Source organism: Leptidea sinapis, chromosome 19 (genome assembly GCF_905404315.1).
Source record: "Leptidea sinapis chromosome 19, ilLepSina1.1, whole genome shotgun sequence".
Taxonomy (NCBI): domain Eukaryota; kingdom Metazoa; phylum Arthropoda; class Insecta; order Lepidoptera; family Pieridae; genus Leptidea; species Leptidea sinapis.
In genome coordinates this window covers 13627087-13699175 of record NC_066283.1, presented here as the reverse complement: position 1 = coordinate 13699175, position 72089 = coordinate 13627087, and the positions used below count along the sequence as shown (strand labels likewise).

At 37.0% G+C, this 72089-nt stretch overlaps 1 protein-coding gene and 1 long non-coding RNA gene across 7 annotated transcripts; one reads left to right on the top strand and one right to left on the bottom strand.

Annotated features, from left to right (window-relative positions):
- Positions 1 to 12538: 12538 nt before the first annotated feature.
- Positions 12539 to 58545, top strand: LOC126969822 (protein yellow-like). Of its 5 annotated transcripts, none has more exons than XM_050815382.1 (4): positions 12539 to 12795; positions 31434 to 31605; positions 49016 to 49197; positions 55973 to 58545. In XM_050815382.1, exons 1-4 carry the CDS (start codon positions 12570 to 12572, stop codon positions 56920 to 56922), a joined length of 1530 nt encoding a protein of 509 aa, XP_050671339.1. In that variant the 5' UTR covers positions 12539 to 12569; the 3' UTR covers positions 56923 to 58545. The 5 variants fall into 5 exon arrangements, with proteins under 5 accessions (XP_050671339.1, XP_050671338.1, XP_050671340.1 ...); XM_050815381.1 differs by lacking the exon at positions 12539 to 12795 and adding an exon at positions 18248 to 18504; XM_050815383.1 differs by lacking the exon at positions 12539 to 12795 and adding an exon at positions 30406 to 30504.
- On the bottom strand, positions 40975 to 44248 carry LOC126969839 (uncharacterized). 2 transcript variants are annotated; one of them, XR_007730466.1, is made up of 5 exons: positions 44077 to 44248; positions 43815 to 43994; positions 43145 to 43327; positions 42590 to 42842; positions 40975 to 41801 (listed from the first exon to the last, which is right to left on the bottom strand). It is a non-coding gene; the product is annotated as an uncharacterized LOC126969839 (long non-coding RNA). The 2 variants fall into 2 exon arrangements; XR_007730467.1 differs by having other exon boundaries at positions 43815 to 43960; positions 44077 to 44246.
- Positions 58546 to 72089: the final 13544 nt, after the last annotated feature.

Here is a 72089-nt window from a genome sequence, read left to right as displayed (position 1 = left end):
GGCTTCCTGTGCAAAGGAGCAACTGGTAACTGGTGTTTGAGTTAAAGAGATTACTAAGCCCTTAATGATTATTTATAATTATCTTAGCATCTAAAATAGCAGTGATTGGCAACATAATGACATGCAGTCCGCGATGGATGAGTGAGCGTGCTTCGGAGAAATCTAACGATGTCTTTGGTTCAACTTGAGCGATTTGCATATAAAAAAATGGCGGATTTTCGTTGAAGCAAGCAACCGTAGCGGTTCGTTTCTATGTGATTTCCTTATTATAATTATTGATTATTTATCATACTGACTGCATATCGTAAATATTAGTGTAAACTTTTAATAAAAAACAAATCAGCTTCAACAATGCATACAATATTTACATGAATATAATGTAGGTATGTTAGAGGAAGACAAGTGAATTCAAGAAAAATTGTGATTTGAATTCATTGAATTCAATAATGAAACATAAACTGTACGTGCCGCGTATAAGCCAGGGTTAAGGGCTCTTTTTTAAGCCTTAGTATTCAATCTAATATATAAAATTCTCGTATCCCAGTGTTTGTTACCAAAGTCCTCCGAAACGGCGGAACCGATTTGTATGAAGTTTTGTGTGCATTTCGGATAGGTCTGTGCATCGGCCAACATCTATTTTTCATACCCCTAAATGATAAATCCACCCCTAAATATATTTTAATTTTTTTGACAAATTTTTTATTTTTATTTTATTATGATCCAGCCTTCAAAAGTACAAACAACTTCAATTAATTCTTTTTCTACTATCTACAACTATTTTTGTATCGCGATTTTTATATTATTCTGTTCCATCCACAAGTCCGCTATAGGATTGCAAAATGGGAATCGAATACAATAATTGTAGTACAATATATTTGGTAGGTCTGAGAATCGGTTGCATCTATTTTTTATACTCAATTTTTTTTTAATTACTTTATATGGCAATACAAGGTTAGCTGGGTCAGCTAGTTTTACAATACGAGTCAGTATACTAGGTCTCAATGAACACAAATCTATGGAATATATTAAAGATTCTTTGAGAAAGAAGAGTTACTGTAGTGTAGCAGAATATAGAAGAGAATAATTCATGGTTCTTGACTGGTTCTGCGCAGGCCACCTTAAACTGTATAGTATTGTATGAGGATAAGCAATTTTGTTATTTAATGATTAAGAAGATAGGCTGGGAGTTTTAGACTTCTCCCCATGTCATAATGAATATGTTTATATTATAAGTAAGCAAGTTCCTGATGGAATGACGCTGGTGGCTTGGGCACGGGGAAGGGTGCTGGTGTGGGACGCGACCTGCGTCGACACTCTGGCTCCTTCTCATGTCCAAGTTACGTCAGTTGTTGCTGGGGCTGCTGCTTCGACTGCCAAAGACAGCAAGCGTCGCAAATATGTTGGTCTTAGTGAGTCATACATCTTTGTGAAGTTTGGTGTCGAGACACTTGGCCCGTGGGGCCCAGAGGCGCGGAGAATGTTCAAAATACTATCTACGCGCTTCAATAAGGCTACTGGAAACCCAAGCGCTGGCAGCTATTTCGGTCAACGGATCAGCCTTGCTATCCAACGCGGTAATGCTGCCAGTATTCTTGGTATGCTTCCACGTAATGATAGTTTTAATTTTATGTAGTCGTAGTATAGTAAGTATATATATACTTTCTGAGCTAGAAATTGTATTCCAACAATAATGGGAATTTCTACATAGCAAACTTGACAGCCTCAGAACTGCTCTAGTCATGAAGGCGGAAGGTATGCGTTACTCTTTAATAAATGCCTTGGAAATATACTTCCCCTCTTCTCCCATATACTGACTAGGCCCTTCATCATTTTCATGACAGAATCGTTTCGGAGAGTCAGACCTATAATATGATACTCTTTTTAAAGAGTGTAATTTGTAATTTGAAAAATAGAGCATGAAGATTTAATTAGCTAAGCAACAACGGATGAGTTAATATTGACCACGATGACTCATTCTTAATTGTGTCAGCTTTGTAATGAATTTAAAAAGAGAACGACTCACTGGTGCATCTATACATATAAACAAAATTGGAGTGTCTGTATGTAACATTGAAATGACCGTTTCTTACTACATGTAAGTATATGAATATACGGCACATACACCAAAATAACATATTTTACAATTTTTGTCTCTCTGTTTGTTCGGGCTAATATCTGAAATGGCTGGACCGAGTTTGACGGTACTATTATTGGCAGGTAGCTGATGTAATAAGGAGTAACTTAGGCTTCATTTATTTTAGAAAAAATATTATATTTTAGAAAAATAGTGTAATGTTGCAATGGACAAGAAACGATTTATCTCTAAAAATAATTTATATAACAAATGAACATTTGCCAGTTTCAAATAAATTCGAAATTTATTATTGCCATTTTAGTAAGTTGAGTTTTTATTGGGAGAATAAAATTAAAATTGGCAAGAAAATCATTGCCACTCATTTTACCCAGCTTCAAGCATTATCGATGGCTCCTACGTAAATAATCGTAACCCACAAAACTGCCATTTTTACTTTTTTGTATTTTCTTAATGAACTTAATGAGAACTATAAACTGTGTAAATTTCAAAATCAAATAATAAAGAATAAGGCTTTTATGTTTTAGTTTTCTATCGTATGTTGTTTTTCCATGCGGCGTAACTGATTGTATTTACTCTGGCTATACTTTACGCGGGAGGAGTGTGCGGATGAGGTGAAGCGCTGCGTATCGTATGTATCACTTACCGGTTAATACGTTGAACTTGCACATGCTCTAATCACAAATTTTTATTTAATTTGATGTGATAATTATTGATTGGTTTTACATTGAGCATTTAGCATTGAGAAAGTCGAATATTATAAAATATTCCCGAGCATAAAAACCCTATGATATTGCTTGTGGATCGGTCTGAAATGCCTTGAATGTTTGTGACGTTGTACATAAAACTGAAGAGGATCACTGCATTTCAAACAATAACACTGGAAACAGACTATTGGATAAGTATTTTTAACGTTTTATATGATTTTTACTCGTAGATTACAAAAATACCGTTTTTAGTAATACTTATCAATCAAATCAAGTAAGACTATGATTAGTATCACTTATGATTATGTCCGTTGTTTTTATCTTCTAAAATTATATAGTATGTAACTCAAACAATTTTTTACATCGTTCATTATAAAAAGTTATTTATTGTATCTAATACTTACTCTTTTTTACTTTGTTCGCATAAGAGTGTTTACTATCGTATTTATAACTTAACATAATTTACGTTGCTTTATCTCTTATTGTAACTAGCAATACGATAGTATACATGAGACTCTATAAAAATAATGGTGTCGTAAGTCAGATTTTCTTTTGTTTCAGACCCTCCATTTCCAACCAAGGCCGACCTTATTGAACTTACAGTCGTTTCTGAACTTTTGGGTGAAAATTTAGCATGATGGACTCCACCATTATTGATGTATCTAACTATTTATGATAATACGATGTTATTGTTAATTTAGGTATTAATTTTTTTTATTTTTTTTTGTAGATATTGTGTGGTGATTGTTATACTCTGATTTACGATGAAGAATCATTCGACATTATTACATCGTCTACGAATAGGTAGCACCTAGAAGGTACATCAGCACAAAATAATACGGCTGTAAATAATAGCGTAACACCTTCTTCTTCTCCTAGCTGCTCTATTAATCATTACTGATTGCACTAACGAATTTTTGTCCGTACTTTATCGAAGCTATTGCTTTACAAGAACCGCTGTCCCAGCATTCCGTTTTTTCCTGCTATTCAGCATCTCAAGCAAATACAGCACTGTGTCAACTTAAGTCAAAATCTTAAGAGGAGCGTTTATATCCATATTGAATTTCGTCGTAAATACACAATTCAATGTAAATCACCTTTTCCTGATTGTGAAAACAATACCATAGTCAATACCTCACCTGTGTAACAAGCAGTTTCTAGTGACACTTGGGATTAATGAGCAATTCGTGTATACCACAATAAGTAAAACCAACTTATCAAGTGGAACTTTAGAAAACGATGTATGATTATCGGATTAAGAACGAAAACCACCCCCGCATAGTTATAGATGACGTTAAGAAAAGTGTTATCATTCATTAAATAACTCATTGTATAAGAAAAGACACATCAAAATGTATTTAGATGGTGATTGAAACTTTCGAATGTTATTCGTTATGTATAAGGAATGGTTCAATCCTTTGTTTGAAATTGAGTTTCTTTATTTCAAAAAATTACTAATGTGACATATGCCATAAACCCACGCTTATAATTACCACAAATAAATAACGTGAGGTCATAAAATTCATATTTCTAATAAATCATACGACGGGCGCTAAAAACAGCAGACAAAAAAAAGGCAAAATTATAGCAGCCACGTTTGATTTTCAAAAAGTTTCAATCTCGCCCTGTGGGTTAATTAGTGTCTTTTATTATAAACGAAAGTTAGAGACTACTAATTTTACCGTATTTGATCTTGTGGATGAAGGAAAAAGAGGAGCAAACAAAGTGGCTAGTTGTTTAACGGATTTTGTAGCAAATGGTATGCAAGGTGGGACAGTGGAGTTTCGGTTTTTCTCACACAACTGTAATGGCCAAAATTGGAACCGCATGATCGCTGCATAATATGATTTTGGCAGAAAAGTATACAGTATACAGTAAACATACCTTTCAAGAGAAAGACACAATCAGCAAGAAGGAAACAGCGTGCATTCATTAGAGGAGAATTTAAAAAATAAATGAATATTTAAACTCCTTTTGAATGGTTTACATTTGTCCGGTGGGATAAAACAGATGAAAGACCCTACAAGGTAAAATAAGGGAAATAATTTACAGGGTGATACTGTTCGGTGGACTAAGATTAAGAGATTGAAAATACTTGCTGGAGAACCTAATTATATTCTGTATAAATATGAGTTGAATGAACAATAATTGAAGGAGTATATGGTACTTGTGAGAAAAATTAATACCCGGCGCCGACAGCAAATCAACATTTCAGTAAAGCCACTTTACAATAATGTATTTCCGATAGCTCTAGCAAAAAACTGATTTGATTAGTGCTAACGGTGTTATTCCGGCCTTCCAGTATAAACTTCAACCTTTAGAAATACTTATGAAATGGATTCTTTTTTTTTTTTTATGGAATAGGAGGACAAACGAGCGTACGGGTCACCTGGTGTTAAGTGATCACCGCCGCCCACACTCTCCTGCAATACCAGAGGAATCACAACAGCGTTGCCGGCGTTTAAGGAAGGTGTACGCGCTTTTCTTGAAGGTACCCATGTCGTATCGTCCCGGAAACACCGCACAAGGAAGCTCATTCCACAGCTTCGTGGTACGAGGAAGAAAGCTCCTTGAAAACCGCACTGTGGAGGACCGCCACACATCCAGATGGTGGGGATGATATCGTAACTTGTGGCGTGTCGTGCGAAGGTGAAATTCGGCGGCAGGAATCAGGTTGAACAGCTCTTCGGAACACTCCCCGTGATAAATGCGGTAGAAGACACACAATGAAGCGACGTCTCTATGCAACGCCAAGTGATCCAGCCGTTCACAGAGTACTGGGTCCCCGACAATTCGAGCTGCTCTGCGTTGCACGCGGTCAAATGGATCGAGCTGATACTGGGGTGCGCCAGACCAGAGATGACAGCAATACTCCATGTGAGGCCGGACCTGCGCTTTGTAGAGCGCTAGAATGTAGGCCGGCTTGAAGTATTGCCGTGCTCTATTTATGACGCCCAGTTTCTTTGAAGCCAGTTTGGCTTTGCCCTCCAGATGGCCACGGAATTGGCAATTGCTCGAGATTTCGAGACCCAGTATTCCGATACTAGGCGAGGCTTTAAGGGAAGTGTTCTCGAAGAGCGGTGATACGGCAAATGGGGTTTTTTTAATGGTAAACGCGCAAACTTGAGTCTTCTGGGGGTTAAATTGGACAAGGTTCAACTTAGCCCATTCCGCGACCTTCTCGAGAGAGGACTCGATAGAAGACACAAGTTTCTCCCGGCACTGGTCGACGTTTTCCCGAGGAGAGACCTGCTATGGGCCCGTGTATACGGCATCAACCAGTGCTGTCGTCTGCATAGCAATGCAGTTGGCGGTGTTTAACATATCATTGATATGCAGAAGAAACAGCGTGGAGATAGACACAGCCTTGGGGCACTCCAGCGTTCACGGGCTTGGGATTCGAGCAATAACCGTCGATAAACGACCTGTAGCTGCGCCCCAGTGAGGAAGCTGGAGGTCCACTTGCATAAGCTCTCGGGAAGCCCAAATGATGGAAGTTTTGCGAGAAGCGCCTTGTGCCATACACGATCAAAGGCCTTCGCTATATCCAGACCAACTGCCAGGCCTTCCCCCTTGCTTTCAATAGCCGCCGCCCATCTATGTGTTAGGTATACCAGAAGATCGCCAGTCGACCGACCATGGCGAAAGCCGTACTGCCGGTCGTTGATCAACTGGTGACCCTCAAGGTATACCAAGAGCTGGCGGTTAATTATGCTCTCCATGATTTTAGAGAGTAGGGAGGTAATAGCAATAGGCCTGTAGTTTGCCGGATCCGAACTGTCTCCTTTTTTTGGGATCGGATGGATAAGGGCTGACTTCCATGAGTCAGGGACTACGCCTTTTGAATAAGAGTGCCGGAATAAACGCGTTAGCACCGGCGTCAACTCAGGGGCACACATTCTAAGCACGGTTGGAGAAATGCCATCGGCCCGCTCGACTTCCTGACGTCCAACGAAAACAGAGCTCGCCTAACAGTTTTTCTGTCGGAACTGTACTTCAGGCATGTAGCTCTGACACCGCGGGATGGTCGGCGGTGTTTTTCCGTTGTCGTCAAGAGTCGAGTTGGAGGCAAAAAGAGTGCACAGGAGATCGGCTTTCTCTTTTGCCGTATGGGCCAGGGTGTCATTCCTCATGTGCAACGGCGGCATGGACGCTGGTTTGAAGTTACCAAGAGCAGCTTTCGACAACGACCAGAACTTGCGTGTTCCGGTCGGGTAACTGGAAAGCTGCTCGCCAATTTTGACGACGTGCTTCGATTTCGCACGGGCGATTTGCCGCTTAAAAAATCTGGAGGCACGGTTATATTTCCTCTTCAGAACTTTGCAGTTCGGATCCTTTGAGCCCAGCGCCGCAACCCAAGTTCGATACGCCTGTTTTTTGCAGTCAAGTGCTGCTTTAACTGACGCATCGAACCAGGGCTGTGATCTGCCACCGATCGGTAGTACAGAGCTTGGTATAAAAATATCCATGCCCTGCAGTATCACATCGGCTACTGCAACGGCGCAGGCACTAGGATCATCCGAAGGGAAACAAACCCCGCCCCAAGGGTAGGATGCAAAAAAGGAACGCATCCTATCCCAATCTGCTGACTTGTAGTGCCAAACGCGGCGGGTCGCTGGTGGTCTGCGACGTTGGCGTCGGATAGGAACTACACTCCTGACCAGGCAATGGTCGGACGTTCCGAGAGGAGCGTCGACAGAGACCTGGTAACCATCGGGATGTGTAGTCAGCAGAAGATCTAATAAGGACGGCATGTGGCTATCCACATCCGTACAGACCATACGCCAATGCAAAATTATGCACAGATCGCCCTGCGTAGTCTGTGGTACGTGATCCAAGCCATTCGGCATTGTGCCCGTTGAAATCACCCAAGACTACGATTTCAGCGGAGGGGATCTGAGCAAGCACGTCATCAAATGCCGCTTGAACGCAGCCCATGAGGTGATCCGTTTCTGCGTTACCACTATGAGACCTGTAGACACACGCATAGATGCGGACGCGGTCCTCTAAATCTACGCGGAGCCAGAGAGAAGACAGGCCCCTACCCTCAAAATTGCGAGACGGCGACAGCAGATATCCCTCCCTAACGTACACACATACCCCGGGCATGAGGCCATGAAATTATGCTCAATTTATGTACCCGGGGTACGTTAAATATGACGTATCGCTAGGTGGAGATATCTGCGTCCTCCGTAAGGAAACACAAGGCGGCTGCGCCGTCTCAAGGTGGTGGTGGACGGCGTTTAAGTTGGAGTGAATTCCCGGATGTTACAAAAGTCCACATTAAGCGTGGAGGGTGGGTTGCCGTGGTGTTGCTGCCCTGTTTGTCCTGTGACATACGCGGTACTGTGCCCTCCCCAGAATACGAGGGGCAGCCCGAGCGCGAATGCTCGGGGAGGGATTCTCCGGCCCTACAAGAGCCGGTACCCTCCTGGGGTAATTTCTTTTGTAGGACCGTGTTTATATGTATGTTATATGAATTTATGTATGTTTAAGTAAGTATATTGTATTAAATATATCATTGTATTGTAACCCATAACACAGGCTATATATGCTTAACTTGAGGCAAGATAATTTGTGTAAAAAGTGTGTCAATATTATATCAAAACAGTATTTGTACTTTTATTGTTAAAATTGAGGGTATTCGTAAATTATTTAGTTTATAATGTTGTTCTTATGTCATAGCACCTCAATATTTATGATTTTGTTGTATTTCTTACAGAATTATTATTAATATGGAGGTTTGTTTCCTTTTTTTTTTGATATTGCACTTTAAATTTAAAATGAGTTTACTGTTTGTACATGATTGTGAAATTGTAAAGCTAATTTGTTTACAAGATCAATAATTAAAAGAAAACATACGTACAGTGAAATACATTAGGTTGCCTTTTTCGTATTTTGGATTCTTCAATTCAGGACCATTTTAAAAAGTTTTCACTACAAAAATACTGAGTATGAATTCCAACCAGTCTTGGGACAAGGCCAACACCTATCATCCAACGTCCTCACTACATTAATTGACGATATTATTTCCATTAAACCTCTTTGAATCTGTAAGGTTATAGTCGCTTAATTATTTTGTTGCTTGTGAAGTAATTGCACATGAGTAAATAAAACAGGTACAAAGACAAAGCTTTATACAACCACACAAAAGTTGCATTACCCCAATGATCCGGGGCATGTTTGAGGGTCCACTGGCCGCTTGTTGCGTATGCGAGTAGAACGCATTACAAGCTTATGTTTGTTCCTCGTATTACCATTATGATTATCACAGTTTCTAGCAAATTCCTTAATCTGCTTATGAATAAACTTCTGTATCATTATCAAGAATATATGGAGATGCACAGTCATAATGTTAATTTCTTTACATTTTTCTCTTAATGCTTCTTTAGGACCTAGGATAAAAATAGCCCAAAAGCCCTCTTCTGCAGCACAGATATGTTATTAATATCGGCTGCACTGCCCCATTGTAATATACCATAGGACATAATACTATGAAAATAACTAAATAGTCGCGCCGTATGTATATACGGACCGACTATTTGGACACTTTACTAAACTGACATATGTCAATTAACTCTCTAATGTTCTTAACCGCTACAGTATTAAGCCTATTCTCCAATCCTTCACTATAATAAGAAATATAGAATATTCGACTGGTTTTACTACCTCTCCGTTAAATAAAACATTCGCATCTTTTTTGACATTTGGCGCGGTTAATTTAATGTATTTAGTTTCATGACTATTTAACAATAGGCTATTGGCGCTAAGCTAGTACACGATGTCAGATGGAGCAATGATAACTTAGTCATATAAAACTTGGCTTCTTTACTATTTGAATATGAGTGAAGTGTCATCCGCAAATAAAACTTGTGTTATTTTTCTACAAGGTAAGGTCGATCATTTATGTTAATTAATTAGGAAGAGGAATGGTCCAAGAATAGACACCTTTGGTAACCCGTTAGAAATGTTATATAATCAATACATCATTCTTATATCTTGCTTTCTAGTTGGAAATAAATATTAAAAAATATATATCATTCAAATACCTAAGCTACATAGTAAGATATAATTTATATTACCTTTAACTGTTACTTGTGTACGAAATTTTATACCAGGATTATTTAATATCGATGATCAAACCCAAAAAAATAGCAAATAAAAACATGCTTTGTTTAATTTAAGCTTTGTCTCTGTACCGTTTCTGTACTCATGTGGTAATTATGAATGAAACTATAATCATTTTAATTGTTGCACCTATTAAACCTGTTAATTAATTTAGCAGCGCATACTCAATAATGACTTCTACGCTCAATTTTTTCTATGTTTTGGTCTACTTAAAATATACCCTGACAATTAAGCATGGAAATATAATATTACTGGTATAGTTTCTCTATATGCATAATAGAACTATTACATGCAAACATACAAAAGTCTGTGGAAATACTGGGTCACACGCCGTATAGGCCTGACCTCGCTATGTTTATTAATTAACGAAAATAAAAGAAAAACTTCAAGAAAAAAAAATATGGGAGCCGAGACAGCCGTGGCTGCGTTACAAAAGATACCCCTAAGGACTAACCGGCAAAGTGCTCTTCTTAGTGGTTTCGTCAGATGCAGAGATGTATTAACGCGAATAGACACTACGTTGAAAACATATAATAAAACTTATAACTTTTTTTTATGAAGAAGGAAGACAAACGGCGTACGGTTCACGTGGTGTTAATTGATCATCGCCGCCCAGATTCTCTTGCAACACCAGAGGAATCACAAGAGCGCTGCCGACCTTTAAGGATTATGCGTGCTTTTTTTGTGTTCATGTCGTATCGTCCCGGAAACACCGCACAAAGAAGCTCAATCCACAGCTTTGTAGTACGTGGAAGAAAGTTCCTTGAAAATCGCACTGTGGAGGATCGACACACATCCAGATGGTGGGGATGATATCCTAATTTGTGGCGTGTCGTGTGAAGATGGAATTCGGAGGTGGAAACTTGCTAAGAACTTTCAGTTTGCATCTCGTTAATACGAAATTACGTTAATAAGTGTTATAATTGGACGTAGTTCCTGAAAAACGTTCAAAGCCACAAACATCACATTTTTTTTTTGGAATAGGAGGACAAATGAGCGTACGGTTCACCTGTTGTTAAATGATCACCGCCGCCCACAATCTCTTGCAACACCAGAGGAATCACAGGAGCGTTGCCGGCCTTTAAGGAAGGTGTACGCGCTCTTTTTGAAGGTACCCATGTCGTATCGTCCCGGAAACACCGTTGTCCTTGGTCAGGCGCGGTTCTGTGCCCTCCCCAGAATACGAAGGGCAGCCGGAACTAGAGTTCTCGGTGAGGGATTCTCTGACTCTGGTAGAGCCGGTACCCTCTTGGGGTACTATCTCTTTAAGGACCGCTTTCATAATCTTTGTTGGGGACGGGGGGGGGGGGGGGGGGATGACCACCGATCCTCGACACATTATGAAGAATTCCTGTTTAAAGTTTAATAAATATTAGAGTATTCCACACATGTGGGTTGGGCTGCTAAGTCATGATGTCACTTAAAGAGTGACAGTAGGGCTGCCATTTATTGTCAGTCCGTTAATATGAATCACGTGACCAGTTTTGTGTTCTTAACTCAATTTCGACATGATTGTGGTTTGGAACGTTTTTCTGAAATTACGTCCAATTATGTAATTACATCTATGATTCAATTGAACTGAAAATATATTCCTAGAGTAATTAAAACTGTGTAAAGATTAATATTGAAATAGGCTTCCTCGAATACACTTGAGAACAAAAGGTGGCCTTATCTTTATATTGCATTCTCTTCCAATCGATCTTAGGTCCCTACTCGGTCAAGGCTATGCTTCTAGATAAAAAAACAATGTGATGAAATAAGATCAAAGAAAACTATATAAGATTAATAAACAAATTAATTGATTTACTATTGAATAATCGCATTAAAGGATAATATTCAAAAAGTTTAAATCATCAATAGTGTGATTTAAAAAAATTGAGGAAATAAGTAGTATGATGAATAAAAATTATTGTATTATATTGTAAAAACGCCTGCGATGTTGTTTCAGATATTTTTAAAATCACTTCTTTCAGCAAGTATATTGCGAAGCAACAGTCAAAATGTTAATTTTTTAAATTTTTTCTCTCAATGATTCTTTAGGACCTAGGTTATAAATAATAGCCCTCTTCAGCGCGAATAGCCCTCTTCTGCAGCACAAAGATGGTATCGGCTGCACTGCCCCATAACAATATACCATAGGACATAATACTATAAAAATAACTAAAGTATACCAGTCGCGCCGTATCTATGTCAGTTTGTCTAATTTTCTTAACCGCATATGCTGCAGAATGTATGTACATATAAATATAATAACTTTATGTTTATTCCTGGTGTTAACATTAACATTATGATTAACACAGTTTCTAGCAAATTCGCTAATGCGCCTTTGAACATACATAACATTATCAAGAATACATTGGGATGCAAAAGTTTATCTCATAAAAATTTTCTCCTTTTATTCTTTACAACCTAAGTCATAAATAGCGCGAATAGCCCTCTTCTGCAGCACAAAGATGGTATTTATATTGGCATTCAATGCTTATATCGAAGAAACGGGGCATAATTTTGAAACAACTATAACCAGCCCGGAGTTGTCCGCGCCGACTGCAGTTTAGAACGGTAATAGCTCTCAATGCACGAGGTACTTTATGTGTTAGATAAGTGTTGGATAGACTAAATGAATTTTGTTGTAAACATGAACTATGGCTCTGTCGCATCAGTGGTATATTCATTGGTCCTCACCACCTCTTCTCTTTGATGATATAAGTTCACAATACAAAAGTGTGAACCCATTTTTAAATTCACGTGAAAGAGATTTCAACCGTTTTCATTATGTCGGAAGAAAGTATGCACAAAGTGAAAGAAATTCATATTTGGTTAAACATGAGAGTGTATATGACAGTTTTCGTAAAAAACGGCCAGTTATTGGTAAGTTTGTATTTAATTATTAGCTTTATGAAAGAAATACATACGCATTTTATTTTATTGCGACCTTTCGCATAATTTAAGGCATGCATTGACGAATTTAATTTAAAGTGTTTCTTATGCTTTTTGAGCATCATTTTCACCAACTTATAAACTTTGTATTGGAGTAAAACTTTGCAAACTTATCAAAGACAATTAAATATTTTTTTTAGTCTGATTGATAATCCTGACCAGGATCTTAACGATTAGTAAATTTTTTATTACCAATACCAGGAACTGTCTTTGTGTCAAACAACAAAGCGCGTTATACCATAAAATATCATCGTTTCAAGACTAAAAAAGCAGAAATAGTAAATATATAAAAATGGATTGCTGTTCGTTAGTCTCGCTAAAACTCGAGAACAGCTGGACCGATTTGGCTAACTTTGGTCTTTTATTAATTGTGGAGAGTATAAATATAATAATAAAGTTCAGAGAAGGTTTAAAAGGTGAATATGAAAACGCTCGAAATTAAATAAAAACAACGATTTTGATTTTCCTTTGATGTGCCCCGTCGTTCAGAAATCAAATTGAAAGAATAGTTAAAAATTAATAACTAATGAGAATCTTTGTTTCTCAGGAGGTAAAAAACGAACTTTATTCTAGCTACCTATACTTAGTGAATTAACTACAGCTGTTAACTATGAGGGCAATACAACGCCTGCTGGGTCAGCTAGTAGTAAATATTTTTTTTATTTTATTTGAAAAGAAACTTACAGCTTTATTTAGAGAAATTAGTAAATAAATACAGAAGAAGAATATCAGCTAATTACAAGTTTCCACATAGAAATAATAGTAAATGATAGTTAAAATAATAAATAAAACACTATAACAAACTAAAAAGTAGAAAATAATTTTAATTGAAGAAAAAAGTAGTATTATGAACAAAAAATATTTAATAATATTGTAAAAAGATGGATATTCGTGTCTATTGTTATAAATATTTTATTGGCAGCTGCTATCTTGCTGAAAGAAGTGATTTTAAAAATATCTGAAACAACATCGCAGGCGTTTTTACAATATAATACAATAATTTTTATTCATCATACTACTTATTTTTTTACTAATAAGGTGACGAGCGCAGTTGTACTGCCGCTCAGAATTTTTGGGTTTTTCAATCATCCTGAGCGGCACTGCATTGTTATGGGCAGGGCGTATCAATTACCATCAGCTTGACGTCGTTCTCGTCTCGTCCCTTATTTTCATTAAAAAAAGCTTGAAATGCTCAGTAAGGCAAGTCACTTCTTAACTTGCAACCATCACCTTCAACTCCTGTGCCTCTTGTTGCAAGAAAATATGAGCTTCGGTGATCACTTAGCATGAGGTGACTGGAACCATACAATCATTTGTAATCCTAATCCCAAAAAAGTACAACCATTTTGAAATAACTATACCTTTGAGAATAAGCCTGTTTGGAACCCGCGACATTGTCTGCGTAACTTTATAGAAATTGGTTCGTTCATTGGCCATGAATGCCGAACAAACAAACAAACTAACTTTCTTATTTGTGGTCACAATAGCGAGCCCGTAACATTAACCAGCCCAGTTCTCAGCTACTGGTTGTGGATTCAAAACTCTGCGAGAGCATTTTGCAGCTGTTGAAAGAAAGAAAGAAAGAAAAAATGTTTATTGACGTAATTTTACGTTCTGATTCTTAAAGTTACACTATTCTAATTATGATCTAATGACGCCAATGGGCCCCCTACTCAGCATAGTTGTGGTTTCGAAAGAATCCACAACGTTGGTCTTCCGTGGAAACCTACTGTTAGGAATGCCTCTAAAATGAATTTAAAAAAAAGCCTTGTCTTAGGATCTTAAAGAAATTCATATGGATCGACTTTACAATTAATATTTATTGCTTCATTACTGATATTTCGCAGTTAAAGTTATCATGGCGTAAACTTAAAAATAAAAAGGCACACAACGGCGCCTATTTCTGCTGTGAAGCAGTAATGGGTAAGTATTACTGTGTTTTGGACTGAAGGGCGCCGTAGGTAGTAAAATTACTGGGCAAATGAGACTTAATATCTTATGTCTCAAGGTGACGAGCGCAGTTGTAGTGCCATTCAGAATTTTTGGGGTTTTTCAAGAATTCTGAGCGGCACTGCATTGTAATTGGCAGGGCGTATCTATTACCATCAGCTGAACTTCCTGCTAGTCTTGTCCCTTATTTTCATAAAAAAAAGGTAGTCAACAAAAAAAGATGGGCCGAAGATGTCAGACAGGTGGTTGGCATAAAATGGAGTAGAGTAGCAAGAGATAGACCAAAATGGAGTAGGTTGAAGAAGGCTTAATGGCAAACGGATTTACACAAAGTAAAGAAGCACCAAATACACGAAAAATTTTATGTGTAAAATACATAGTTATGTGCAGAGTTCTCAAAGGTGATATAAATGCGCTGAATTTGCATGTTGAGCTATGTAGAATCTTTGTACCGGACAATTACTGTTCGATTGTTCTCGAGTCCGACGATGTGTCGGACTCGAGAACTGTGGCTCGCACCAACTCACCTATACCGAGGTCTCTCTGCTCTCAACGCTCTTCTCGAAGCCAACCCTGCTTGTGATTTATTTGAGGATGGATGGCAGACGATTTTAACAGAGTGCTTGCGTTTTTGTGAGAGGAATGGATGAACGGTATTTGGATGTTAATTAATTGTTAGTTATTTACAGTAAACTTTGTACTTATTAACTATTATTTGTGTAATATGTTTAGTTTATAATTAATTCTTACTTTAATATTGTAATTGGCTTGCGCCGTTTTATTAAAGAATAAATAAATAAAATAAAATAAATAAACAACAGTGCAGTAGTATTACAAAACATAATTGTGTATCTGTACTAAGAATAAAAGCCTTTATTATAATTAAAGTTGGCACTTAAGGTATAAATACCAATTAACAGTTAATAGTTTCAACCTGTCATTACGACGCTAAGGAGGCTATGAATTATTAATAGTATTTAGGAATACAAAGTTACTGATATAATATTATGTACTAGTGCTCGTTTAAATTTTGCTCGCTTAAATGTCACTGCTTGTGGCGGCGACATGGGACGGGTCGTCCCCTTCCCTAAAATATGTTTGAGGGAGGCGATGGCTGGCTCATGCGTCATGCTCGTGAACGGGCGCTGCTTGTGGTGGCGGGATGATCCTGTTGCCGGGGACTCGGTTTCAGATTCTTAAAAGTTATTGTGTATATATATATATATGTATGTATATATACATGTTTATTTATTTATAATCGCTTATAAAATGCTCACAGAATACCTTTATTGATTTATGGTGTTTGTGGATGACGCAGTTACTGTACTCAATAACTTTTGTATTAATTTACAATTATTTTTTTGACTTACTTGTGTAAGACATTGACTATTTGACGATTGAGTGTGTTTGCTGCATCATTTTACATTTCACATATTATATTGTAATTGAAATGATCTGTAAATCTTGATATAAAAGAGTGGCAATGAGTTTCTTGCTACTTCTTCTCATTAGCTCAACCCTTTACGAAGTAGCGGTAGATTCTATAAGAAAATTTTTTTTTTTTTGACATTCATAAGTGTCATTCACGTGACCTACTTGAATAAACTGATTGTGATTTGATTTGATTTAGTGTCTCTTGCCCGTGTAACCATTCCTAGTTGCGTAATAATAGGCATATATCTTCTCAAAATTGATTCGTTTGGAATTATTTTTGGTGTTAGGTTGAACTAAAAGAATTACTATACTACCACCGCTTCAAATCAAAATCACTTTATTCATGTAGGTCACGCAGATGACACTTATGAATGTAAAAAAATATGTTTTCTTATTGAATCTACCGCTACTTCGTTGAGCTAATGAGAAGAAGTAGTAAGAAACTTATTGCCACTCTTTTATATAATGATTTATATCTTCGAAAACAAATGGCGCTCTAAGAGAAAAGAAACGGCGAAAGAAACTCTACAATTGAAACAAACCAATTTGTTCAAAATGACCATTGTTGGTAAGTTCTAATAAACTAACCTCATTTTAAAACTTATTTATTTATTTGTTATATAAAGACAAACTGTCTTAACTGTCATAAATCGCATAATATTACATAGTATCTGGTCCCTACACTAGGCATAATCTCCATCAGGTATTATTAAGAAAGTCATTTCTATTATAATTATCTTTACCACACGAACGAAAACATTTTTTTAACAATTCTTAAGAATTTCGTAACACATTTATTTTGTACATTTTCTGGGATCTTGTTGTAAAAGTGACCGAGTGACTTAAGTGAGTAGTAGGTATAAATTCTAATTCTAATTCTAATATTTATATTCAAAATAGGATTCAAAATGATTTATTGAACGTCACAAACTACCACCCATTCAAAAGAGACTGCCTGAGATGTACGAGCAAAAGAAACTAGGCGGGCTTTTTTTTTATAAAATATGGATTACAATGTGATATCGTACATTAAACATTTATAATTAAAGAGCCTGGGTGGAGGGTGTTCGCCTTATTCCCATTCCGTGGTGTCATTATGAAAATCGTTTATGCTATAGTAACCTTTCCCACACAATTGTTTTTTAACAATTCTATTAAATTTTGTAACACATTTGCTTTGTACATTTTCTGGAATCATATTGTAGAAGCATATACATCGCCCAATAAAAGACTTACTTAATCGACTTAACCCAGTAGTGGGCATAACAAGCTTATGTTTATTCTCCGTGTTAACATTATGTATATTATATCACAATTTCGAGAAAATTCCTCAATGTGCTTGTGATTATAGAACATTATCAAAAATATATTGCGAAGCAACAGTCAAAATGTTAATTTTTTAAATTTTTTCTCTCAATGATTCTTTAGGACCTAGGTTATAAATAATAGCCCTCTTCAGCGCGAATAGCCCTCTTCTGCAGCACAAAGATGGTATCGGCTGCACTGCCCCATAACAATATACCATAGGACATAATACTATAAAAATAACTAAAGTATACCAGTCGCGCCGTATCTGTGTCAGTTTGTCTAATTTTCTTAACCGCATATGCTGCAGAATGTATGTACATATAAATATAATAACTTTATGTTTATTCCTGGTGTTAACATTAACATTATGATTAACACAGTTTCTAGCAAATTCGCTAATGCGCCTTTGAACATACATAACATTATCAAGAATACATTGGGATGCAAAAGTTTATCTCATAAAAATTTTCTCCTTTTATTCTTTACAACCTAAGTCATAAATAGCGCGAATAGCCCTCTTCTGCAGCACAAAGATGGTATTTATATTGGCATTCAATGCTTATATCGAAGAAACGGGGCATAATTTTGAAACAACTATAACCAGCCCGGAGTTGTCCGCGCCGACTGCTGTTTAGAACGGTAATAGCTCTCAATGCACGAGGTACTTTATGTGTTAGATAAGTGTTGGATAGACTAAATGAATTTTGTTGTAAACATGAACTATGGCTCTGTCGCATCAGTGGTATATTCATTGGTCCTCACCACCTCTTCTCTTTGATGATATAAGTTCACAATACAAAAGTGTGAACCCATTTTTAAATTCACGTGAAAGAGATTTCAACCGTTTTCATTATGTCGGAAGAAAGTATGCACAAAGTGAAAGAAATTCATATTTGGTTAAACATGAGAGTGTATATGACAGTTTTCGTAAAAAACGGCCAGTTATTGGTAAGTTTGTATTTAATTATTAGCTTTATGAAAGAAATACATACGCATTTTATTTTATTGCGACCTTTCGCATAATTTAAGGCATGCATTGACGAATTTAATTTAAAGTGTTTCTTATGCTTTTTGAGCATCATTTTCACCAACTTATAAACTTTGTATTGGAGTAAAACTTTGCAAACTTATCAAAGACAATTAAATATTTTTTTTAGTCTGATTGATAATCCTGACCAGGATCTTAACGATTAGTAAATTTTTTATTACCAATACCAGGAACTGTCTTTGTGTCAAACAACAAAGCGCGTTATACAATAAAATATCATCGTTTCAAGACTAAAAAAGCAGAAATAGTAAATATATAAAAATGGATTGCTGTTCGTTAGTCTCGCTAAAACTCGAGAACAGCTGGACCGATTTGGCTAACTTTGGTCTTTTATTAATTGTGGAGAGTATAAATATAATAATAAAGTTCAGAGAAGGTTTAAAAGGTGAATATGAAAACGCTCGAAATTAAATAAAAACAACGATTTTGATTTTCCTTTGATGTGCCCCGTCGTTCAGAAATCAAATTGAAAGAATAGTTAAAAATTAATAACTAATGAGAATCTTTGTTTCTCAGGAGGTAAAAAACGAACTTTATTCTAGCTACCTATACTTAGTGAATTAACTACAGCTGTTAACTATGAGGGCAATACAACGCCTGCTGGGTCAGCTAGTAGTAAATATTTTTTTTATTTTATTTGAAAAGAAACTTACAGCTTTATTTAGAGAAATTAGTAAATAAATACAGAAGAAGAATATCAGCTAATTACAAGTTTCCACATAGAAATAATAGTAAATGATAGTTAAAATAATAAATAAAACACTATAACAAACTAAAAAGTAGAAAATAATTTTAATTGAAGAAAAAAGTAGTATTATGAACAAAAAATATTTAATAATATTGTAAAAAGATGGATATTCGTGTCTATTGTTATAAATATTTTATTGGCAGCTGCTATCTTGCTGAAAGAAGTGATTTTAAAAATATCTGAAACAACATCGCAGGCGTTTTTACAATATAATACAATAATTTTTATTCATCATACTACTTATTTCCTCAATTTTTTTAAATCACACTATTGATGATTTAAACTTTTTGAATATTATCCTTTAATGCGATTATTCAATAGTAAATCAATTAATTTGTTTATTAATCTTATATAGTTTTCTTTGATCTTATTTCATCACATTGTTTTTTATCTAGAAGCATAGCCTTGACCGAGTAGGGACCTAAGATCGATTGGAAGAGAATGCAATATAAAGATAAGGCCACCTTTTGTTCTCAAGTGTATTCGAGGAAGCCTATTTCAATATTAATCTTTACACAGTTTTAATTACTCTAGGAATATATTTTCAGTTCAATTGAATCATAGATGTAATTACATAATTGGACGTAATTTCAGAAAAACGTTCCAAACCACAATCATGTCGAAATTGAGTTAAGAACACAAAACTGGTCACGTGATTCATATTAACGGACTGACAATAAATGGCAGCCCTACTGTCACTCTTTAAGTGACATCATGACTTAGCAGCCCAACCCACATGTGTGGAATACTCTAATATTTATTAAACTTTAAACAGGAATTCTTCATAATGTGTCGAGGATCGGTGGTCATCCCCCCCCCCCCCCCCCCCCCGTCCCCAACAAAGATTATGAAAGCGGTCCTTAAAGAGATAGTACCCCAAGAGGGTACCGGCTCTACCAGAGTCAGAGAATCCCTCACCGAGAACTCTAGTTCCGGCTGCCCTTCGTATTCTGGGGAGGGCACAGAACCGCGCCTGACCAAGGACAACGGTGTTTCCGGGACGATACGACATGGGTACCTTCAAAAAGAGCGCGTACACCTTCCTTAAAGGCCGGCAACGCTCCTGTGATTCCTCTGGTGTTGCAAGAGATTGTGGGCGGCGGTGATCATTTAACAACAGGTGAACCGTACGCTCATTTGTCCTCCTATTCCAAAAAAAAAATGTGATGTTTGTGGCTTTGAACGTTTTTCAGGAACTACGTCCAATTATAACACTTATTAACGTAATTTCGTATTAACGAGATGCAAACTGAAAGTTCTTAGCAAGTTTCCACCTCCGAATTCCATCTTCACACGACACGCCACAAATTAGGATATCATCCCCACCATCTGGATGTGTGTCGATCCTCCACAGTGCGATTTTCAAGGAACTTTCTTCCACGTACTACAAAGCTGTGGATTGAGCTTCTTTGTGCGGTGTTTCCGGGACGATACGACATGAACACAAAAAAAGCACGCATAATCCTTAAAGGTCGGCAGCGCTCTTGTGATTCCTCTGGTGTTGCAAGAGAATCTGGGCGGCGATGATCAATTAACACCACGTGAACCGTACGCCGTTTGTCTTCCTTCTTCATAAAAAAAAGTTATAAGTTTTATTATATGTTTTCAACGTAGTGTCTATTCGCGTTAATACATCTCTGCATCTGACGAAACCACTAAGAAGAGCACTTTGCCGGTTAGTCCTTAGGGGTATCTTTTGTAACGCAGCCACGGCTGTCTCGGCTCCCATATTTTTTTTTCTTGAAGTTTTTCTTTTATTTTCGTTAATTAATAAACATAGCGAGGTCAGGCCTATACGGCGTGTGACCCAGTATTTCCACAGACTTTTGTATGTTTGCATGTAATAGTTCTATTATGCATATAGAGAAACTATACCAGTAATATTATATTTCCATGCTTAATTGTCAGGGTATATTTTAAGTAGACCAAAACATAGAAAAAATTGAGCGTAGAAGTCATTATTGAGTATGCGCTGCTAAATTAATTAACAGGTTTAATAGGTGCAACAATTAAAATGATTATAGTTTCATTCATAATTACCACATGAGTACAGAAACGGTACAGAGACAAAGCTTAAATTAAACAAAGCATGTTTTTATTTGCTATTTTTTTGGGTTTGATCATCGATATTAAATAATCCTGGTATAAAATTTCGTACACAAGTAACAGTTAAAGGTAATATAAATTATATCTTACTATGTAGCTTAGGTATTTGAATGATATATATTTTTTAATATTTATTTCCAACTAGAAAGCAAGATATAAGAATGATGTATTGATTATATAACATTTCTAACGGGTTACCAAAGGTGTCTATTCTTGGACCATTCCTCTTCCTAATTAATTAACATAAATGATCGACCTTACCTTGTAGAAAAATAACACAAGTTTTATTTGCGGATGACACTTCACTCATATTCAAATAGTAAAGAAGCCAAGTTTTATATGACTAAGTTATCATTGCTCCATCTGACATCGTGTACTAGCTTAGCGCCAATAGCCTATTGTTAAATAGTCATGAAACTAAATACATTAAATTAACCGCGCCAAATGTCAAAAAAGATGCGAATGTTTTATTTAACGGAGAGGTAGTAAAACCAGTCGAATATTCTATATTTCTTATTATAGTGAAGGATTGGAGAATAGGCTTAATACTGTAGCGGTTAAGAACATTAGAGAGTTAATTGACATATGTCAGTTTAGTAAAGTGTCCAAATAGTCGGTCCGTATATACATACGGCGCGACTATTTAGTTATTTTCATAGTATTATGTCCTATGGTATATTACAATGGGGCAGTGCAGCCGATATTAATAACATATCTGTGCTGCAGAAGAGGGCTTTTGGGCTATTTTTATCCTAGGTCCTAAAGAAGCATTAAGAGAAAAATGTAAAGAAATTAACATTATGACTGTGCATCTCCATATATTCTTGATAATGATACAGAAGCTTATTCATAAGCAGATTAAGGAATTTGCTAGAAACTGTGATAATCATAATGTTAATACGAGGAACAAACATAAGCTTGTAATGCGTTCTACTCGCATACGCAACAAGCGGCCAGTGGACCCTCAAACATGCCCCGGATCATTGGGGTAATGCAACTTTTGTGTGGTTGTATAAAGCTTTGTCTTTGTACCTGTTTTATTTACTCATGTGCAATTACTTCACAAGCAACAAAATAATTAAGCGACTATAACCTTACAGATTCAAAGAGGTTTAATGGAAATAATATCGTTCAATTAATGTAGTGAGGACGTTGGATGATAGGTGTTGGCCTTGTCCCAAGACTGGTTGGAATTCATACTCAGTATTTTTGTAGTGAAAACTTTTTAAAAATGGTCCTGAATTGATAATCCAAAATACGAAAAAGCAACCTAATGGAATTTCACTGTACGTATGTTTTCTTTTAATTATTGATCTTGTAACAAATTACCTTTACAATTTCACAATCATGTACAAACAGTAAACTCATTTTAAATTTAAAGTGCAATATCAAAAAAAAAAGGAAACAAACCTCCATATTAATAATAATTCTGTAAGAAATACAACAAAATCATAAATATTGAGGTGCTATGACATAAGAACAACATTATAAACTAAATAATTTACGAATACCCTCAATTTTAACAATAAAAGTACAAATACTGTTTTGATATAATATTGACACACTTTTTACACAAATTATCTTGCCTCAAGTTAAGCATATATAGCCTGTGTTATGGGTTACAATACAATGATATATTTAATACAATATACTTACTTAAACATACATAAATTCATATAACATACATATAAACATACATAAATACATTTAAACATCCATGACTCGGAAACTAACATCCATATTCATCATATAAATGCTTGCACCTACCGGGATTCGAACCCGGGACCTCTAGCTTAGTAGGTAGGATCGCTAACCACTCGGCTATACAGGTCGTCTAATATATCCGTCTCTTGTTATCATTTGCCGTTATGTATCTTTGCATCCAAGTTGATAGTGGCGTGGGGAAAGCCGCGCGCACTAACTAGTGAAATGTTAAACATGTTAAATGTTATTACATGTTAAAGCTATCTCTAGAAAGAATTACGTGATCGAGATCGTAATAAGTGTCGGTGAAAGTTTGTTCTGATCACAACGATAGATGAAGCCTAGACTCCGCGTACACGGAAAACATCAAAGCTAGAAGCAATTATAAAAATCGTTTGACCACAGCATTACATTTCAATTGATTTGGTTCATTATATTATAAAATATTTCATTCAGCCTGGTAGTTTGTGTGGCGCAATCTAGCGATATTTGCTATTCGTTTAAGAAATTAATGCAATTGTAACATGTTTTTCTTTGCTTTTATTTATTAAAAAGAAAAACAATACTTAACGAGATTTTTGGTACACATGTACCAAAAATACTGGCAGCATATGGGTTTCCAGTACCCCTGTTTCCAGTTTCCCCGGGGCGTAAAAAGAATAGGGTAGTCCCAGGCCCAAGAGTCGTAAGAGGCGACTAAGGGCTTTTTAAGGAAGTGGGAGAGTCACGCTGCCGTCTTATGACGTCAGCACAATCGGGCCAGACTCATCCGGGCATTAGTTACCAAACTCGCACAGAATACCGGCGTGAAATAGCGGCCTAGGGCCGCTATGTTTCGCATAGGTTAGTGTCGAGGACCGGAGGACCGAGACACTCGAGATTTGTGTGACACTTTGTGTTGGTTCACGCACACCAACACAAAGTGTCATTGCTGAAAATAGAGGTTAGTTCTAAAAATCTATTTTTGTCGACGTTTTAACAGCTGTCATTGTATTAAAGTAACCCTAGCTGTCATTTACCTATGTATCAAACCCCACACCGCTATGACAGCTGTCACTCTTACATTTACCTGTTTCAAGAGAACACAGCTGTCGTAGCTCTGTTTATTTAATATTAATACTATAAGCGTGAGTTACATATAAAACCACAAAATAATAGAATATATTCTTTTATTTAATTTTGTTTTAATTTTTAATTTAAATGGCGCAGCCGGTAGGATAAATAGACGTAAAATGATCTAAGGTGCGAGTCTTACTTGTTCAAATTGAAAAAAATTTGTTTAGAGCAGGATTTAAAATCACTTATTGAACGTCAAAATCTACCATCCATTCAAAAATATAGACCTCAGACTGAGAATTGGGGCAAGAAACTAGGCGGGCTTCTTTTCTTAAAAAAAATAGTTACAATAAAATTTATCAATTAATTAGACGTTTTTCTGACGTGTCCGACATTTGCTATTTTTTTGGTTTCTTCGTCTATTATTAGGACAGGCAAAGGATTCAAGCCCATACAGCCGTATTCGTTATTTAATAATTAATTGTCAAAGCCATCTTTGCAAGATTTTTACAGTATTGTTCTCTCTACAAATGTAGAAAAGCAGGAGGAATAAATAATTTTAAGGACTTATTTTGTTACGCCAAAGAAGTATAACTTCTTGCGTGCATACATAACCCGTTTTTTATTTTCTAATTATTATAGGTCTTCTAATTCTAATTATAGACTCAATACATGTCACAAACTTTGGCTTGCACTATCTACATTACTTACACCCTTGCAAGTAAGGTTTAATCATATTACTTATTAACTTTGTGTTAGAATAATTCCATTAATACAGTTATTTAACTATCTATGCTGTGTACTTAACAATTGGTAATGGTTATAGGCAAATGGTTAATGGTAATTTGGACCAGACCGATCAATGGTTCCTCGCGTACTGCATCTCTACTATGCATTGGTAATAAATAATAATGGTTAAAATGATTACTCGGGCCGTATAGAATTTTGTATTACAGGAGTAATACAAAATTCTAGCTATTATTATAATTGATTTAACATTAATAAACTCTATATTTTAAGCACTTAGATCAATTAAAATTATAATTATTATTTTTAAATATAATTATTTAAAGACTAGAATTAACATATATTTTAAAGTAAATTTAATTTAATCTAATGTGTCATTATTTCATTTATGGAATAAAAACATTTACCTATAAGCCATGTAAAAAGATCCTTTTTAAATCGTTGGACGGGTAATACGCGTAAGCTTGGAGGGAGTTTATTCAATATTTTTATACACATGACATAGCTACATTTTCCGTAGGATGCATTATGATTTTGATAATTTGTGTGCATTCACCAGCCTGTCACCGTTTCTTGTATTTCTCGGATAAATATCTCTTGCTTTTTGTAGATAAATGGTCATGTTGTTTGACAAAGATACATATTTCGTATTTTGTATTTGTAAAAAAAAATGGCAGTTTTCGCAAGTAAAGATTATTATTATTATTACTATAATTTGGAAAATCGGTGGTGGCGTCCTAAAATGTTTAAAGGCAAAATTAAAAATAAAGTCATAATAGATTTGTTATTGACGGTTGATTACGAAGGTCGGTAATTACGAATTGAAAAGTGTAGTGAAAGCAAGATCATCTGAAGATACGCAAATTAGCTACAGCCTTCACTGCGTGACAAATTTCTATTTATAGATTTACACTAAAATAGCACGAATATTTCTATAGCAAACCGGTCCTGTAATCTGTAGGTGTACAATTTTTTTTATGACAGTAAGGAAAAAGGCAAGCAGGACGTTTAGGTAATGTTAATTAATACGCCTCCCATTACAGTGCAGTGCCGCTCAGAGTTCTAAGAAAAGCCAAAAAATCTGAGTGACATTACAATTGCACTCGTCACCTTGAAAGATAAGATGTTAAGGCTCATTTGCCCAGTAATTTCACAAACTCCGGCGCCCTTCAGACTGAAACACAATAATGCTTGCAAATTTAAAAAGGTGTCGATGTGGTACCCATAATCTAGCTGGCATCCTGTGCAAAGAAGCCTGCCACTGGTATTAAATGCCCTTACTCGCCTCTTACGACACCCTTGGACCTGGGACTTCAATATTCTTTCTATACCCCTGGTAAGCACGGGGCAATGAATGTATGTCGTGGATCAAAGTTTGAACTGATTTTTTATCTTGATTGTCTGTCTGTCAAGACCCTTTATATCGGGAACGCGTGGAGGTATCGATATTAAATTTAAAAAAATACACAGGTATACAGTCTCTTGAAGGTGTGTTGTCTTGTGCTGAGCTGCTTCTAAGCTAAAGTTAAAAAAAATTCGGCCGTTTATGCCGCAAAACGTATATTTGTATATATAGGTCTACTCTCAAGGGCATCTAAATTTACGCCTTTTACTGCTAGACAACCGATGAAAACAGGTCAGGATAATTACGTTAGTGTGCGTGACAAGCTACGTCTTACCTCGCGATTAGTGTTTATGCATTGCTCAAAATACAGGTTAACAATCACCCTCAATTTTTTTCAACGTTATCACAGCTGTCACAGTCTATCTATACGTTTAAATTATATAGGTTCTATAATAAATATACCGTATAGATCAAATTTTGCTCTGACTCATCTCGCTCTTACCCGTACGTGCGTTAAATATTCTAGCATTACAGCTCGGTCTTATTCAATACTCAGTGTGCCTTTAGAAACTTTCACTTAAACAATGAGTAGATATTATTCTTGTAATTACACGACCAAACTGTTGGCATCATGCTATAATAATTAGGTGCGAGTTACCTTTAAAAAGGCACAAAAGGCATTTATTTTTTTCATTTCTAATATACTAGATACTACTACCGCTTCGGAAACAAATGGCGCTCTGAGAGAGAAGAAGCGGCGTTAGAAACTCTCCCAGCATACTTTTTTTTGCGCTCGTTTCAATAAAAATATACAATACTGTACAGTCATTTCTATCGCTATAAAAGTAGAAGGATTTACGACAGAGCCATTTTTTAATAAAACATCTAAATTTATTTATAGGTAATGCCAGAACAGTGGCTGGGACTTAATTATAAAAATGTATACATTTACCCTTAAAGCTATTATGTATCTTATGAATCCTACCAGAATTAGTTACAAGCAATACCTTATTTCTAGTGTTATAATAATGAAAATCACTATTAAGAGCAAAAAGATGACGATTTTTGTGAACTTATATAACCGAAATTAATTTATCAACACTAAATACTTGTGACTGTGTGTTTAACTTTCTATTGTAAGGCAAATGTCAAAACTTGGCATTTAAATAAAAAAAAAACATGAAGCCAACGTTGCAACGAAGCGTGACTTATTATTTCCGAACAAGAACTAGTAATCAATTTTACCATAGCAATTCAAACAACCTACGTTGATTCTGAAGTAATTAATTATAGATAGTAATGAAGTGAAAATAAAAACAAAGGTTGTGAACTTTTTACTAAACTCCTCCTCCCTGTGTCGTAATCCTCAGTACTGAGGGTCGTGACCACCCTTCTGTGTCACTTTCTCTCATTCCCCATCTATTCCTGTGTCTGGCGGTGTGAATGGCATTGTGAACCGTAGAGTCGAGGGCGGAGCGGATCTGGTCGGACCATCGTGTTGGACTGCGCCCACGAGGCCTCTTCCCATCTATTTTGCCGACCTCAATGACCTCTCAAGGTTTCTATCGTCCTTACTTGCGATGTAACCGAAGTATTCTAAAACTCTGCGCAGACATTCCGAAGACAATCGCGAGGAGATCCGGAGTTCACGCAGTATGGAGAGCTTATACCGAAATGCTGTCCAGGGGATACGAAGCATCTTTCTCCAGCACCACATCTCAAAGGCGTCAATGCGTTTGCGTTCTGCAGTTTTCAGTGTCCAAGTCTCAGTGCCATATGGAAATTTCGAGAAGACCGGGTCCGTACCACTTTGGTCTTAGTTTTTACGGAAATATGCGATCTCTCCAGATTATTCCAAGTTGAGACATAGCGCTGTTAGCTATGGCAATTCTCCTGCGCACTTCCCTCCTTACTTACTTAACTATTGTAATATAAATTCAAATTCAAATATTTTTATTCAAAATAGGATGTGACATCACTTATTAAAAGTCAAAAACTACCACCCATTCCAAAACGAATGCCTCAGACCTGAGAAGAATGGGCGCAACAAACTCAGCGGGCTTCAGTAATATTGTACAATTAAACTTATTATTTAATAGCCTCAGGGCAATCGCTCCATTCCCAATCTCTGGTATCATTAAGAAAGTCATTTATATTATAGTAATCTTTACGACACAAACGTTTCTTAACAATTCTTTTGAATATCGTAATACTTTTGTTTTTAACATTTTCTAGGATCTTGTTGTAAAAGCATATAGGTACATCACCCCATAAAAGAGTTACTAAATCAACTTAGCTGATGCCCGTGACATCGTCCGCGTAGATAAAGGGTTTTAAAAATAATAGGCAAGTTTCTAATTGAAGATTATCTCATGTCCTATTCCAGTTTCGATTCCCGTTTTCGCTCCCAGCGAACGGTCCCAGCATATTATATGAATCTTATATCGAGGAAGATTGCTATTTCAAACGAAACCTACTATTGGTATAGTTATAATTCATTGACGTGAATTTCATTTTTTCACAAATCCCGCGGGAGCCAACGATTTTTCCGGGTGAAAAGCCTACGTCCTTTCCCAAGCTCTAGTCTATCGCTGTACCAAATTTCATCAAAATAGGTTCAGTAAGTAGCTCAGGCGTAAAAGCGTAACAAACAAACGTACATTCACATTTATAATATTAGTAGGTATTTAATTTATTCCGAAGCACGAATATAAATCTAATGCTTTGGGTCAAACTATGTATGTAGTTGGGTTTTCTTAATGTAGTATTCTAGGTAATCTGTCAGGATAGATATTAAAATATAGACCGAAATAAATAAGAAAGTACAAATCATACATAGACTAGACAATGATTTTATGGAACACAAATCAAAAAATTGCCTTAATAAAACCTGTATTTTCATAATAGCATTTGTGTACGATCATGTTTGCTAGTAAAATTTGTAAGGCGTTACATCTTTCCTTATTCAATTGAAAACTCAATTAGGCCTTTGAGCACTTGATTTTATTCATGAGAAACTAAACCATTGGACTGTGTTTTCTTTGGTAGTATTACGAGCAGTTCAAAGAGCTGACAAAGGGAAAGGAAGTAAATAAATAGTAGTTAAAAAGAACTAAAAAACACGTTTTTTATAGAAAACCGAACTAAAAAATTGAAAATATTTCCTACTAAACTTGCTTAAATCTATCCAACTCTAACGGATGTTGCAAGATAGAAGAGGAAAGATAATCTATTGGTAACAAGTTTACAGTAATCTAACCTTTTAATTGACAAGTCGTAAACATTCAGCCGCGCTTGGAATTAACTCCTTGGTATTTTCAATATTATACTAGCTGATGCAAACATTATCAGCATATCAGATCGTCTATATGCTAATATATTCTAAGTTTATGGTTTGTTAAGAATCTTCTATATTCTATATTATAAAGTCCTCCGCCGCGTCTGTCTGTCTGTTCGCGATAACCTCAAAAACTACTGCATTGATTTTTATGCTGTTTTCACCAATGGACAGCGTGTTTTTCGAGGAAGGTTTTAGTATATCATGTGTTAAGTTTTTGTATACATTTACGATATTTGTTGAAGGTGCCGGAGTAAAATAAGCCGTCTATGAGCTTTCTACGAAACCGCTGTCTAAACCGTTTGAGATATAACAAAATAATGTATGATGGAATTGTGTGTCGTATATAGATCTACAGATAAGTCCGCAATGGTATATGTCCATCTCTTAAGGATAACATGCTATATCCATTTTAATACTTACTTAAAATTTGTGTTGTTATGTGTACGTAGGTACCTACGATATTAATACTTATCATATTTTATTACTACATAATTATTATAAAATCATTCAGAAATACGTTTTTGTTTAGTTTTTAACCCATAAACTTTCTTAAGGCTTACACATTTCCAATGGCTTTAGACTACATTATTCCCGAATACGTTCATCATTTTTTTTTTATTGACAGAACAGCGTCTCGGGTCAGCTAGTATTGTTATAAGACATATTGTGAAATATTTATAACAAAAAGTATGAAATATTTTTAAACATTTGAATGTTGTTGATATTGTAATATCAACACAACACCACATTCATTGTGTGAGAGTGAATGCTGAAACATGTGCCACAGTGAGGAGTGACAATATTAATGTTTTGGAGCAGTGAAATGAATTCTAAAACTATGTATGTTCTAGAAGGTAGGTTTATGATTAAAATGCACCATAAAGACATCTTAGATAATAGATAGTCTCGTTAGAGTCTCTTGCTGTTAGACAACCGATACAAACAGGCCAGGAATATTAGTTTAGTGTGTGTGAATTGCTCAAAATAGAGGTCTATCTAGGCGTATAAATGATCTAAGAAAAATATCTTAATCTAAATTTGAAAGTTGTGACAATTTTGTGGGAATGTGTTGCCAATTAATTGCCAATTTTTTAAAGTAATAAAATAGATATAGTTATACTTAAGAGATAGTCAATGCCCTCCGGAACTTTTCTGTAGACCTATGTAAGATATACAATTCCATAATACATTATTTTGTTACATCATCAAAGGGTTTAGAGAGCAAGCCCCAGACGGCTTTTGATTTCCAACATCTCCAACAAATATTGTTAATGTTTACAAAAATGTCGCCAAAAACTTAACAAATTATATACAAAACCCTTCCTCGAGAATGACGTTATCCATTGGTGAAAACAGAAACAAAATTCGTGAAGTCGTTTCTGAGTTTATCGCGATCAGACAGACAGACGCGGCGGAGGACCGGTGGGAGGCTCCTTTGCACCGGATGCCGGCTAGATTATGGGTACCACAACGCCGCCTATTTCTGCCGTGAAGGAGTAATGTGTAAACATTATTGTTTCGGTCTGAAGGGTGCCGTAGCTAGTAAAATTACTGGGCAAATGAGACTTAACATCTTATGTCTCAAGATGACGAGCGCAATTGTAGTGCCGATCTTTCAAGAATCCTGATCGGCTCTACATTGTAATGGGCACGGCGTATCAATAACCGTCCTGCTCGTCTCGTCCCTTATTTTCATAAATAAAAATAAAAGGACTTTTGTTTAATAATATGTAGTGTTATATTTTAACTCCATATTAACTCAACAACTATCTGAAATTTTCAGAGAAGCCTCGGTTACCAGGCGTGACTCTGTGGCTAACTATGCTAGGGCTGGCAACGTCTCAATATCTACCTGCCGACGTGGAGACACCGCCCTTTAGCACTCTTTACAAATGGAAACAGATTGATTTCGAATTCCCATCAGAAGCAGCGAGATACCAAGCATTGGCTAACAGGTATGGAATGGTTAAATTGTATATATATATGATCCCACGATACAGTCCCGACTAGTGTGGTAATTTTTTTTAATGAAAATAAGGGACGTGACGAACAGGACGTTAGGCTGATGGTAATTGATACGCCCTGCCCGTTACAATGCAGTGCCGCTCAGGATTCTTGAAAAACCCCAAAAATTCTGAGCGGCACTACAACTGCGCTCGTCACCTTGAGATATGAGATGTTTAGTCTTATTTGCCCAGTAATTTCATTCTACACAGGATGCCAGCTACATTATGGGTACCACAACGGCGCCTATTTATGCCGTGAAGCAGTAATAGCATTACTGTGTTTCGGTCTGAATGGCGCCGTAGCTAGTGAAATCACTGGGCAAATAAGACTTGGCATCTTCTGTCTCAATGTGACGAGCGCAGTTGTAGAGCCGAATTTTTGGGTATTTCGAGAATCCTAAGCGGCACTGTGGGCAGGGCGTATCAATTACCATCAGCTGAACGTGCAGCTCATCTCGTCGATCTTAATGCAAATACCTGCGGTCTATTCTGCCGTGGTTATAATTGATATAAAACTGCAATATAAAAACTTCAAATGAAAAGATGTAAGTACAATTATTTTAAAACGAATAAAGCCCCCGCAATAAAGGAATTGATTTACTCAAAATTGATTCCTTTAGAATTAGTTTTGATGTCTTTTCTAACACTACCACCGCTTCGGAAACAAATGGCGCTCTGAAAGAGAAGAAGCGGCGCTAGAAATCAACAGTCAACGTATATCCTGAGCTTATGAAAAATTAGTTAAAAAAATGTTTGCATAGTTTAACAGTTGGAATATATTAGAGGTTAAAGTATGAAATTGCCAATTTGAACTGAAAAAATTAAATTAGTTTTTTTAAATTATACATATTTTTTAATTTAAATCATTACCATTATTATCTATACATTGCTGCCATCTAATACGAAGGTCATTTATGCCTTTGCGATAGAACTGTGGTGATCTAGATTCGACAAACTGTGTGAAAACGTTTTTTACTGCCTCCTGGGAAGAAATATTTTCATCACGTAGAAAATTGTAAAAATCACGACAAAAAATTGTAGTCCGTTGGAGCAAGCTCTGGCGAATACTACAAATGGTTTCTAAATGCAGTTTCTGTAGAGTTAAAAAGGTTTCTCGGGCTGTATGAGGTGTCGCTTTATCATGGTTCAATAATGGTGAGCGATTCATGAGTCGGACCTGTTTCACTGCTACTTTTGCTATTATTGTTTTGAGTTTGGCACAGTAGACATGACAAGAGAGAGAGCCACTGAATTTTTCGCTTACGGTTATCGTACAGAATTCACTTTTCATCACATGTCACAATACGATCCAATATTCCTTCATTTCTGTATCGATTCAACAAACAACACAAGTTTCAACACGCGTTTCTATCTGCAGATCAGTCAAATCATGAGAAAAAAGTACGTATAGGTGCGAGTGAGTAGGGCTATATGCAAGCCCTAGTGTGAGAGAGAGCGCTTATCGGCAGCTGTCTGCGTGTTTACTTTTGGCTCTAATAAGGTCACGTGACCTGCAATAGCCCACGAGGTTTCTAGTCGAAATTTCGGAGTAAAAAAAAAAGATAATTTTGTCATTTGTGCGAAAAACGGTTTGTATAAAAATGATTGTATTGATTTATTTTTTATCATAAAAAATTTGTTAATCAGTCAATTTCAATACAATTCTAAATGTTATGAATTACTTGATTATTTGTCATTACTGTAAGAATATTTTTATTTTTCAAGAAATCATAAGAGACTTTTTTTTAAATTAATTTTTCAACAAGTTTCGTTTTAATTTTTTTTAAAGAATTCATATTTTTGCCGCTACAACCATAATTTAAAAAATCTATTTTTGTCACAGTATTTTAACTCAAAATTCATACAGAACTTCAATATGAAAAGGGCGGGAAACTTAAGATCGGTCGCACGTAATTTTGATAATTTTTCATTTTATTATTAAATTTCATGTAAATATTTAGATATTTTGATCAGATAAGTTGTAGTTTGTATATATTTTGTTAATTTGTGTAAATTTCATCCTATTGGTAAGTCTTCTTTTCTTCACTTTTCTATGATATGATGGACCCCCCGGATGATCCTGGGGGGACAGCCCCTGATATAGGTCATGTAGTGACAATTTCTAATAATGACGAAGGTAGCACGATGGATACAGATGGTTCTGTGTCTCAGACATCTAGCGGCCGTAAAAGAGTGTCAGCTCGACCCAGAATATGCAGACACTGTAATAAAAGACGACGAAAACACCGTGGTGATAAGAAGGATATTAAGGAAAGTGATTGCAAATGTGTAGACATTAGTGACAAACAAATTCTTTCCAAAGTCGATTCCTGCAATAATTCTTCTATAGTAGTAGAGACCATACAAAAAAATAACACAGACACTCCACAACAGCCACAGCCCCCTGTTGCAAGGCTGTTATATAACTCATTAGATGCTGCTCCTTTTGTTGTACACATTCAGAAACAGTATTCATCTCCCGATGATAATGTTACTTTACATCCAGTTACATTTGGTCGTTTTCTCAAAAGAAATTCTATTAAAAATATTGTGAATGGAAGTTTAAAAAGGATAGGCCGGAATAGGTTATCTATTTCTTTTTCTAAGTACCAAGATGCAAATGACTTTGTTGAAAACAAAAATTTAGAAAATGAAAAATATAAGGCTTTTATTCCATCATTTTCTGTGAGTAGAATAGGAATAGTCAGAGGAGTACCAGCTAAGTGGTCTGAAGAGGAAATAAAAGATAATGTTTCTGTTCCTATTGGCTGTGGCCCAATCATAAAAATTAGGAGAATAAAACGAAAGATGATGATTGATGGACAAAACCATCTTAAATGTACTGAGTCTGTGGTATTTACTTTTGATGGACAGTTTTTGCCTAAACGAGTATATATGTGCTACACTTCTCTTACTGTAGACTTGTATATATATCCTACTATTCAATGCTACAATTGTTGTCGGTTTGGTCATGTGAAATCTCAATGCAGATCTAAACCAAGATGTTTTAGATGTGGTCAAGGACATAGTGGTGATAACTGCTCTGTTCAAGATGATTTTATATCTTGTTGTTTATGTAAAGGTTCCCATATTGCAACTGATAAAAAATGTTTAGAATATGAAAGACAAAGAGCTATAAAGGAATCAATGGCTAAAAACTGTTAGATACATCCATCTGTCTCTCAAATTTCATATGCAGATACATTACTCTCATCACCTAACATCACTCCTAATACTTTTCCAACCCAGCATCAACATTCAACACCTAAAGCTATAAACAATACTTCATATAAAAAAACTGTTTTTGTTAAACCAAAGCCTCCACCTACACTTAGCAAAGGATATGACAAATCTGCTCACCAAGAAATTTTAAGGGATTTTAATATTCCCCAACCCTCTAATGGATGTGCATTAATTAACAAAGAAAATGAAAATCCTTTGGAATCCTCAGTAATTGATTTAATTATTTCTCTTATAAAATCTCTTAGTCAATCGAATTAATTTTCACCGTCCAACACTGTCTTATTAGTTTCTGCAATTACTCAAATTTATAAACCAAATAATGGACAAAGTTCTTCAATGGAATTGTCAAAGCATCACTCCTAAAAAAGTGATCTTATTTATTTATTAAATAAATATAAACCTTATATCTGTGCTCTTCAAGAGACATGGTTGAAACCAGGATCTTTATTTAAGATTCGTGGTTATTCATGTCTCAGAGAAGATCGTGTGGATGGGCATGGCGGAGTAGCCATGCTTGTGAAACACCCTCTTTCCTTTTCTCTCTTCTCTATTCCTTCTCACAGTAATGATTTTTCTATTATTGCTGCTTTAGTTGAAAATATCTGTTATGTATCTATTTATATACCTCATCCTTCTTCTGCAATCTTAAATGAAATTAAAGATATTATTTCCATTCTTCCGAAGCCTTTTATGATCCTTGGTGATTTTAACTGTCGCCATGAATCCTGGGGTTACTTATCTTCTAATAGTTATGGTAACACATTAATAGATATATTTGATTCAGTGAATTTGTGTATATTTAATGATGGTCGTCCTACACGACGTTCTCATCCTGACGGGGGCCCAAGTGCTCCAGATTTAACAGTCACTACACCTAATCTTGCTTCTTCTTTGTCCTGGGATCCATTACGATCTACTTTTGGTAGTGATCACTTCCCACTATTATTATCATTTCCAACCTGCAATAATAACAATAAAGTATTACATAAAACTTATTCTCCTCGTTTAAAATATAAGCTTAATGATGTTGATTGGGATTTATATAAAGATCTAATAAAAAACAAAATTATTACACTTCCAAAAATTAATCCAGGTACAGAATCTCAGTGTGCAGATTCTTTAGCAAGAATCTTTATTGAGGTTGCCAATGAGATATTTCCAAGTAAAAATAGCTCTTTGGGTTTTATTCCTTCTCCTACTTGGTGGGATAACGAATGTACTGAGGCAGTAAAGAGAAGAAAATATGCTGAAATTACATACTGTCAATGTTCCACTGATGAGAATTTTGAAATTCTTACAAAGAGTATGTCAGAAACTACGAAATTTCTAAAGAAAAAGAAATTTGATGGCTGGAAAAATTTCTGCTATTCAATATCACCTGATGTCAAACCATCTCTTGTATGGCAAAATATAAGAAGGTTTAGATCTGCATACAAAGATTCATCTCAAAAATCAATCCCTTTTCATTTAGTTAATAGCTTTTTAGATAAATTGGCTCCACCTTTCGTTCCTGAAGACTTAATAATTGGTTACCCTGTAATAAATATAAATAATGATAACTGTTTTGGTTTAAACAGTATATTTTCTCTCACTGAACTAAAAGGTGTATTGTCTCATGTTAAGGATTCTGCTCCTGGACTGGACGGTATTCCGTATTCCTTTATCTCTCATTTAGATGATGATGCTTTATTTTATTATTTATCTCTTATAAATTCCATAGTGGCATCTGGTAACATCCCCTCCACGTGGAAACGTCAAGAAATAATTCCCGTACTGAAACCTAGTAGGTGTTCTTCAGACCATTCTGCCTATCGCCCAATCGCACTTTCTTCTGTTTTGATGAAAATTACAGAACATCTTATAAAAAATCGTTTAGAATGGTTTGTTGAGCATAACGGTCTATTATGTGAATCCCAATTCGGTTTCAGACGTGGGAAAAGTACTATTGATAGCTTAAGTATATTCATTTCTGATATTCAATTATCATTTTCAAATAATAAATCAGTAATAGCTGCGTTCTTAGATATAAATTGTGCCTATGATAATGTCGTAATAAGTATTTTAAAGAGTAAGCTTTTACAACTTAATATACCTCTGCTATTAACAAATTTTATCATAAACATGCTTTCCGAAAGATACATAATCCTGAAACTAGATGACAGGAAGTCAATTACTCGACTTGTTTCAAAGGGCCTCCCCCAGGGATCAGTACTTAGCCCAATATTGTATAATATTTATACACACGATTTAAAATCATCACTTAATAGTGTAAATGTTCTTCAGTATGCTGATGATCTATTAATTTACTGTCGTGATATTTCTATTGAAAAAGCTAGTTCTTCTATAACACAACCGCTGATAAATTTAAAAACTTGGTTGGACTTAAATGGCCTTGATCTATCACCTGAAAAAAGTACAATAGTTTTATTCACGAGATCAAGAACTCCTCCTCCTATTTCTATATTTTATGAGGGTTATCAGATTCCAGTTAAAGATAATGTTAAGTTTTTGGGAATTGTCTTAGATTCGAAACTAACTGGTATCCCACATTGTGATTACCTAAATGCTAAATGTGAGCGTACTCTTAATATTTTAAGATGTCTGTCAGGTGTTTGGTGGGGTGCGCACCCTTTTTGCATGAAATTGTTATATAATGCTCTTATAAGAAGTATATTAGATTATGGTACATTCTTGCTGGAGCCTGGTAGTGTTAAGGCATTTAAAAAACTAGATTTCATACAGTCCAAAGCTTTACGAGTAGTTTCTGGTGCTATGCGGTCAAGTCCTCAAAAGTTAATGCTCTTCAAGTAGAATGTGGTGATCCTCCACTACATCTACGTCGTCAATATTTAGCACACAAATTTATATTCCGATCTTTTCAGTTTCTTAACCACTCTCTTTATAACAAACTTCAGAAACTTTCTCATTATATAGATTCATCTGTATATTGGTCAAATAAAAAACCACCTTGTCTAATCAAAAGTTTTAAGAAATTTATCACCATAAAAGCTCCTATTCATCGATCCATTAATTATCCTCTTTTCAGTACTAGCTTTGAAGCATTAATGTTGCTTCCAGAAATTAATTTTAACTCAGATTTAAATAAGCACGATATTAGTACAAATTTTTCGTTTAATCTTCTTAAAAATACTGTTTGGGTTGATTACCATCATATTTACACAGACCCGTCTAAACATTCCTCCTCGGATCCCGTTGGAGTAGGTGTCTATCACGCTCAATTTAAAATATCACAGAAAATTAAAGTTCCTCCGGAAACATCGGTGTTTGCTGGGGAATGTTATGGTATTTTTAAGGCTATTGAATATATTATTCTATTTAAACTTCCAAAAACAATAATTTTCTCTGATTCAAAAAGTACCTTACACAATAGGTTCCCATTTAAATCAAAAAACATTTCTTCTGTTATCATAGAAATAAGAAATCTATTAAATAAATGCAATCACTTTGTTCTTTCTGTGTTGTTTGTATGGATCCCCAGCCATAGCGACATTCCTGGTAATATAAAAGCAGACCAACTAGCTAATGAAGCCGTGGTCGATGGCGACATTTTCCCTTATAAAGTTTTTTGCCAGGATCTAGGTGCTCTTCCTATAGTTCACCTTCAGGATTGTTGGAATAGACTTTGGACTGAAACTGGTCAATCAATAGGCAGGAAATATTTTAACCTTCAGCCACTTATTTCATTTAAACCATGGTTTTTCCGTGCCAAATGCAATAAGTTAGTATGTTCTTCTATCATAAGAATGCGTTTGGGTCATGTTTGCACTCCTGTTCATCTTAATAGATTAGGCATTGTATCTACTGACATGTGTGAATGTGAATCCGATAAATGTGATCTAGATCACATTTTCTTTTCATGTTCTCTATACGACCGCTCCTCATTCCTGAATGATCTAATATCTCTTAATGTTCCTTTTCCTACCTGTATATCCTGTCTAATTATGTATCCATGTAAATTTTATAAAATATTGTCATCTTTCATTCTTCAGAATCATATTAAAGTTTAAATATTTGTAATGTTGTGTAAGTAGCAAGTATATATGTATATTTATGAAATTTTTAATATCCGTTTCAATCCTCTTTCTACTTATCTGATCCTTTCCCGTGTTCCGTATCCTTTTTTAACTTAGTTTCCCAATCTTTACATTATTGGCAAAAAGTAAACGCTATTGCCAAAAGAAGAAAAAAAAAATCAATATTTTATTCACGTTCAAATTCATAAAGGCAAACGTATTAAATAAAGCAATGACTACAACAATATAAAATCTCAAAATCAGAGTTATTCAGGTATAAAATAATTATAAAACTGAAGTATTATTTTAAGTACAAAAATATAAAATATAGAACGTAGACAGCTGCCGATAAGCGCTCTCTCTATTTTTGCACGCGCTTGGCAACGTAAAAACCCCGACTAAATTGTCTGGCTTAATTTTTTATTTATTTTGTAAACATAAAACTACAATGGGCTATATCAGGAGAGGTATAGACCAAGTTTTCAGCTTGCCTCAAATACCTACCCAAAAATTGGTGCCAGCTCTCGGACCACGAGGTTCGTTCTTCAAATCAAAGTTTCGAGGAATATAGATGGCGCTAGCAATATTTTACACCTCCCTGATTATATTTATTACGATGTTAATAGAAATGTATTATAAAATCAACTTATTATGAGCTGTACGAAGAACACACGCAGAGTTGTATTTTTGAATAGTGATATGTTTATATCACTTATATTAAATGCGCTGTATGTACCTACTTCTCTCGTATATCGTAATTATCAAAACATGAATGAGAGACTTGTAAGAGCTATCTTACTTAGAACAATGATATTTAAAAGTATAGATAGGTTACCTAGGGTCAGGATCATATGATAATAAAGCCATCGTTGTATAAGATAGAACTGACAGCATAACAATAATTAAATGGATGAAATCATACCTAATGCCTAATGGAACGGTAATCGGTATGCGTTTGTCGAATACCGAAACGTAAACAGTTTTCGGTATGGAATTATTTCTGAATACCTAGGTAATAAGCATATAATACCTTATCTTTGTTTTTCAACTGGCGGTTTTTAACTTCGTTCAATTCGTTAAGGACTAAGTATAATACATAGATAATACACTATATACTTGTATTTATAATATACAAAGTTGACTACGTTTTTATACTTTTAAAATTCACCAAACGAATCAATTATTTTCATTATTATTTATGTTATTTAACCACTTCATACATGGTTATTTGGATCAATTTATAAAAATGTCTTATTGCTACGTCGGTATTTTTAGTTTGAGAATAATACGGCACTTACGAACGGTGGTTGTTTGCCGCGGCGGAATTCAATATTTATAAAATTATTACCAATATGAATGTTTGTCTTCGAGTCTTGATTTAAAAGAGTGGCAATGAGTTTCTTGTTCTTATTCTCATTAGCTCAACCCTTTAAGAAGTAGCAGTAGATTCAATAAGAAGAAATAAAATATTTTTTGTCATTAATTGGTGTCATTTCCGCGACCTATATAAATAAAGTGGTTTTGATTTGATTTTAGTCTACTTTACTCACCTTAGCACAAAATGTACTTATTGCTACCAGGGCAAAGTCAGGGTGGTTTGATAACACGCCACATAAACAGCATTTTCCTAAAAATGTAGTTGATAGTCCAACACTTATATAACATAGGTTGTTATTTATTTCATACTATAAAACACTCTCTTACCTTTACTTCATTCCTTCTTTACTGTTCCCTATTTTCTTTTTGGAAAATCATGACTCATATGCTTTTGCTATCAACAGAATAATACTATAATCTTTTAAGTTAATACAAATAACACAAGTCCCTGTAGCCTTCATCTGGGCCAAGTACAGCCTAGCCCTTATAAGGGATTTATCAGCTGTTAATATAGATTTTGTGACAATTGGAGGAAGTATGGGTCAGAGCCGCACGGGGTGAAGTCACAATAATGGCTGCTATGCCCTCGCAATATTAATAAAAATCATTTGCATAATCCTAATGTTAGTACAGTTCACAGAATAAGAATTTAAAATAAAACCAATTTATAATTAAATAAAATCGAATTTTTATTTGGTCTTGTATAAACTGTTGTTTATCCTTGGTTACATAACACATCATATAATTCTTACAGAAGTACATTAACATAAGGTTAGGTTTGAGTATACACTTGGTAACATGTGGAGGTCCAAAGGCTAGTAAATAGTAATATTATAGGAACCAATAATCATTCTCATGAAAAACAATGTAATAAATCTCACAATGAGTTTTAATTAATATTTAAAATCACAATTATATAATAAATTTAAAGATAAGTTATAAGTTACAAAATTCTTTAATATTAAAAACAAATAAAACACCTTTCTGTCTGTTCAGAATAACAATATCTATTAATTATACATTTAAGAAGTAATAACAATCAACATATGAACTATAACTAAGGTACTTACTTAAAATATATTTTTTAAATCACAGCTAAGGTCAAATTTAAATGCTAAGTTGCGGTGAAGATTTGTAACAAAATATATATGTAAGTAAATAATATCTATAAACAAAAGTCAAAATCAGTCTTAATTCCAGTGGCGGATTCTACCACTAATAAGGTATTAAACTAAATACATATAACCATTTTAATGTGTACTTAATATTAGAAATCAAAATAAACACTATTTAAAAAACAATATAACATCAATGGCTAACTGTTTGTACTATTCTGTTTTAATTTAATTAATTCTATTATGGCTTTTTCAATTCCGGAGTCTTGTATTGAGAGTACTTAGTAGTATATTTTTTTCTGTTCCAACTGGATTAAACGGTCGCTTATTTTTCCTACTTGCCCTAGTCGTTGGCTGGTTACACGCCGAGATGGACCTGGACAAAGTATGTGGTGTTTGATATATAACCATCCATCAAAAACCCATGGCTATACTAACAAAAGAGCTTGCAAGTTTTGAATGGTTGAACAGATTTTCATGGCTATCATATTATAAAAAAACTTTAGATAATCCTACTAATATTATAAATGTGAAAGTTTGTATGTCTGTATGTATGTTTGAACTTCTTTAACGCAAAATCTACTGAATAGATTTTGATGAAACTTTACAATAATATAGCTTACACACCAGAATAACAAATAGGCTATAATTTATAAAACTATAGTGTGAATTATACAAAATATAAAAGAAGTGTGATTGTTACTAATGAATACAACTAGCACCATCTCTTATCAACTAGCAAGCAATCAATATAATTTATATGGCAAAACAACGTTTGCCGGGTCAGCTAGTTGGTTTATAAGTTTGGGAGCTAAGATGCCACAGATGGATTCAATAACACACTTCTGTGTGTAAGTTTTGAACAGATAGATAAGCCACTTGACAAATAGGAATTAAATACTCAAGAACATTTTTTATGAGGCACTTCTACATTGTTTTCATATCCTTAAGTTTAACCTTAAAGCCTATGTGTGTGCCTGTCTTTTGTGGTATAGCTTCCAAACAAGTAAACCGGTTCTAATGCAGTAAAATCTAAGAGTAATCGATTGGGATGCTGGCTAGCAATGTTCAGCAATTCAAAAGTTACAGCATTTTCCTTGTTAGGATTGGGGGTTTTTGATGTTTAGATAGTTTAAAAAAGTATGTAGAGCTAAAAATATTTACATTTTCATTATAAAGGTACTCAAGATTAATACGGGATGATGCAGGCTGTTGAGGCTGATCTTGGCCTGGCCACGAAGGTCTCAGGAAAAAGTGCATTTTCAGTAGAAATTTCCATTTTAGATGCACATCGAGAGATGCCACCAAGAGGGTCTGATGTACCAATTAAATCCCAACTCTCATTAGAAAATGGGATTTCAGGTTGGGTCATGACATCCAGTTCCAGTACGTACTGAGCCACTTCTTCCTCAATATTCTGTAAAATAGAATTACAATTCAGACAACTACAAAGAAACATTTATTCAACAACTATAATATATAGTACACACAAAATACATCTAACCAATAATACTTATAATAACATTAATATGGACATCCTATGATATGTCGACACACAGTGTTCTCCATTTGACAGTTATAGAATAAAAAGATAAGGTGTCCTCAGGAACTACCAGTTAAAAGAACACCTAGTTTGGATATTGCACAAAATACATTTACTAATATATACTAATAATTTGTAAAGAGGAAAGATTTTTACTTAATCATAAAAATACATACAATTGTGGGAAAGGCTGACACACGAGCTGTGGTTTGTGGCCCCCCAAATCCTTCTCCCATTATTTCTAAAACTCTTAGTTCCCATTGTGCCAGGGAAGCGGATAATGGTCCACCACCTGTGCCTGTATGCATCCTTCGCACAGCTGCTCCATTTTTTTTGTGAAGTGTTTTGTCTGTCCACACCTGAAATTAAGTTGCTGTTAAAACATTTTTTAATGAAAACAAAAGGAATAAGAATTTGCTGTAAGTATATTATATTTGTTCAAATTCCTTTCATAGAAAAATGGATAACAAGAATTGTTGAATATATTTTAAATGATTCTATGAAGCATCTATTGTACAATGTGCACACTTTATTTAATATAATAATTATTGTGACCAATGTTTCCAATAAGAATAATTGAGATCTTTTATAACCCCCGATCAGAAAAGAGCTGATATATAAATATAAAACATATTCTTGAAAAAAAAAGCTTTTGAACACTCGACGAAATCATGTTTTAAACCAAAAAAACCAAAGTGGCTTTACTCATTTGGGAGCAACATAACCACAGACAGACACACAGTCACAGATGCACACATTAAATTTATAACATCCCTCTTTTTTGTTGGAGGTTGACAACAAAATAGAATGCTATAGAAACTATCAATCAAAATATCCACTAGCTACCTTCTGCCACTGCTGCATTGTTTTAATGCTGCCGCCCAAAGAATTGAGCAGCTGTGTTATTTCCTCCCACAACCTCTTAGCTCGGGCCCTCTCATCAGCAGTCCTTAGTAGGCATCTTGCCAAGTCTTTATGGTCATGTAGGAAGTCTAATAAAGAATTTAATTGTTCAGTGCTGCACGACTGAGACATTCAAAAAAACATAAGTACTTAGATAGACCTTTATACTCTAAACTACAACAAAAAAAATTGCAAAAATACTTACTTTTTATATTAGCACTAGTTTTTTGTAAGTATAAAACGCCAATCAAAAACAAATTGAATTATTTCGCGCTTAAAAACATCTAAAGCCTACACCAAATCTTATTAAACTATTGTCACATTATGTGTGTTTTGACACCTAACAGCGATATCGCACAGATATTAGTGAGTTTTTCAAGAATTGCACATAATTCATTCAATCTAACATCGTAAAAAAATCAAAATATTAGTCTATGACTCTATGGTTACGATAAACGTTAAGGAATACGAACATTTGTTAGAGTAGGGTAGGTGCGATATATTCGGAGTATCATCGTATCGTTCCGAATGTATCGATGTCGATTTTGCGAGTAGACCTCCAGGATGTTTATTTGTATTTATGTATGTTTAGGTAAGTATATTATATTATTAAATATATTATCGTTGTCTTGTGATGATGGGTCATCATGTGTCTAGTATACTTACTTATATTGTATTTACGTGTATACTCGTGTTTACGTGTACTCTTATATGTGTCAACGATAAATCGTTACTGTGATGGAATTTATTAGTCAAACTTTTCTATCATACGAAATAATATAGTCAAGTACCTACCTTTCTTATGTCAAGCTGTATAATCTAATCAATAAATTATGTGTCGTACCACAATACAAAACTACTTAAGACGTAACATACTGCGATACGACCTCAATAACATCATGCGCGCCACACGTTACCCTACGAGTTATGGAATGTCACATTAAATATTAATATGCATGTATAGTATGCCTGTACTCGAATAACTTATTAATCAAATACATAATAATAAAAGAATTAGATTTTCTCATAATAAATGTAAAAATAATATTATTTTACAGTTCAGCATACATAGACAAAATCTACTTATATTATAAACAAATAAGACAGTCCAGTTCCTACAAAGAACATGGTAGTTTGAAGGTAGTCGATAATAACATAACGCACGCACACAAAACTCAAAAGGCGAAACTGTACGAAACAATTAAGTAATCGAGATTATCGGGTTGCTTCAGAAATATAAAGTTTTGCTTAAAATACGTGGGTAACACTGAAAATGTTTAGAACATTGCTAATGAAAACTTTTTTTGAATTTCAATTTTAGAACTCTTTGGTTACCTAATGTAGTATATTGCATTCATTTGTCATTTGTTTTTGTGAATTGGCGGCAAAATTAAAACTCTTGAAATACGTGAAAATGAACCTAACGCGAGAAAATTTTCGGTCAATGATTGACTATGACTTTCGTTGTGGGCTTACTCAACAACAAAGCAATGATAGGCTGCGATTAGCATTTTAATGAAGCCCCATCTCGTGCCACTATTTGCAATTAGTTTAGCGAGTTTAAGCGTGAACGTAGCAATCTCAATGATGATCCGCGTGAGAGACGTTTTTAAGGCGAAGAGTAAGCAGAAAACACGCAAACATGGTGTTTTTAGACAAGTTTTGTGATGAAAATATAGCATTTCGAGCTATGAACACTACTTAATCCTGTTACACATATCCTTAAGTCTATCACTGCCGAGCCTTTTTGAACTACCACTTCTCTTTAAAGTTAAACAAGTTTTTTGGCATGGCGTGACGCATTTTTTTGGTACTTCTCTCAGAAAAGTTATTCTTATAGCTTGTACTTTTTTGTGTAGGTTCATTTATTCAGATTAGTAGTGAATAACGAGGATTGTAAGCATATAAACTGTTTTCCACGCAAGAATTTTGATAATATTGGTTTTGTTACATAGATGGCGGGCAGGCAGCCGTGAACTCATATCGCTCAAGGTCGCAGGCATTTAGTGTCGCCTTAATCGCGCGTTCTCGCTCTGTCTTATAACGTTGTCCTTATTTCCGTGCACTTCGCGTACCGCGAGACGCGTTGCCCTTACCTATTATACTCGATGTTAGTGACTTAGTATTTGATTTTCGCGGTATTCAGTACTTGGATTGTGTAAGCTCGGGTCGTTACTCGTTTCGGACATAACTAGTTTTTCCAGAATAAATAGTTTTTGTTTCGATGCATAACGGTTTTTGGGTAAGTATTTGACAAATACATACTTTTCATAACTGTTTACTGTTTTAAACGTCCACCTCTACGTACGAACACAGTCAATCCAGTAAATTCCATATCACTTGAGTAATAATTAAGATTGAGTTGAGTTTAGATTAAGAAATTAGAATTTGTTAATAGTAAGTACACATATTTTATTAAATTAGTAATAATATAATATCAAATATGTTATATATGGTAATGGCATTATTCTCTTTATTACAATTTAATCTTATTTTCTACATTTATATATATATAACATATTTATAAAAAATAATATTACAAATATAAATATAAAAAATAGAGTCCCGCCGGCGCGCTTGGTTCACGACAATTCCGCCGGTGGTTAGGGCGACAAACTGAGGAACTTCCGCACGATGCGTGACAGCTGCTTTCTGTATCCGACCCTTTATCCAGTTATTAAGTGAGAGCCTCTTGAGATGATGGTCGAGGCTCTTATGGCATTATTATTATTATCTTCAATTTAATCTAATAAAGTAAGCCCTCTTTGTCAAAGAAGCTTCAATATATTTCACAAATTTGTGTTGTGAGTCCTAGTATATTGTCTGGTATTTTATTGTAAAATTTAACACCAAAACCTATGAAGCAGTCCTTAACCCTAGCTTAACTTATATCACGGCACGTATACTTTATTCTTTCTTCTTCAATTGAATGAATTTAAATCACATTTATTCTTAAAAACCCAAGAATTACGAGTTGACATTATAAGAATTTATAATTAAACTAGTGGACCCGACAGACGTTGTCCTGTACACACGTCTTAAATTTTAAAAGTCGGTCCAGCCGTGAGGAGCAGTTCACTAACATACCCAACAATCAAACTTTAAATTAAATAGATTTGGTGTTCCGCAGGGAAGCGTCCTTGGACCATTATTATTTTTAGTTTATATTAATGAATTGCTGTGACAAAAAATGACTGTTATTTATTCGCCGATGACATATCAATAATTATGACATGTAATAATTAAAATGAGATTGATATTTAGGAAAGTGAAAATAACAATGAAATTAATGCAGTGGTAAATTGGCTAGAGGATAATAATCTTCAATTTAATATTAAAAAAACGTCATTTATGCAATTTAGTTTAAGTAACCGCTCTAATAACTATAGCCTTAAGATAAATTATACAAATACCCGAATAGAAGAAACTCTGCATGTTAAATTTTTAGGAGTACTTCTAGATAAAAATCTAAAATGGAAAGAGCATGTAAACATGGTATGCCAAAAAATTGATAGATATGTTTATGTGTTATATAGATTGCGTAAAACGGCTTTACCAAGTACATTCCTGGCAGCTTATCATGGTTATGTCGCATCAGTACTTCGATATGGACTCATCTTGTGGGGAAACTCTAGCGAGGCTAATAGGGCTTTCATAGCCCAAAAGAGATGCTTAAGAGCTATGACAGGAGCTTTTTACTTAGATTCGTGTGAACCACTGCTTAAAGAATTACGTATTCTTCCATTTCCCTGTATGTATATATACGAAATATGTATCTTTGTCAAACAACATGACCATTTATTTACAAAAGCAAGAGATATTTATCCGAGTAATACAAGAAACGGCGACAGGCTGGTGAATGCACACAAATTATCAAAATCATAATGCATCCTACGGAAAATGTAGCTATGTCATGTGTATAAAAATATTGAATAAACTCCCTCCAAGCTTACGCGTATTACCCGTCCAACGATTTAAAAAGGATCTTTTTACATGGCTTATAGATAAATATTTTTATTCCATAAATGAAATGTTGACACATTAGGTTAAATTAAATTGACTTTAAAATATATATTAATTCTAGTCTTTAAATAATGACATTTAAAAATAATAATTATAATTTAAATTGACCTAAGTGCTTAAATTATAGTGTTTGTTTAATGTTAAATCAATTATAATAATAACTAGAATTTTGTTAATTATAATTTTGCATGCCAGAAATGGCCGATAACATTGATACATTAAAACTATTTACACCCATTGTTACATGTTTTCTAGCAAAATAGAGGATTTATGATTATTTATTATTATTATTATTACTAATTACCCCAAAATTATAACCAAAGCGGAAACAGGCATTTACGTTATGTAGAATATACAAAATTAAAATTTTGAGTTAGTATGTCTTTTGTGGGGCAATGTATATGCTTTTACAACAAGATCCCATGATGATGTTCAAAACAAATGTATTAGAAATTCGAAATTCAAAAGAATTGTTAAAAAACCTCTGTGTCGTAAATGTTACTATAACATAAATGACTTTCTTAATGATACCACTGATTGGAATTTGATCGACCGCCCACAGGCAAATAAATAGGTAATAAATTTTACTTTACGATTTCACACTGTAACCATGTTTTTATATAAAAAAAAAGAAGCCCGCTGAGTTTTTTGCGCCCGTTCTTCTCAAGTCTGAGGCATACCTTTTGGAATGGGTGGTAGTTTTTGACTATCAATAAGTGATTTAATATCCTATTTTGAATAAAAATATTTGAATTTGAACTTGTTAGTTATTGGTATTAATAGTTTATATTATCTTTGGGGTAAATATAATCATTGCTATGCTTACTATTGACACACCTTTTTACAAAAATTATCTTGCCCCAAGTTAAGCATATATAGCCTGTGTTATGGGTTACAAGACAATGATATATTTAATCCAATATACTTACATTATACATACATATAAACATACATAAATACATTTAAACATCCATGACTCGGAAAAAAACATTTATATTCATCATATAAATGCTTGCACCTACCCTCTAGCTTAGTAGGTAGGATCGCAACCACTCGGCTATACAGGTTGTCTATGTAGAAAGCATGTCTGCTTACCCCTGATTAAACCTTTTATATTTCAGAGACTACGTACCTGAAAATGTACTGCCACTGGGTCTTGAAATATGGGGCTCCCGTATATGGGTAACCCTGCCAAGCTGGAGACGTGGCGTCCCTGCTACTCTTGCAACTGTGCCTCGATTTGGCGGCAGTAGCTCCCCTCGCCTTGTGCCATATCCTGATTGGAGTTATCACAGAGCATTTAGTAAGTACTTCACACCTCACCTAGATGGTAGATGTGGTTGAAGGCAATGGTATTGTCTATTCCCCTCTTTTTTTGAATGTCAAATAAACTTTTTTTTAATGAAAATAAGGGACGATACGAGCAGGACGTTCAGCTGATGAACTAGAGAAATAATTAAAAATGCTTTAAATAAAATAAAAATGACTTGGAAAGTTATTAACTGGGAATCTGGAAGAGCGAAAGACTGCAAGTTTGAATATAATCTAATAATAAACAATACAAAAATCCACTCTGAGCAGGAAGTAGCTTCTGCTTTTGAGAAATTTTGTTCTGACATTCCAGTTTCCATCTCAAGCACCCTTGTCTCCTCCACCAGTGTTGCCGAGTCACTTCTTTTGGAAAATGTTAAGGAATGTAAACAAAATTACAAATTCAGTGTTGTTAGCCCAGCAGAAATAATTAAAACTTTCAGAACATGGCGTGTTTCCTGACCTTCTGAAGTATAGTAAAATTACACCAATATATAAATCGGGACTCACTTCTGACCCGAATAACTATCGCCCTGTTTCGGTGTTGCCGACCCTTAGTAAAATATTTGAAAAAATTATTTTAAGTCAAATGCTTACTCACTTTAACACTTATAAGTTACTTCATATAAAACAATTTGGCTTTACTAGAGGACGCTCGACTACGGATGCAGGTGTCGAACTCATCAGGAATATTTTTGAGGCCTGGGAGGAATCACAGAATGCACTTGGTATCTTCTGTGATTTATCTAAGGCTTTTGATTGTGTTCAACTTTCAACGCTGGTCAGGAAGCTATGTCACTATGGTATAAGAGGATCTGCACTCGATCTTCTGATCTCATATTTAAATAATAGGATTCAGAAGGCCGAGGTGAATGGCAGGAGATCTCCTGAGACTCCTCTCGGTATGGGGGTACCACAAGGGTCTATTCTTGGACCCTTCCTCTTCCTAATTTATATAAATGATCTACCTAACCTTGTAGAAAAAAAACACAAGGTGGTATTGTTTGCGGATGACACTTCACTTATATTCAAAGTAAAACGAAGCCAAGTTTTATATGACGATGTAAACAATGCTCTATCTGACATCGTGTACTTGTTTAGCGCCAATAACTTATTGTTAAATAGTCATAAAACCGAATATATTAAATTCACCGCGCCAAATGTCAAAAATGTTGATGCGAATATTTTATTAAATGGAGAGGTGGTAAAACCAGTGGAATCTGCTGTATTTCTTGGCATTACTCTTGATTCCAAATTGCAGTGGGGCCCCAATATTGAAGGATTGGTGAATAGGCTTAGTTCTGCAGCATATGCAATTAAGAAAATTAGACGGTTAACTGACATAGATACGGCGAGATTAGTATACTTTAGTTATTTTCATAGTATTATGTCCTATGGTATATTGTTATGGAGCAGTGCGGCCGATATTAATACTATCTTTGTGCTGCAGAAGAGGGCTATTCGCGCGATTTATAACCTAGGTCCTAAAGAATAATCAGGAGAAAAATTTAAAGAAATAAACATTTTGACTGTTGCTTCTCAATATATTTTTGATAATGTTCTGTATGTACATAAGCTCATTGAGGAATTTCAAGAAACTGTGACATTCATAATGTTAACACGAGCAACAAACATAAACTTGTTATGCCTACTACTCGGTTGGGTCGAGATAGTAAGTCTTTTGTTGGGCGATGTATATGCTTCTACAATATGATCCCAGAAAATGTACCAAACAAATGTGTTACGAAATTTAAAAGAATTGTTAAAAAACGTTTGTGTGGGAAAGGTTATTATAGCATAAACGATTTTCTTAATGACACCACGGACTGGGAATAAAGCGAACACCCTCAGGCTCTTTAATTATAAATGTTTATTGTACGATTTTACATTGTAATCCATATTTTATATTTAAAATAAAGCCCGCTGAGTTTCTTGCGCCCATTCTTTTTAGGTCTGAGGCAGTCTCTTTTGAATGGGTGGTAGTTTTTGACTTTCAATAAGTGATTTTAAATCCTATTTTGAATAAAAATATTTGAATTTGATGGAAATTCATACGCCTTGCACATTACAATCCAAAGCCGCTCAGGATTATTGAAAAACCCCAAAATTAATTCTGAGCGGCACTACAATTGCGCTCATAATTTTGAGACATAAGATGCTAAGTGTCATTTGCCCAGTAATTTCACTAGCTACGGCGCCCTTCAGACCGAAACACAGTAATGTTTACACATTACTGCTTCACAGTAGAAATAGGCGCCGTTTGTGGGTACCACCACACCCAGTGCTGCCCCGGGGCGTAAAAAGAATAGGGTAGTCCCAGGTCCAAGGGTGTCGTAAGAGGCGACTACGAGCTTTTTGAAAGTGGGAGAGTCACGCTGCTGTCTTATGACGTCAGCACAATCGGGCCAGACTCGTCCGGGTTACTTACCACGCTCGCACAGAATACCGGCGTGAAGTAGCGGCCTAGTGCCGCTATGTTTCGCATAGGTTAGTGTCGAGGACCGACAGAAAACTGTTAGGCGAGCTCTGTATTCGTTGGACGTCAGGAAGTCGAGCGGGCCGGATGGCATTTCTCCAATCGTGCTTAGAACGTGTGCCCCTGAGTTGACGCCGGTGCTAACGCGTTTATTCCGGCACTCTTATTCTAAAGGCGTAGTCCCTGACACATGGAAATCAGCCCTTGTCCATCCGATCCAAAAAAAAGGAGACAGTTCGGATCCGGCAAACTACAGGCCTATTGCTATTACCTCCCTGCTCTCCAAAATCATGAAGAGCATAATTAGCCGTCAGCTCTTGGTATACCTAGAGGGTCACCAGTTCATCAAAGACCGACGATACGGGTTTCGCCCTGGTGGGTCGGCAGGTGATCTTCTGGTATGCCTAGCAAATAGATGGATCTGCGGCTATTGAAAGCAAGGGAGCAGGCCTGGCAGTTAGCCTGGATATAGCGAAGGACTTTGATCGTGTATGGCACAAGGCGCTCCTCTCCAAACTTCCATCATTTGGGCTTCCCGAGAGCTTGTGCAAGTGGACCTCCAGCTTCCTCACTGGGCGCAGCATACAGGTCGTTGTCGACGGATATTGCTCGAACCCGAAGCCCGTGAATGCTGGAGTGCCCCAAGGCTGTGTGCTGTCTCCCACGTTGTTTCTTCTGCATATCAATGATATGTACTACAGAGCTTGGTATAAAAATATCCATGCCCTGCAGTATCACATCGGCTACTGCAACGGCGCAGGCACTAGGATCATCCGAAGGGAAACAAACCCTGCCCCAAGGGTAGGATGCAAAAAAGGAACGCATCCTATCCCAATCTGCTGACTTGTAGTGCCAAACGCGGCGGGTCGCTGGTGGTCTGCGACGTTGGCGTCGGATAGGCACTACACTCCTGACCAGGCAATGGTCGGACGTTCCGAGAGGGGCGTCGACAGAGACTTGGTAACCATCGGGATGTGTAGTCAGCAGAAGAACTAATAAGGACGGCATCTGGCTATCCACATCCGGGAGCCGCGTCGGCGACTCAACCAATTGGGACAGACCATACGCCAATGCAAAATTATGCACAGATCGCCCTGCGTAGTCTGTGGTACGTGATCCAAGCCATTCGGCATTGTGCCCGTTGAAATCACCCAAGACTACGATTTCAGCGGAGGGGATCTGAGCAAGCACGTCATCAAATGCCGCTTGAACGCAGCCCATGAGGTGATCCGTTTCTGCGTTACCACTATGGGACCTGTAGACACACGCATAGATGCGGACGCGGTCCTCTAAATCTACGCGGAGCCAGAGAGTAGACAGGCCCCTACCCTCAAAATTGCCGAGACGGCGACAGCAGATATCCTCCCTAACGTACACACATACCCCGGCATGAGGCATGAAATTATGCACAATTTTGTACCCGGGGTACGTTAAATATGACGTATCGCTAGGTCGAGATATCTGCGTCTCCGTAAGGAAACACAAGGCCGGCTGCGCCGTCTCAAGGTGGTGGTGGACGGCGTTTAAGTTGGAGTGAATTCCCCGGATGTTACAAAAGTCCACATTAAGCGTGGAGCGGGGTGCCGTGGCGTTGCTGCCCTGTTTGTCAAGAGACGGTACCCTCCTGGGGTAATTTCTCTTTAAATACCGCTCTCATATTTTATGGTGGGGGGGGGAAGGACGGGAGGGAATGGCCTCCGGTCCTCGACACTTTCTACTGTGAAGCAGTAATGTGTAAACATTACTGCTTCACAGTAGAAATAGGCGCCGTTTGTGGGTACCACCACACCCAGTGCTGCCCCGGGGCGTAAAAAGAATAGGGTAGTCCCAGGTCCAAGGGTGTCGTAAGAGGCGACTACGAGCTTTTTGAAAGTGGGAGAGTCACGCTGCTGTCTTATGACGTCAGCACAATCGGGCCAGACTCGTCCGGGTTACTTACCACGCTCGCACAGAATACCGGCGTGAAGTAGCGGCCTAGTGCCGCTATGTTTCGCATAGGTTAGTGTCGAGGACCGGAGGCCATTCCCTCCCGTCCTTCCCCCCCCCCCACCATAAAATATGAGAGCGGTATTTAAAGAGAAATTACCCCAGGAGGGTACCGTCTCTTGACAAACAGGGCAGCAACGCCACGGCACCCCGCTCCACGCTTAATGTGGACTTTTGTAACATCCGGGGAATTCACTCCAACTTAAACGCCGTCCACCACCACCTTGAGACGGCGCAGCCGGCCTTGTGTTTCCTTACGGAGACGCAGATATCTCGACCTAGCGATACGTCATATTTAACGTACCCCGGGTACAAAATTGTGCATAATTTCATGCCTCATGCCGGGGTATGTGTGTACGTTAGGGAGGATATCTGCTGTCGCCGTCTCGGCAATTTTGAGGGTAGGGGCCTGTCTACTCTCTGGCTCCGCGTAGATTTAGAGGACCGCGTCCGCATCTATGCGTGTGTCTACAGGTCCCATAGTGGTAACGCAGAAACGGATCACCTCATGGGCTGCGTTCAAGCGGCATTTGATGACGTGCTTGCTCAGATCCCCTCCGCTGAAATCGTAGTCTTGGGTGATTTCAACGGGCACAATGCCGAATGGCTTGGATCACGTACCACAGACTACGCAGGGCGATCTGTGCATAATTTTGCATTGGCGTATGGTCTGTCCCAATTGGTTGAGTCGCCGACGCGGCTCCCGGATGTGGATAGCCAGATGCCGTCCTTATTAGTTCTTCTGCTGACTACACATCCCGATGGTTACCAAGTCTCTGTCGACGCCCCTCTCGGAACGTCCGACCATTGCCTGGTCAGGAGTGTAGTGCCTATCCGACGCCAACGTCGCAGACCACCAGCGACCCGCCGCGTTTGGCACTACAAGTCAGCAGATTGGGATAGGATGCGTTCCTTTTTTGCATCCTACCCTTGGGGCAGGGTTTGTTTCCCTTCGGATGATCCTAGTGCCTGCGCCGTTGCAGTAGCCGATGTGATACTGCAGGGCATGGATATTTTTATACCAAGCTCTGTAGTACATATCATTGATATGCAGAAGAAACAACGTGGGAGACAGCACACAGCCTTGGGGCACTCCAGCATTCACGGGCTTCGGGTTCGAGCAATATCCGTCGACAACGACCTGTATGCTGCGCCCAGTGAGGAAGCTGGAGGTCCACTTGCACAAGCTCTCGGGAAGCCCAAATGATGGAAGTTTGGAGAGGAGCGCCTTGTGCCATACACGATCAAAGTCCTTCGCTATATCCAGGCTAACTGCCAGGCCTGCTCCCTTGCTTTCAATAGCCGCAGATCCATCTATTTGCTAGGCATACCAGAAGATCACCTGCCGACCCACCAGGGCGAAACCCGTATCGTCGGTCTTTGATGAACTGGTGACCCTCTAGGTATACCAAGAGCTGACGGCTAATTATGCTCTTCATGATTTTGGAGAGCAGGGAGGTAATAGCAATAGGCCTGTAGTTTGCCGGATCCGAACTGTCTCCTTTTTTTTGGATCGGATGGACAAGGGCTGATTTCCATGTGTCAGGGACTACGCCTTTAGAATAAGAGTGCCGGAATAAACGCGTTAGCACCGGCGTCAACTCAGGGGCACACGTTCTAAGCACGATTGGAGAAATGCCATCCGGCCCGCTCGACTTCCTGACGTCCAACGAATACAGAGCTCGCCTAACAGTTTTCTGTCTGAACTGTACTTCAGGCATAGAGCTCTGACACCGCGGCATGGTCGGCGGTGTCTTTCCGTTGTCGTCAAGAGTCGAGTTGGAGGCGAAAAGAGTACACAAGAGATCGGCTTTCTCTTTTGCCGTTTGGGCCAGGGTGTCATTCCTCATGTGCAACGGCGGCATGGACGGCTGGCTGAAGTTACCAAGAGCAGCTTTCGACAACGACCAGAACTTGCGTGTTCCGGTCGGGTAACTGGAAAGCTGCTCGCCGATTTTGACGACGTGTTTTGACTTTGCACGGGCGATTTGCCGCTTAAAAAATCTGGAGGCACGGTTGTATTTCCTCTTAAGAACTATGCAGTTCGGATCCTTTTCGGATATTTACATTAAAGTAGTGTACAGTGTATCTGTGACTAAGGTTGGTTCTTGTACTCGGTATATATAAGTTTTTATAAGATTGTTTAAATACAAATACTGTTTTCGAGTTTCTTATAGGTGGTCTTATAATAGTATTATATATAGTATATAGTCTTATGGTCTTAGTCGCATTATATTTAAAACTACCTTAAAAAACCGCTGTGTAGTGCTTTTAAACATTTCTAATTTTCTTTTTCTAATTTCAGACATGAAACAAAAATGTTCCGGACTGACTTCAGTGTTCAGAGTGAACGTCGATGACTGCGGGAGATTGTGGGTCCTTGATTCGGGCCAAATTGACTCACAAGATGATCCAAAACAAATTTGCCCACCCAGTATTGTTGTTTTCGATTTAAGAACAGACCAACTACTAGCTCGTTACATAATACCTGAGAAGTATGTGCTGCAAGATTCACTATTCTCCAACATTATTGTGGACACAAGAACCATAGACTGTTCCGACCTGCACGTCTACATAGCAGATACCTGGCGGTTTGGTCTTTTAGTGTTTCGCGAGAGTGATAAAAAATTCTGGAGGTTTTCTCATCATTTATTCTACCCTGATCCATTAGCATCCAACTATACTCTTCATGGGGTTAATTTCCAATGGTCTGATGGGATATTTGGTCTTGCTTTGTCCCCTCTGTATAATTACGAAGACCGAATATTATTCTTCCACGCAATGTCCAGCTACAGAGAATTTTATGTAAAGACATCTGTTCTTCGTGATCTCCATGGTGTGAACAAGAGTGTTAATGAATTCAATCTCGTTGGAGATAGTCGAGGGCTGAACGGCCAATCGTCTGCTTCCACGATCGATCGTCGAGGAGTCATGTTTTATGGGTTGGTAACTAGAGACAGTATAGGGTGCTGGGATACAAGGAAACCATACGATGGTAAAACAATGGGTGTTGTCGCAATGAATGCAGATACATTGATATTTCCAAACGACATTAAAGTGGACCAGGATAAGCGACAGAATGTTTGGGTAATATCCAATAGGCTGCCGATGTTCCAGGATGGCTTGTTAAACCCTGGAGATTACAACTATCGGATAATGTTTGCAGATACTATTGAAGCGGTGAAGGGAACTGTTTGCGATCCGAGCATTCTTTCCTTGCACAGTTTATCCCAAACACGAAAATTGTTGCCATAAATAAAAAAGCGCATTTTTTTCAGATCATTAAACTCATGTTTAAAATTTAAATAGTTATTGATGTAAACTGAAAAAATAGCACATTAAATTACCAACTGAAAACCATTCTAACATCAAAAGAAATCTCGTAATTGATACTTTTAAGATACTTTCTGTTTTAGCTATCTTAGGTAATCTATGCAAAAGTTATATTTTTTTTGTAATCAAAACATTATTGATCTCATCAAAAGTTTGACAGTAAAAATTAATTTATACTTATATGAAAGCCTATGTTCGTTTTTGTTAAGTATTTTTCATAACACTTTGCTCATGTTAAATAAAAGGATTTAAATTTAAAACAGTGATCAAATGAGAAATAATTTTAAAACTTTTGAATAGAGTTTTTAAAATATAATTATTATTAGTTAGGATGAAAAACAGGGGTGAACAATATAATATAAGTCTGATCAAATTAAATTTGATACTTTCGTCATTATAATATTGTGAATGTAAATAAAAATCAATACTACTTTGTTCACTTAGGTGAAAGAAATGACACTTATGAATAAAAAAGCTATTATACTTTTCGTAAAATTTTGAGCCTTTTTTTAGCGTTTGAGAAGAAGTGGCAGGAAAGTCATTGCCATCACTTAAAACACTATTTACAGCTTCATCGTTTCATTTAATTATAATATATGTCAAGTTGCGCAATAAAAATACTCAATTATAAAAATGAGTAATTTAAATAAAATTGAATAAAAACGTGTGTGTACGCACTTAAGAAGTTATACTTCTTTGGCCTATTACGTTTTTTGAAAGAACAATTTTGTAAAAATCTTGCAAAGATGGCTTTGACAATTTATTATTAAATAATGAATACGGCTGTATGGGCTTGAACTCTTTGCCTGTCCTATTATGGACGAAGAAACCAAAAAAGAATAACGAATGACGCAAACGTCAGATAGGAACCAACTCATCATTTTTTCATAACCCGCCTAAAGAAGTATAACTTCGACACAACCACAAGAGTTATTGGGTACAGATGCATCAATCTACACACATTGTAAATAAATAAAGGTTTAGTGCTTAGAATATGGATTGGTCTCCGCTGCGCTCCAATTAGATACCGCACAACCTAAGAACAACAGCTTTATTATTACGGCAATGCGTGGCTTCTTGACACTCAATGGCATCTTTCAAATTTTGTAACATACGCGTGTTAATTTACATTGAAATTAAAAAAATATAAAATACTTACTGATGATATGTGATCCCAGTGTCTTTCGTATTTCTTGTAGTATTGTTTTTACAAAGTTTTACTCTGCAACCCGGCATTTTAGTTTCAATTATTAGCAAAGTTTAACACAACATGTGGCACGTCACACATTGAGACTGGCTCGGGTATACTTGTGTGTAGTATTAGTTGCCGCACTTCGCGACTACGCCTGAGGTATCTAATTGGAGCGCAGCGGAGACCAATCCATATTCTAAGCACTAAACCTTTATTTAACAACATGAACCGATGACAATCCAACCACCACAATTAGCAGTATTGTCTGATAAAATCAGGTTTTATGTCAGATAGAGCCAGCGTAAGTAAATGTTTATATTATATACAATGTGTACAATAAAATATTAATATTACCACAATTTTATTTCTTCCCTCTTTTTTTACTTTACGTTAGCCATCGGTACCAAAGAGCAGCGATTTGATTTGATCAGCCATGAAGCTATATTTTTCATTAGAATTACAGGACATGGGTTGTATTTTTCTTCTTCTTGGGGGTTGACGATCATTATTGCTACTATCACTTTAATGCAGCAGTATGAGACAGTGATGAATGCAACTCTCAATTTAATCTTAATGTAAGAGAGAAGAAGTTTAATTAGTGGTATATCCACACCGTCGCCAAGCCCTCTTTCCATAACACAATAGGATAAAAGAAATGTTTGCGTTCTTGTGTATGTGAGCACGTAACAAGTTATACTTTAAGGCGACACTAAATGCCAGCGACCTTGAGCGATATGAGTTCACGGCTGCCGGCCCGCCATCTATGTAACAAAGCCAATATTTTCAAAATTCTTGCGTGAAAAACAGTTTATTTGCTTACAATCCTCGTTATTCACTACTTATCTGAATAAATGAACCTACACAAAATATTACAAGCTATTAGAATAACTTTTGTGAGAGAAGTACCAAAAAAATGCGTCACGCCATGCCAAAAAACTTTTTTAACTTCAAAGAAATGTGGTAGTACAAAGGCTCGGCAGTGTTAACTATAACCCACAGCAAGTATTAGCAACCTACAAATAAGACTTAAGGATATGTGTAACAGGATTAAGTAGTGTTCATAGCTCTAAACGCTATACTTTCACCACAAAACTTGTCTAAAAACATCATGTTTGCGTGTTTTCTGCTTATTCTTCGCCTTAATACTCATAGCAACTTCAAAACTATTATCATTATTATTATACATGATGTTACGAATTATTTGTACAGAAATGTATTTGCATTCTAAAGCAGGCTGCAGACTATCAGTGTTCACTGAACAGTCTGACTTTCCAGTGAAAAATGACATCCCAAACATAATTAATACAAATAAAATTAATCTTAATAATTAAATTTAAAAAGATTATAATAACATAAAACCTAACAAACGAAATTATATAGGTAATCTACACTGGCCTTCAAAAGTAAGTATCACACTTTTAAAATTGGGATAACGTTTTAAGTTCACAAGATATACTTTCGAAATAAAAAGGACTCCAAAGAGAATTTAATTTTGTACATAAAAACTTTATAGTCGGTAACCTTCCTTTAAGAATTGGCTGAAAAAAACTTCAAAAACAAAACCATCCCTTTTTCAAAGTGGACGTTTCCGAATTACAATTTTACCCTTCACATTTTTCTTTCTGTTTTAAATTTTTTTCAAGATCGATGGGTCTTGTTTTAAAAATTTATGCTAAAAAGCACATAACATTTATTTATCATGCCTCTTTCAGTTGAAGAATGTGCTAGGATCATGGCTTTTCTGGAACTAGGCATCAGTATGCGTCGCACTGCAAGAATGGTGGGTGTGACGGTACGAACGGTCCAGAAGGTAAAGCGAAGGTACGAAGAGACTGGACACCATCTGAGGAGACCTTGTAATGGCAGACCCAGGTGTACCAGTGCCCGAGAAGATCGTTATATTATTTCCACTGTGTTAAGAAATCGCCACCAAAATGCAGTTGAAGTCCAGCAACAGCTACTTCAGACCCGGAGGGACTACATTAGTGACAGTACAGTGAGAAGAAGACTTGCTGAAGCAAATTTGAAACCCCGAAGACCAGCGAGTGGCCCAAAACTCGAGAGACAGCATCGAGTAGCGAGACTGCGATACGCCCGTGAACACATGCAGTGAGATGAAGAAGAATGGTTAAGAATTTTGTTTGCAGATGAGTCTCGATTCTCCCTTTACACTTCTGATGGAAGGCGAAGTGTTTACAGGCGACCTGGTGAGCGATACCTTCAAGCCTGCATCTCAGAAAGAGTCCAATACGGTGGAGGCAGTGTACATGTATGGGCTGGCATATCTTCAGAAGGTCGCACAGAGCTAGTAGCCATAGAAAATGGCACCCTCCCTGGGCAAAGATATGCTCAAGAGATTGTCAATGAGTATGCAGGGCCGTATTTAGCAAATATGGGTGATGGATCGATGCTGATGCATGATAATGCCCAGCCACACACGGCTCATATCGTACAAGAGTATATTCAGGAGGTCGGTATCAGCGTGATGGCTTGGCCATGAAGAAGTCCTGATCTCAACCCGATTGAACACGCCTGGGTTGAGCTTGGGAGGCTAGTCAGAAATCGCAGACCACCACCTACTACCCTCAGGGCACTAAAGCAGGCCCTGGTAGAAGAATGGGAGAATATTCCCCAACATCGGCTCCGAAACCTAGTGTTCAGTATGCCAAACCGGCTCGAAGCTGTAATCAGAGCTCAAGGAGGCAATACCAGTTATTAAAAATTAAATAACATGTAATACATTTTAGTTGAATTTTTTTAACACTAAACTAAAAATGTCTATTTTCATTGTTTTATCTTTTTTAAGTTAAAAATTTTACTAATGTATAATTTTAGTTTCTAAGAATTAAAGCCTATAAAATTTGCAACAAAACGTTTTTGATCTTAAATCTCTACCTTCAATAGTTAAGAAAAAAAATTAATTTGAAAAGTGTGATACTTACTTTTGCAGGCCAGTGTATTATTGTATGTATTTTCCTACTTTTACGAAAAAAATCTTATTATTACAAAATTTGTTTGAAATTTGTCTTATTTCTCGTGTTCAAATTCAATCATTGTATTTTTGTTGGCAATACCATCTGTACTGTACTTGTACATCATAACTTTTACGCGAGTAGTTGCGATGGACAATCACGTAATAAATGAACCTTCTTTTTCGTGAGAATTCTTTATTGAACTTGATCTTGGAACTTGCGGCCATTTTTTAACTGGCAACCATTATTTATCATAAGTAGTAAATAAAACTTAATTTTTTTTTTATGGAAAAGGAGGACAAACGAGCGTACGGGTCACCTGTTGTTAAGTGATCACCGCCGCCCACACTCTCTTGCAACACCAGAGAAATCACAGGAGCGTTGCCGGCCTTTAAGGAAGGTGTACGTGTTTTTTGAAGGTATAGGTTAGGAATAGGGATATCGTACCCGAGGTTCTCGAGGGTGCAGAGAACGATTTTGTGATCATATTTGAAATCCAAGACGACCGCCGCACAAAATTATGATTTCAGCAATATGGATATCGTGTCCGAGATTATCGAAGGTGTAGAGAATGATTTTCGGATCATTTTTGAAATTCAAGATGGCCGCCGCGCAAAATTATGATTTCAGCAATATGGATATCGTGTCCGAGATTATCGAAGGTGTAGAGAATGATTTTCGGATCATTTTTGAAATTCAAGATGGCCGCCGCGCAAAATTATGATGACAACATTATGGGTATCGTAATCGAGGTTCTCGAAGGTGCAGAGAACGATTTTGTGATCATATTTGAAATCCAAGATGGCCTGCGCACAAAATCATGATTTCAGCAATATGGATATCGTACTCGAGGTTCTCGAGGGTGCAGACAACAATTTGGTGATCATTTTTCAAATCCAAAATGGCCGCCGCACAAAATTATGATTTAAGCAATATGGATATCGTGTCCGAGGTTCTCAAGGGTGCAGAGAACAATTTTGTGATCATATTTGAAATTCAAGATAGCCGCCGCACAAAATTATGATTTAAGCAATATGGATATCGTGTCCGAGGTTCTCGAGGGTGCAGAGAACAATTTTGTGATCATATTTGAAATTCAAGATAGCCGCCGCACAAAATTATGATTTCAGCAATATGGATATCGTGTCCGAGGTTCTCGAAGGTGCAGAGAATGATTCTGGGATCATTTTTCAAATCCAAGTTGGCCGCCGCACAAAATTATGATTTAAGCAATATGGATATCGTGTCCGAGGTTCTCGAGGGTGCAGAGAACAATTTTGGTATCATTTTTTAAAACGAAGATGGCCGCCGCGCAAAATTATGATTCCAGCATTATGGATATCGTGTCTGGGGTTCTCGAGGGTGCAGAGAACAATTCTGTGATTAATTTTGAAATCCAAGATGGCTGCTGCACACAATTATCTTTTCAGTAATATGAATATCGTGTCCGAGGTTCTCGAGGGTGCAGAGAACGATTTTGTGATCATATTTGAAGTTCAAGATGGCCGCCGCACAAAATTATAATTTCAGTTATATGGATATCGTGTCCGAGGTTCTCGAAGGTGCAGAGAACGATTTTGTGATCATATTTGAAAACAGAGATGGTCGCCGCGCAAAATTATGATTTCAGCAATATGGATATCGTGTCCGAGGTTCTCGAAGGTGCAGAGAACGATTCTGTAATCATTTTTGAAATCCAAGATGGCCGCCGCACAAAACTATGATTTCAGCAATATGAACATCGTGTACGAGGTTCTCGAGGGTGCAGAGAACAATTTTGGGAATATTTTTAAATCCAAGAATGCCGCCGCGCAAAATAATTATTACAGCAATATGAATATCGTCTCCGAGGTTCTCGAGGGTGCAGAGAACAATTCTGTGATCATTTTTGAAATCCACGACGGCTGCCGCATACAATTATGTTTTCAGCAATATGGATATCATGTCCAAGGTTCTCGAGGGTGTAGAGAACGATTTTGGTATCATTTTTTAAAACGAAGATGGCCGCCGCGCAAGATTATGATTTTAGCAATATGGATATCGTGTCTGGGGTTCTCGAGGGTGCAGAGAACAATTCTGTGATTAATTTTGAAATCCAAGGTGGCTGCTGCACACAATTATCTTTTCAGCAATATGAATATCGTGTCCGAGGTTCTCGAGGGTGCAGAGAACGATTTTGTGATCATATTTGAAGTTCAAGATGGCCGCCGCACAAAATTATAATTTCAGTTATATGGATATCGTGTCCGAGGTTCTCGAAGGTGCAGAGAACGATTTTGTGATCATATTTGAAAACAGAGATGGTCGCCGCGCAAAATTATGATTTCAGCAATATGGATATCGTGTCCGAGGTTCTCGAAGGTGCAGAGAACGATTCTGTAATCATTTTTGAAATCCAAGATGGCCGCCGCACAAAACTATGATTTCAGCAATATGAACATCGTGTACGAGGTTCTCGAGGGTGCAGAGAACAATTTTGGGAATATTTTTAAATCCAAGAATGCCGCCGCGCAAAATAATTATTACAGCAATATGAATATCGTCTCCGAGGTTCTCGAGGGTGCAGAGAACAATTCTGTGATCATTTTTGAAATCCACGACGGCTGCCGCATACAATTATGTTTTCAGCAATATGGATATCATGTCCAAGGTTCTCGAGGGTGTAGAGAACGATTTTGGTATCATTTTTTAAAACGAAGATGGCCGCCGCGCAAAATTATGATTTTAGCAATATGGATATCGTGTCTGGGGTCTCGAGGGTGCAGAGAACAATTCTGTGATTAATTTTGAAATCCAAGGTGGCTGCTGCACACAATTATCTTTTCAGCAATATGGATATCGTGTCCGAGGTTCTCGAGGATGCAGAGAATGATTTTCGGATCATTTTTGAAATCCAAGATGGCCGCCGCGCAAGTTTATGATGACAACATTATGGGTATCGTAATCGAGGTTCTCGAGGGTGCAGAGAACGATTTTGTGATCATATTTGAAATCCAAGATGGCCGCCGCACAAAATTATGATTTCAGCAATATGGATATCGTGTCCGAGGTTCTCGAAGGTGCAGAGAATGATTCTGGGATCATTTTTGAAATCCATGATGGCCGCCGCACAAAATTATAATTTCAGCAATATGGATATCGTGTCCGATATTCTCGAGGATGCAGAGAATGAGTTTGGGATCATTTTTGAAATTCAAGATGGCCGCCGCGCAAAATTATGATGACAACATTATGGGTATCGTAATCGAGGTTCTCGAAGGTGCAGAGAACGATTTTGTGATCATATTTGAAATCCAAGATGGCCGCCGCACAAAATTATTATTTCAGTTATATGGATATCGTGTCCGAGTTTCTCGAAGGTGCAGAGAACGATTTTGTCATCATTTTTGAAAACAGAGATGGCCGCCGCGCAAAATTATGATTTCAGCAATATGGATATCGTGTCCGAGATTGTCGAGGATGCAGAGAATGATTTTGGGATCATTTTTGAAATTCAAGATGGCCGCCGCCCAAACTTATGATGACAACATTATGGGTATCGTAATCGAGGTTCTCGAAGGTGCAGAGAACGATTTTATGATCAGCAGAAATCAGCAGAGAATGAGAGAAAATTTTGGGATCATTTTTGAAATCCAAGATGGCCGCCGCGCAAGTTTATGATGACAACATTATGGGTATCGTAATCGAGGTTCTCGAGGGAGCAGAGAACGATTTTGTGATCATATTTGAAATCCAAGATGGCCGCCGCACAAAATTATGATTTCAGCAATAGGGATATCGTACCCGAGGTTCTCGAGGGTGTAGAGAACGATTTTGTGATCATATTTGAAATCCAAGATGGCCGCCGCACAAAATTATGATTTCAGCAATATGGATATCGTGTCCGAGGTTGTCGAAGGTGCAGAGAATGATTCTGGGATCATTTTAGAAATCCATGATGGCCGCAGCACAAAATTATAATTTCAGTTATATGGATATCGTGTCCGAGGTTCTCGAAGGTACAGAGAACTATTTTGTCATCATTTTTGAAAACAGAGAAGGCCGCCGCGCAAAATTATGATTTCAGCAATGTGGATATCGTACCCGAGGTTCTCGAGGGTGCAGAGAACGATTTGGTGATCATTTTTCAAATCCAAGATAACCGCCGCACAAAATAATGATTTCAGCAATATGGATATCGTGTCCGATATTCTCGAGGATGCAGAGAATGAGTTTGGGATCATTTTTGAAATTCAAGATGGCCGCCGCGCAAAATTATGATGACAACATTATGGGTTTCGTAATCGAGGTTCTCGAAGGTGCAGAGAACGATTTTGTGATCATATTTGAAATCCAAGATGGCCGCCGCACAAAATTATTATTTCAGTTATATGGATATCGTGACCGAGTTTCTCGAAGGTGCAGAGAACGATTTTGTCATCATTTTTGAAAACAGAGATGGCCGCCGCGCAAAATTATGATTTCAGCAATATGGATATCGTGTCCGAGATTGTCGAGGATGCAGAGAATGATTTTGGGATCATTTTTGAAATTCAAGATGGCCGCCGCCCAAAATTATGATGACAACATGATGGGTATCGTAATCGAGGTTCTCGAAGGTGCAGAGAACGATTTTATGATCAGCAGAAATCAGCAGAGAATGAGAGAAAATTTTGGGATCATTTTTGAAATCCAAGATGGCCGCCGCGCAAGTTTATGATGACAACATTATGGGTATCGTAATCGAGGTTCTCGAGGAAGCAGAGAACGATTTTGTGATCATATTTGAAATCCAAGATGGCCGCCGCACAAAATTATGATTTCAGCAATAGGGATATCGTACCCGAGGTTCTCGAGGGTGCAGAGAACGATTTTGTGATCATATTTGAAATCCAAGATGGCCGCCGCACAAAATTATGATTTCAGCAATATGGATATTGTGTCCGAGGTTGTCGAAGGTGCAGATAATGATTCTGGGATCATTTTAGAAATCCATGATGGCCGCAGCACAAAATTATAATTTCAGTTATATGGATATCGTGTCCGAGGTTCTCGAAGGTGCAGAGAACTATTTTGTTATCATATTTGAAAACAGAGATGGCCGCCGCGCAAAATTATGATTTCAGCAATGTGGATATCGTACCCGAGGTTCTCGAGGGTACAGAATACGATTTTGTGATCATATTTGAAATTCAAGAATGCCGCCGCGCAAAATAATGATGACAGCAATATGAATATCGTGTCCGAGGTTCTCAAGGGTGCAGAGAACAATTCTGTGATCATTTTTGAAATCCACGAGGGCTGCCGCATACAATTTTGTTTTCAGCAATATGGATATCATGTCCAAGGTTCTCGAGGGTGCAGAGAATAATTTTGGTATCATTTTTTAAAACGAAGATGGCCGCCGCGCAAAATTATGATTTCAGCATTATTGATATCGTGTCTGGGGTTCTCGAGGGTGCAGAGAACAATTCTGTGATAAATTTTGAAATCCAAGATGGCTGCTGCACACAATTATCTTTTCAGCAATATGAATATCGTGTCCGAGGTTTTCAAGGGTGTAGAGAGCGATTTTGTGATCATATTTGAAATCCAAGATGGCCTGCGCACAAAATTATGATTTCAGCAATATGGATATCGTACTCGAGGTTCTCGAGGGTGCAGAGAACGATTTGGTGATCATTTTTCAGATCCAAGTTGGCCGCCGCGCAAAATTATGATTTCAGCAATGTGGATATCGTACCCGAGGTTCTCGAGGGTACAGAATACGATTTTGTGATCATATTTGAAATTCAAGAATGCCGCCGCGCAAAATAATGATGACAGCAATATGAATATCGTGTCCGAGGTTCTCGAGGGTGCAGAGAACAATTCTGTGATCATTTTTGAAATCCACGAGGGCTGCCGCATACAATTTTGTTTTCAGCAATATGGATATCATGTCCAAGGTTCTCGAGGGTGCAGAGAATAATTTTGGTATCATTTTTTAAAACGAAGATGGCCGCCGCGCAAAATTATGATTTCAGCATTATTGATATCGTGTCTGGGGTTCTCGAGGGTGCAGAGAAAAATTCTGTGATAAATTTTGAAATCCAAGATGGCTGCTGCACACAATTATCTTTTCAGCAATATGAATATCGTGTCCGAGGTTTTCAAGGGTGTAGAGAGCGATTTTGTGATCATATTTGAAATCCAAGATGGCCTGCGCACAAAATTATGATTTCAGCAATATGGATATCGTACTTGAGGTTCTCGAGGGTGCAGAGAACGATTTGGTGATCATTTTTCAGATCCAAGTTGGCCGCCGCACAAAATTATGATTTAAGCAATATGGATATCGTGTCCGAGGTTCTCGAGGGTGCAGAGAACAATTCTGTGATCATTTTTGAAATCCAAGAGGGCTGCCGCACACGATTAGTTTTTCAGCAATATGGATCTCGTGTCCGAGGTTCTCAAGGGTCCAGAGAACGATTTTGTGATCATATTTGAAATTCAAAATGACCGCCGCACAAAATTATAATATCAGCAATATGGTTATCGTGTCCAAGGTTCTCGAAGGTGCAGAGAACGATTCTGTAATCATCAATATGAACATCGTGTACGAGGTTCTCGAGGGTGCAGAGAACAATTTTGGGATTATTTTTAAATCCAAGAATGCCGCCGCGCAAAATAATTATTACAGCAATATGAATATCGTGTCCGAGGTTCTCGAGGGTGCAGAGAACAATTCTGTGATCATTTTTGAAATCCACGAGGGCTGCCGCATACAAATATGTTTTCAGCTATATGGATATCATGTCCAAGGTTCTCGAGGGTGTAGAGAACAATTTTGGTATCATTTTTTAAAACGAAGATGGCCGCCGCGCAAAATTATGATTTCAGCAATATGGATATCGTGTCTGGGGTTCTCGAGGGTGTAGAGAACAATTCTGTGATTAATTTTGAAATCCAAGGTGGCTGCTGCACACAATTATCTTTTCAGCAATATGAATATCGTGTCCGAGGTTCTCGAGGGTGCAGAGAATGATTTTGGGATCATTTTTGAAATCCAAGATGGCCGCCGCGCAAGTTTATAATGACAACATTATGGGTATCGTAATCGAGGTTCTCGAGGGTGCAGAGAACGATTTTGTGATCATATTTGAAATCCAAGATGGCCGCCGCACAAAATTATGATTTCAGCAATGTGGATATCGTACCCGAGGTTCTCGAGGGTGCAGAGAACGATTTGGTGATCATTTTTCAAATCCAAGATGGCCGCCGCACAAAATTATGTTTTCAGCAATATGGTTACCGTGTCCTAGGTTCTCGAGGGTGCAGGAAACAATTTGGTGATCATTTTTGAAATCCAAGATGGCTGCCGCTTAAAATTATGATAACTACATTATGGGTATCGTATCCGAGGTTCTCGAGGGTGCAGAGAATGATTTTGGGATCATTTTTGAAATCCAAGATGGCCGCCGCGCAAGTTTATGATGACAACATTATGGGTATCGTAATTGAGGTTCTCGAGGGTGCAGAGAACGATTTTGTGATCATATTTGAAATCCAAGATGGCCGCCGCACAAAATTATGATTTCAGCAATAGGGATATCGTACCCGAGGTTCTCGAGGGTGCAGAGAATGATTTTGGGATCATTTTTGAAATTCAAGATGGCCGCCGCGCAAGTTTATGATGACAACATTATGGGTATCGTAATCGAGGTTCTCGAGGGTGCAGAGAACGATTTTGTGATCATATTTGAAATCCAAGATGGCCTGCGCACAAAATTATGATTTCAGCAATATGGATATCGTACTCGAGGTTCTCGAGGGTGCAGAGAACGATTTGGTGATCATTTTTCAGATCCAAGTTAGCCGCCGCACAAAATTATGATTTAAGCAATATGGATATCGTGTCCGAGGTTCTCGAGGGTGCAGAGAACAATTCTGTGATAATTTTTGAAATCCAAGAGGGCTGCCGCACACGATTAGTTTTCAGCAATATGGATCTCGTGTCCGAGGTTCTCAAGGGTCCAGAGAACGATTTTGTGATCATATTTGAAATTCAAGATGACCGCCGCACAAAATTATAATATCAGCAATATGGATATCGTGTCCAAGGTTCTCGAATGTGCAGAGAACGATTCTGTAATCATCAATATGAACATCGTGTACGAGGTTCTCGAGGGTGCAGAGAACAATTTTGGGATTATTTTTAAATCCAAGAATGCCGCCGCGCAAAATAATTATTACAGCAATATGAATATCGTGTCCGAGGTTCTCGAGGGTGCAGAGAACAATTCTGTGATCATTTTTGAAATCCACGAGGGCTGCCGCATACAAATATGTTTTCAGCAATATGGATATCATATCTGAGGTCCGCGAAGGTGCAAAGAATGATTCTGGGATCATTTTTGAAATCCAAGATGGCCGCTGCACAACATTATAATTTCAGCAATATGGATATCGTGTCCGATGTTCTCAAGGGTGCAAACAACGATTTTTTGATCATTGTTCTAATCCAAGATGGCCGCCTCACAAAATTATGATTTCAGCAATATGGATATCGTGTCCGATACTCTCGAGGGTGCAGATAATGATTTTGGGATCATTTTTGAAAACGAAGTTGGCCGCCGCGCAAATTTATGATGACAACATTATGGGTAACGTGTCCAAGGTTCTCGAAGGTGCAGAGAACGATTTTGTCATCATTTTTGAAAACAGAGATGGCCGCCGCGCAAAATTATGATTTCAGCAATGTGGATATCGTACCCGAGATTCTCGAGGGTGCAGAGAACGATTTGGTGATCATTTTTCAAATCCAAGACGGCTGCCGAAAAAATTATGATTTAAGCAATATGGATATCGTGTCCTATGTTCTCGAGGGTGCAGAGAATGATTCTGGGATCATTTTTAAAATCCATGATGGCCGCCGCACAAAATTATAATTTCAGTTATATGGATATCGTGTCCGAGGTTCTCGAAGGTGCAAAGAATGATTCTGGGATCATTTTTTAAATCCAAGATGGCCGCCGCGCAAGTTTATGATGACAACATTATGGGTATCGTAATCGAGGTTCTCCAGGGTGCAGAGAACGATTTTGTGATCATATTTGAAATCCAAGATGGCCGCCGCACAAAATTATGATTTCAGCAATAGGGATATCGTAACCGAGGTTCTCGAGGGTGCAGAATACGATTTTGTGATCATATTTGAAATTTAAGATGGCCGCCGCGCAAAATTATGATGACAACATTATGGGTATCGTATCTGAGGTTCGCGAAGGTGCAAAGAATCATTCTGGGATCATTTTTGAAATCCATGATGGCCGCCGCACAAAATTATTATTTCAGTTATATGGATATCGTGTCCGAGTTTCTCGAAGGTGCAGAGAACGATTTTGTCATCATTTTTTAAAACAGAGATGGCCGCCGCGCAAAATTATGATTTCAGCAATGTGGATATCGTACCCGAGGTTCTCGAGGGTGCAGAGAACGATTTGGTGATCATTTTTCAAATCCAAGATGGCCGCCGCACAAAATTATGATTTCAGCAATATGGATATCGTGTCTGAGATTCTCGAGGATGCAGAGAACGATTTTGGGATCATTTTTGAAATTCAAGATGGCCGCCGCGCAAAATTATGATGACAACATTATGGGTATCGTATCTGAGGTTCGCGAAGGTGCAAAGAATCATTCTGGGATCATTTTTGAAATCCATGATGGCCGCCGCACAAAATTATTATTTCAGTTATATGGATATCGTGTCCGAGTTTCTCGAAGGTGCAGAGAACGATTTTGTCATTATTTTTGAAAACAGAGACGGCCGCCGCGCAAAATTATGATTTCAGCAATGTGGATATCGTACCCGAGGTTCTCGAGGGTGCAGAGAACGATTTGGTGATCATTTTTCAAATCCAAGATGGCCGCCGCACAAAATTATGATTTCAGCAATATGGATATCGTGTCTGAGATTCTCGAGGATGCAGAGATTGATTTTGGGATCATTTTTGAAATTCAAGATGGCCGCCGCGCAAAATTATGATGACAACATTATGGGTATCGCTATCGAGGTTCGCGAAGGTGCAAAGAATCATTCTGGGATCATTATTGAAATCCAAGATGGCCGCCGCACAACATTATAATTTCAGCAATATGGATATCGTGTCCGATGTTCTCAAGGGTGCAGACAACGATTTTGTGATCATTGTTCCAATACAAGATGGCCGCCGCAGAAAATTATGATTTCACTAATATGGATATCGTGTCCTAGGTTCTCGAAGGTGCAGAGAATGATTCTGGGATCATTTTTGAAATCCATGATGGCCGCCGCACAAAATTATAATTTCAGTTATATGGATATCGTGTCCGAGGTTCTCGAAGGTGCAGAGAACTATTTTGTCATCATTTTTGAAAACAGAGAAGGCCGCCGCGCAAAATTATGATTTCAGCAATATGGATATCGTGTCCGAAATTGTCGAGGATGCAGAGAATGATTTTGGGATCATTTTTGAAATTCAAGATGGCCGCCGCCCAAAATTATGATGACAACATTATGGGTATCGTAATCGAGGTTCTCGAAGGTGCAGAGAACGATTTTATGATCAGCAGCAATCAGCAGAGAATGAGAGAAAATTTTGGGATCTTTTTGAACTCCAAGACGGCCGCCGCGCAAGTTTATGATGACACCATAATGGGTATCGAAATCGAGGTTCTCGAGGGTGCAGAGAACGATTTTGTGATCATATTTGAAATTCAAGATGGCCGCCGCACAAAATTATGATTTAAGCAATATGGATATCGTGTCCGACGTTCTCGAGGGTGCAGAGAACGATTTTGTCATCATTTTTGAAAACAGAGATGGCCGCCGCGCAAAATTATGATTTCAGCAATGTGGATATCGTACCCGAGGTTCTCGAGGGTGCAGAGTACGATTTTGTGATCATATTTGAAATTCAAGA

Bases quoted from the DNA above. Each gene is read 5' to 3' on its own strand.
- LOC126969822 (XM_050815382.1), top strand. From the start codon at position 12,570: ATGGCTCTGTCGCATCAGTGGTATATTCATTGGTCCTCACCACCTCTT. The intron at 12,796-31,433 runs GTAAGTTTGTAT...TGAAATTTTCAG, and splicing joins TAAAAAACGGCCAGTTATTG to AGAAGCCTCGGTTACCAGGC. The intron at 49,198-55,972 runs GTAAGTACTTCA...TTCTAATTTCAG, and splicing joins GAGTTATCACAGAGCATTTA to ACATGAAACAAAAATGTTCC.